Raw genomic sequence first — 72,089 nt, forward strand, 5'->3', positions numbered from 1 at the left:
TGTTTTATAAGGATGCTGAGAGCAATGCCCAGGAGTGGGAGGCAAAAGCAAAGGCAGTTTGGGAGGCTTATGAAAAGGTGGAAAAGGTGTTCCAACTTACTGAGCAATTGAGGTCTCAGAAAAGAGCTGTGTTAGGATAAAAAAAGCAGGCTGAAGAATAACATTTTCTGTTTCACATATCAGTGGAAGCTTAGCCCTGCAGTACGATAGAGCAGCGGCAGGTCAGCAGCTGGAGAAAAGGGTAATTAATTGCTTTGTTTGTCTGCTCCTGCCCCACACACCTAAAGCATCCCGTGGAATAGCTGTCCGTAAAGAACTGTAGCAGCGCAAGGAAAACTGCACACTTTGCAAGGAAGTGGTTAAAGCTGCGTGGGAGGGAAGAGGGCGATGGCGAGCGGTGGGATGGTGCTCCCTGCTGGAAGCAGAACACCGGCTGATCTGCCTGGCAAAAGGCACCCTGGGCTTACCTGTCCTCAGTGCCAGCATGCAAAAAGCAGGAGTTTAAACTGCCAGGAGTGGGATACTCTGCAGAACTATTTAATCTGCTGGACTGCAGGTGGAAATGGGAGCTGCAAAACAGTGAGGAGAGGAGAGGAGAGGAGAGGACAGGAGAGGAGAGGAGAGGAGAGGAGAGGAGAGGAGAGGAGAGGAGAGGAGAGGACAGGACAGGACAGGACAGGACAGGACAGGACAGGACAGGACAGGAGTATATATCAAAGATAAGTTGAAGCTTAGGCCTGTATCTGATAGGAATTTCAAGGGACATAATTTCTGAGGTAAGAAATCAAAGAATTGATCATTGTGCTTGGAAGTTGCTTGCTACAAAATCAGAGACTAAGACATAAATATTCCTTTGACTGTAATTTCTATTTTCTGTTCTACTGTTAGGTAAATGACTACAAAAACAGTAGCCACTCCGAGCCTATGAGAAAACGTAACAGACAACATATCTCCTAATCATAAAAAGTTTTAAAAGTATTCATAATTTTTCAATAAACAGAAGAAAGGTGTTAGTCTGTTAGTCAAAGGTGATATAAACTCTCTTTTCTGTGCTTCATTTATTGGCGAACATCTCTCAAGATTTGAGTAAAAGGCACAAAATTTCTTTATCAATGGGAAACATTACACATAGCTAAGGGGATGGGACAAACATACAAATAAATAAATAAGTAAATGTTAAACCAGATATATATGTGTGTATATTTATATATATAAATAAGTTCTTGGATTTTAGAGTGCTTCATAGCATTAGTGCCTAAGGCAGTGAATAGCTCCATGTGTTATTACTCTTCAAGTAAAAAGAAATATCTTTCCTTTAAATACTAAGCAGAGAAAAGAGGACTAAGCTTTAAGCATTACAGCCTTTGTCAGAGCTGAGAGTTACATACAAAGGGCCTGAGTCAGCAAGACACATAAGCACATGCTTAGTTCTATTCTGTTCTTCTAATATTTTTATGTATTTTGCTGAATGTAAACAGCATTAAGTATATGCCTATCATCTTCACTGGATGAAGGGTTTTTGACTTGTTTACACTTAGAAAGGGCTTGAGCTAAAAAAAAGAATCTGCCTGGGAGCAGCTCTTTCTAGTCCTACTATCCTAAACCTCTTAATTTGGAAGTTTTAGTCACCCAAGGCAACCTCTGCAGTCTATGCAAAGTGACTGATTTAGTAAAATTTCCCACAGGAAAAAGAAAAGTCTTACATTATCCTATCCCAAAAATATATGCTGGCAGAAAATTATATGGGAGGTGTTTAGGAGTAGAACACATCACAAAACTCTAACTCCTGATTCCTTTGCCAGAGTGCCATTGTTTGGGTCAATATTTGCTGTACAAGTTAAGGCTGGCTGAGCATTAACGTGAAATAAATGTGTCTTGTAGTGATATCTGCCAATATTTAACAGGGAGTTCATACAAACCTTTCTCCCTTGGCCTTTCATTAACTGTTTCAAGGACTTGTGTCCCTGGACACAGGAGACTCAAGGCAATGGAAATTTAGCCATCCTTTCTTGCAAGCAAAAACGTAAACAACAAACCAACACAAGGCAGATATATTATCCCCTTGTTTCAGAGTACACTGGAAGTTTGGAGGAAGTTTGCTGGTGCAACAAAGCCCACCTGCACTTAGAGGACAAGGACAGACTTAGTATTTCTAGATATAGCTGGAGTAATTCAGCCATTTTTATATGACTTTTAAATGATCTCTAAACTTAGAGCATCTTCATGGAGGCAATGCAACATCACTGGAGCAGCATGAACCTTGAGTAGCAAGAAAATCACTCCAAAATTCCATCTGTTTGGGTGGTGCTGTTTCTAGCTGGACATTCAGAGAAACTCCATCCTGCTGTGGACAGATGCATTTTATTTGATGTGGTTTGTGGTATTGGTGGCTGGGAGAACAAGATCATCCACAGCCACTGCAAGGCCAATGTGCCAGCCTTCACCTTTCAATTTATAGATTGTTGCAGGACCCTCATCTACTTTCTTTCTCAGATTTCCAGTTACTGAACAGTAAATTATGTCACCAGAAATTAATAGTGGTTACCCCTTGTACAAAAAACGAAAATCACCATTTATATCCTTTACGTTATTACTTGTGTTCATCCAAAGGAATTTAGAAACTGGATTTTCAATTTATGCAAAGAAGATGAATGAAGAAGTTGTTTTCTGGAGCTGAAGGTTTTCTGAGCTTTTTCTGCTCCTTCAGGGCCTGCCTGTGACTCCTGAGAGATTTCTAACAGCTCTCTATTAAACTATAGTAATTCAAATTCAAATGTTTATTTTCCACATCTTTTCAATGTCATAGCTTTCTATGAATTGATGAATGTTTTTTTCTATTTTATCATTAGTGGTTTTGGAAGTTACACAGGAGTTATTTTCTTCTCTAAAAAAGTTGACTTTCATGCAGACGGATGAAATTCCATTGCAAGGATAATTCCTGTACTGTGGGTCAGGTATTGCAAAGTAAAAGGATCATTTCTTAAATTATTTAATTCTGTAAATGAAGAGGAAATTATTCAAGGAATGTCCTTGAGAAAATGAACGTATGCACATCCTCAAGTCATTTACACAAAAAGTGAATGCAAAGTAAAAGTAAAAATTCAGTTTAATTTTTCCCTGTGTTACCACATGGTGGCCACATAACCCCAGCCATGTGGGCTGCTGCTTCAAGAACACTGAGAAAGCCTTGATAATAGCAGTTCCTGTTTTCCATGTACCCCACATGCAAAGACTTGATGTACTCTAAAGACTTCTATGCAAGTTCAACAAACTTCCTAGCATTTCCTAAAAGCTCAGGTAATATAATTCCGCCTACTATGTAGCCTGATTATTGGACTGGTAATTTAGACAGAAACTAGATGTAATCAAAATACCAGAAGCACCATCATAAATGAATGAGAATTGAAAAAAATCTTGTAGAAATACCCAAATTCAATTTTTCAAGTTCTTCAGAAAATGAGTGAATTTACTACATTAAATGATGATCTTTCAATATTACTTATATTTTACTTTTAACAATGACACGTAACATAAAGGTCATAAATGTAATAACAATGCATTCATTACATCAGTTTCTTTATAAAAATTAGTTTAACTTAAAACAAATGTCTTGTTTGACCTGTGGAAATATTAGCAAACTAAACTCAACTCTGATGCAGAGTCTACAGTGGGTAAATTTTTCTATTTACCACAGTGTTCTCCTGGTTCAGTCTCCAGTACTGCACCCAATGCCCCCACTGGCAGCTGGGGATTTGGGTTCTCTAAACACCTCCCACAAGAATGGGACCAAAAGCCTTTGATACACATCACCTGCTCCCCTGGGATGCCTGGGAAAAGCTCGAGAGCCTGACTTCAATCAGTTGTCAAAACACATGTCAAAATTCATAAAGGATTACATATGAAGGCCAAATACATAGAAAATAAGGGGAAGTCCACCTGTCAGATTTTTAACTAGGACCAATTTGAGATTATCTGTATTTCCCCCAGGAATCCTTTGACACACCAAGCAGTGAATTAAAAACACTGCCATGGAACTTTGTAAGAATTGTGAGCATAATGCCACATACATCCAGCATCTGCTGCAACAGGTTATGCTTCAAAGGAGGCTCCAGCTGAGGGACAAGAACTTAGTAGTAGTTATTCTTGCTGCATTATGAAAGAGGTTCTTTGGTCAAGAACCTGCCCCCGAAACTGTGTGGAGACTTGAAGCAACTGAACCCCATCTCTCATGAGGCACTCTGGTACCATCTGTAAAACAGCATTTTATATTTTTTGCACAAAACCCAGAATCTTTTCAGGTTTAGACCTTTTTCTTTTTGGGTACAATTAAATATTAAAACTTTCAATGGAGAGCAAATACTTCCCTCAGAGTACCTTTTTTCATTGGAAATGAATTAGAAATGGTGAGTTACTCACAAAGTCTGAGGAGCCATCTGACACAAAATTGGAGAAATTGCTGCCTTAAAAGCAACCTTACTCAAACTTATTAGAACCCTTTAGGCTTCAATACTGTATCATAAAAGCATCAGTAGGAAGAGCTTTCAGAAGGGCTGTCCAGGTTTGTTTTAACTTGGGCAACCTGTTGGAGACAATCCTGCTTTAACAGATGCCTCTTCCAAATTCCCAAAGCAAACCATAGCCAAAGCAATGCCTACCCTGAACTCCATACTTTGCAGAATCATAGAATCACAGAATCATTCTGATTGGAAAAGACCTTCAAGATCATCCAGTCCAACCTTTGACCACTCACTACCTCAACAACATGACCATGGCACTGAGAAACACGTCCAGTCATTTCTTTGATAGTTCCAAGGATGGTGATTTTACTGCATGCCTGGGAAGTTTGTTCTAATGCTTCACCCCCTTTTCAGTGAAAAAATTTTTCATGATGTCCAGCCTGAACCTCCACTGGCACAACTTGGACCTATGTCCTGTCTCTGTTTCTCGTTGCCTGGGAGAAGAGGCTGACCCCACCTGGCTGCACCCTCCTCTCAGGCAGTTGCAGAGAGTGATGAGGTCCCCCTGAGCCTCCTTCTCTCCAGGCTGAACACCCCCAGCTCCCTCAGCTGCCCCTCCCAGCCCTTGTGCTCCAGCCCCTTGCCCAGCTCCGTTGCCCTTCCCTGGACACGCTCCAGCCCCTCAATGTCTCTCTTGCAGTGAGGGGCCCAGAGCTGAGCACAGCATTGGAGCTGTGGCCTCAGCAGTGCTGGGCACAGGGGGACGGTCACTGCCCTGCTCCTGCTGGCCACACCCTGCCTGATCCAGGCCAGGATGCCACTGCCCTTCTGGGCCACCTGGCACACCCTGGATCGTGTTCAGCTGCTGTTTGCCAGCACCCCCAGGTCCTTTTCCACCAGGCAGCTTCCAGCCACTGCCCCCAGCCTGCAGCACTGCCCGGGGCTGTTGTGACCCCAGGGCAGGACCTGGCACTTGGCCTTGGTGAACATCATGCAATTGGCCCTGGCCCTGTGATCCAGCCTGTCCAAATCCTTCTGCAGACCCTTCCTGCCCTCCAGCAGATCGACACTCCCACCCAACTTGGTGTCACCTGCAAACTGACTGAGAGTGCACTTGATCCCTTGGTCCAGATCATCAACAAAGGTGCTAAAGAGGACTGGCCCAAATACTGAGCCTTGAGAAACATCCCTTGTGACCAGCTCTCAGGTGGAAGTAACTCCATTCCCCATCACTCTTTGGGCCCAGCCATCCTGACATTTATAAACCAGAAAAGAGCTGTAAGGTGCCAGCTTCTCTAGGAAAATGCTGTGGGAGACAGTACGGAAGGTTGACTGAAGTCCAGAGAGACCCAACCACAGCCTTTCCCTCATCCACTAACATGTTACCTGGTCAGAAAAGGAGACCAGATGGTGACCCGCCTTTCACAAGCCTGCTGCCTGATGTCTTGATTGTCCTGTATGCGCTGCATGATCTGCTCCATTATATTCCCTGGAACAGTGAGGAAGCAAGCTAGGGGAGCAGGATGCAGATTTGACACACTGAGTCTTCTCAGAAGAAATATTATTTCATAGCAACACCTCATCCCCACTGACCCATGACTTATTGCATGGTAACATATGCCCAAGTCTGCTGACAGGGCCCTTTCCCACTGCCATTTTCTGTTACAGTCCTTCCAAGGGGATTGCAGCTTTTGCAGAATAATACAAATTGTCAACACTGACACAGTGGTCTCCTTCCTCATTGAAAAGACAGCAAATTCTCACCTAGGTTAAAGTAGGATCAGCCCAGGCCCCAAGGTGGTGAGCTACCCAAAATTCAAGTACCTAGAGAACCAGCTGGTAAGGACACACTAAATTCTGTGAATATATTTTTCTGTGTAGAAGTGTAGACCAAAGAACCATGTTTAAAAACCTGTTGGTAGCTCCCCAGGGAAAAACGATCATGCACAGAACAAATTCTTTGATGGATGTAGTTATTCAGCCATGGAAGTGAGGACAGGGAACTTTCAGCCAGAATGGGGACACTGCGGATGATTTCTGCCATGTCACAGAACCAAATCCATAATGCCAGAAAAACATCACCGAGGATCTATCATCCCACAGCTTCCCACACCTTTTCCCCAGGATTTTTGCACCAGGTTATAAAGTCATGGGATTTAGAGCAATGAGAAACTCAAGTCCTTTCTGAAATTCCTTCATAATAATGAGCATTGTCTCAGTAAAGTGCAACCACATCTCACATATTTCCAAGAAAATGCCTTCATTGAGAAGAGATGCATTTCAGGGAAATACCACTCTTGTTTCAGGTTGCCCCTTTGTGTGTTCTGTAAATCTTCAAAGTGGTTGTGACTATAATTCATCTGGGCCGTGGGCAGAAGGAGACATTTCTCCCAAGAGGGGCACAGACTCCATGTGTGTGTGGTCCAAGGGAAAGCAGCTTTAATCACACGCTGAGAGTAATAGGCATTGTACTGTGACTAAATTTACTGTGCTTTCTGGCAGGCTCTTTCTGAAGGGAGAAGTGGTGCATTTCAAGCTCTAATCTTTGTTTTGTCTGTAGATTTTCACTCTTTCTATACTAAATTGATACTAAGGGCCTGGTCTTCACAAAATAGGGCCCAAAGTCAGCATCTACTTTTGCAGACTCAAGTACCTAGCGCATATGCATCTCAGTGCAAAGCACAAATGACTCACAAAGAGCCCTGGACACGTGGCTCTGCAAAGTCCCTTTTTGCTTTCATGTGTGCTAAAGATTTTGCACAACTGTAGTTACATTTCTGAGAATAAGATGCTGGCTGTTAGTTCAGAGATACATTTTATTCTCATCTCATTGCCAAAGGCAACTGAAGTACTGAAATACAAGCACGGTGCCAACTGTGCGGTTAAATTGAAGTCACCAGCTCAGCTTTTCTGCAGATTTAATTGGCAAGACTGCAGTCTTTCCAGATCTTTTCAGATTTGGTCATCCTCTTTGTACAAAATTAAGAGACTTAGGGCCAAATCCAAGCATAAAATAACACCATAAGACCCTCATTGTCCTCATGAAATGGACAAACATGACATGTTTTCCTTCAGTTTGATTTACACCATCAGCATTTGGAAGCGCAGTCATTGTTTAGCCAAACCTGCCAAATGTTTTCTATTTAATTACACAATGCAACCACAGAGTCTCCTAGGAAAAGATCTCTTGTTTATTTATTTACTTAAGTTGATGAGATACTACCAAATGACTAGACATAATTCTCAGGAAAAAGAAATACTGAGGAAGCAGTATTTATAAACAAGTAAGAAAAAAGCAGTCGTATGAGTTGGGGTTTATTTTAAAATTTGAGAACAAGAAAGAAGGAAGGGCAGAAAAGGGGACTGAAACTTTGTATTTTATTCACCATAAGTACAAAAATCTATGGAAGAATCGGGATATATCACAACTGTGTGTCATTTTATGTTGCAGACGGCAAGCAAGGGGTGTGTAACATGCTTCCTTAGTCTTTCTACTCTCCATCTGTCCTGCCCTGCTCACTGTCTGTCACAGCCAGTCCATCCTGTCAGTCTGGAGTTGGGTTTTATTTAGTTCTGAAGAGAAGATGTCTCACTGTCACAAGATGTAACTAAAGTGATTAGTTCAGATTCTTTCAAAGGGAGATTGTACTTTTATGAATAAAAATATCATCTGAAATTGCATTACCTTAAGTCATAAGTAAATCCTTTAGGGCATAAACTGATCACCAACAGGCTTGACAAAGGAATGTCTTCAGGCAGTGTATTATTGCTAGTGATGAGTGATAAGTTATGTTATTTCTATACAGAAGTACTGACTTGCAGTCAAAATGGCCTTTTAATTTATTAGAACACGACAAGAAAGAAAAAACTGTAATGTCTTTCCAAGAAAGACAAGCTCTTGTACACAATGCAACCACTCAGTGTTAACAAGGCAGTGGGCACAGTGCTGGAGTCACTTTTCAGACAGCAGACAGTTTTCAGATTTAAAGGAGCATTATAAAGTAACCTTAAATTTATCACTAGAAAAAGAAAATCTGCTGATCAGAAAAATTAACTCTTTCCTCCTTCAAAAATATTCCCTTCAAATGTTCTGGCTCATACCCTCTAAAGGTTTGCAATGTATCTCCTTTTGCTTTCCATTGTTTTTCTGGTGAGAAAGGCAGCCTGACCCTATTAATCCCTTCTCTCCTGCTTTGTTTTAAACAGGTCTTGAGAACTTCAGGATGAGCAGTTCCACTCCTCACCATCACATTGCCTCTTGTCAAACAAAACATCTTCTCAGGGGTCTGAGGGTGCTTGTCTCCCCTTGAAATTCCTTGCAAGAGAAGAATAGACTCACCCACTGTCAACCAGAGGCTTCTGTGGCAGCTGGGTAACAAAAGAAAGCCAGTATTTTCAGAGCAAAAATGGTGGGCCTCCATACAGCGTGGCTATTGCCCCAGAGGGTGGGCTGCTGGGCATCTCCAGGGAGAGGGTAGCCAGGCTTCAGTGTCTGGAGTGATGTTTCAGTGGAGGTGGTGTAGAGGGACCTTGTGCCCCCAGCCCCCAGGAGCTCTCCCCACCTGTAATGGTGACAATACACAAAGGTGTGTCCTCCAGATGCAAAGAAGGGGTAAAGAGTTGGGGGGTGGCAGAGCAGTTTATAAGGGGGTCCCAAGACAGCACCATGTGTGGGGTAAGCTCAAAGCCTGGAGGGAGAGCTCACCAGACCCCCTAAACACAGACTCATGAGTTCAAACTTCCCCAATTTTGCTCCTTCATGTGCAATTTCCTGAAAAAGGGTGTATCATCCTAAGTGTTTTTAAATAGTTTATATATCCCTCATCGTTATTTTAATTTTAAAATGTTCTGCAGAGCTAATTATTTTTAATGTGGCTTAAAAAAAAAAAAAAGGTGTGGCAGAATAATATTTTTAACTTTAGCAATTGAAATTCAGAACTTATAAAATTACCAACAGTCTTTCAAATTGCAGTTCAGAAAGAGTTATTTCCTTTTATGACACTCACTCCCTTCTTTATATAATATTTAACCCATGGTGCTGTAAAGGTTATAGGAGCTGCATACTTTGGAAGGTTTATTCCTCATCCTGCTGTTATGACACACAAATAAGTGACCGAGTAAGTAAGTAAAGCTAAATAAATGAGGCCGTAGAAACACAAGCCAAAGTGAAGTATAGCTCATTCTTAATCCTGACTCTTTTGGTGCACTTCTTTGTGAGAATACTGAAGTATCTGAAGATCCCTTCAAAGAAAAGCTAGTTATAGAAAACTTATCCCCGGTGCTCATGTGATCAGGTAATGTACTTGATTCACACAAACAGGTAATCCACAGGCCCGCACTCTAGACAGTTAAGTGGCTTTAACATAAACTCCTAATGCAGAGGGCTGGAAAGCAGATAAAAGCTTCATTTGTCTTCTGAACCCTTGACAAAAATCTGCCCATTATACAGTGCAGACCTGTGTGAAGGCTCCTGGTGCCTTTTTGATGTGGGAGACGGTGTGCTTTCGGCAGGGAGTCGATGACTGGCACGCCGCTGCCTCGCCTCGCCCTCTCCCCGTGGCAGACCAGACCCTGGGCAGGGGCTTTGCTCCATCGCCTGGCGGCAGCCAGCCCAAAGCCATCACCAGGGGGGGACACGTCCCTTGGTTCACAGATAGGGAGGGCAACAAAGGTTTGCTTATGGCTCCCGTGAGAAAGAGTTTTTTTGTGTAAGGATATTTATCATCCGCTCATGTCATCGTTCCTGGGTTTCTGGTGACAGTTGTGGCATGGACAGCGTACAGAGTCTTTTATCTGTGAACGTTAACATTTCTTTGAAGACTAGGCATGAAATATATTACAACAAGTTTACTGATAGAGGAGCTGGAATGACTTCATAAGAGTAGAGGATCACAGAAACAGACACATAACTGTTTGTGACCTCTGTTTAGAAAATAAAGCAATGTTCAAAGCGCAAAACTAAACAAATTTTGCATTTGTTTCAGAGGTCTGAAGCTGGGACTCAATCCACCCCTCAGAGAAGCCAGCAGGAACCTTCCCATTGACTTCAATAAGCTTTTCATCCAGTCTCCATTTGGTCTTAAGTTATTTGTGATTAAAATTCTTTCCTTCCTTACTGATAATGCAGCCAGGTTTGGGTGAGGCTGGCGTGCATTACATGTCTGTTACAACCTGAGACACGACCTTCTAAAAGGGATGCAGGTACCCAGAACCATTTTCCTGGGAGCAGGGACCACTGTGTTTTTCCCCAGGTGGTTGTGTCGTGAAGTGGTGGGATACTGGCAGGCTCTGCATCTACCCTGCCTTCTTGGATCTTCACATGCTCTCATGGTTCAGGAGAAATTTTATTTCAAATCTTGAATTTTTTTCAAGTCTTGTTGATGCTTGCTGTTTTCTTTGAATGCCAGTTGTTCTGGGAATAAGTAAACCATCAGGTTGGAACACCCTAAACACCAATCTTGGATTGAACAGTTTTGGTGTATCTTTTAAGTACTGGCCATTAACCAAATAGCGAGTAACAAATGCCCACGACATCTAACCAACCCAAATCTGGCTATGTGATTTTAATCTCTAAATATTAGTGTTTAAAAATATGTTTCCTTTCTACTAGGAGTACTTTTTAAAGTTTGGGGCAATTTGTGCCGTTGCTGGTACCATTAAAATATTGAAAGTATGTTTCTGAATGAAATTAAATCATTGCTTTGCAATTTCTAGCTGCTGGAAGCAAAAACCCACATGGGCTGCATGCCACTGAGATATGCTACACCAGTTCTGCAGCCTTCAAATCCCCCATAGTTTTTCATGTTTGCTGGTATGGGCAGCCCACCCAGCATAAAAAGGCATGCAAATGATTTTAACAGACAAGTATTGTGTTGACTAAGGTTTCCAGTGCTAAACTATCCAGAAAGATTTAGACAAATTTTTTCCCTATGGTAAAATGCATATGTGAGTTTAAAGAGGAAGAAAAATGAAATGTGTTATTTATAGCCTGAAATATCTATAATATTGCACACATGTGTATTTCACTTAATCCCTGTTTTGATAAATGCCCACTCTGCTAAACACCTAATGTACAACAGGATGTGGTTCCCACTTAAATTAGCAGATGCTATAGTTTCTGATTGTTAATGATGGACCTGTTTGCCAATAAAAACAATTGATGGATCAGCATGTGTGAGCTACTGAACCTCAGCTAAAGCCCAAACTAATAAGAGAGAGACAGAAAAATGCTTCAGGTCACAGTCAGCAGATGGGAAATGGCCAGATGTCTGTCTGGGGCAGGGAAAGTGCAGCATGTGTTTAAGTATATATCTATGTTTTCATACGGCAGCAACCACTGGGAAGTTCAAATACTTGGACTAACCAAAGCAATGGTTTTGAAGTTTACTTTTGCACTTGCGGGATGAAAATAAACTAAAAGGACAGATAAATCTCTGAATCTGAAAATTCAGCTATCAGATATAGCTGATATAGGAACAGAAATGCATATTACATGAAGTTTAGAACTCAAGAAATAAACTCTGGATTTTGCAAGCAGACAAAAGATACATTAAGTGATTTTGGCAACATAAGATGCCATCTGTGAGCAGCTGAAAATGAAATTACATTTTAACTTTCTCTTATAATTCTCCTAAGCAGAATATGCTATAAAATGTAACATATCTAAACAACATTTTTTGCAAAACTTTGTGACACGCAAACAAATGGAGAATATTAGCTAAAAAATGATTGGATTGTGTAATTTCTAGAAAAGAACCACGTGATATGTTTACATATTAAAAGCTAAGCTAGGTAATTTCCTAAGAATGCAGGCAGTAAAAGTAGGATTGGAAATGTCACAACTTTTTTTAATCGCATGCTACTGCAAGATTTTAGAGATCATATATCTCTGAGTAAAATAAATAGACCCTCCTTATTTTTCACTGAAGAGACTTTCAATTCTGCCCAGATTAAGCAACCTGGGAACACTGTCTCTGAGACAATTATTCATCAGCTAAAAGATATGCAGGTGCTTAAGTGTCTGACTGGACTGGGGCCTATAAGCCAAAATTAATTATAAGTAGAAATGCAATGTACTCGTGGATTGAAGCAATTTGAACATTTCATTTAACTACTCTATAAATGGAATTTTCCTGTGTATAGTTCAGAGCAAGAATATTTTTCCACAGGGAAAAATCCAGACCTCACCAGAGTCAATGACCACCTTTCCACTCACTTTGTTGGGTTCTGGATCAGTCCCCAGCTGTGAGCTGAGTACATTTGCCTGGCAGTGCCAGCCCCGTGCTTGGCCCTAGGCCAGGGCATTCTCAGCTGAAGGGTTATGTTGAAGGACCTACAGTGCTCAGAAATGCAAGTTGCCATGAAAAAAATAGCTTTTTTGATGTCAGCATCCAGCAGAAAACACAGGAATCTTTCTTTTGAGGAGCCTGCTAACTCCTTAGGACATTTGGGTGCATAAAAGTGCATAAAAGCCGCAGCAAGAGCGAGATGCAGCAGGGGCCATTTTTGCCAAAACCTTGATTTCTGCTGTTGTACCCAGAAAACGGGCCCTAATATATCTATATAGCAGTGATAGGAAACTGCCAATTGGAAATAGTGACAGTGGTGGAAGGCAAGGAGAAGGAGGAAAATAGGAGATACCTGGCTGCAAATGTATTCCTATGCTGGTACAAACAGCACTGGATGTAGTATGATGTTTATACACCCTCCCTGTGAAGAATGTAGTCAGACAAACACCCTTTTTCTCTGAGTTTTCTCCTGCCTACACTCATTTTTTACCCAGGTAATATCCTTCTTATTCAGAATCTACAGCCAGGACAGTTGTAGGACTTTCAAAAATTTTCCAAAAAGCTCACCCCATGAATCCTGTGGTGTGTGTGCTTTGTGTCATGCACGATATTCCATGTAAAACATACACCACTCACTCATTAAAACGTCGGAAAGAAAGGTAGAGGTTATTCAAGCACAAGAGAGCTCCTGTTCAGTGGTTTGACTGAACAACAATAGAAATCTGCACCTGCACAAGTTTCTGCCAAAACCGATCTCACACAACTGTTGATCTTGATTAAATTCATTAGGCTGGGAGAGATGGATTTCTATACATCTTATTGTGCCTGTTTTATGGGTTATGCTCCTGGGTGGAATATAAGGTGGTTTTTGTTCAGGAGACAGTAGGAAAATCATGCTGAGACCCAGGCCTGCTTTAGAATTCAACATATTCAGCAAAAACTTTGGCCAGGACTTATTTTGGACTTCAGTAAAACTCTATTATAGGAGTTTCCGTAGGTTTAAAGGAATTGTCTGAGAGTTTGTATATATTACAAATCCTATTCTGTACAGATTTTGCCTGCAGTAGCAAAGCAGCAACATTTTTCAACGGTTCTGGCTTAAGTTATAAAGCTCTATCCTGGAGCGATGAAATTAGAAAAATATTTTACAAAACCAGAGCACAGGTCACATATTTGCAATATCTTTCTTTAGCATTAGCCGTCTTTGAAAGAAGTTTTATGTCACAGCTGCGCAGCACACATTAACTACTTTCCATCTAAAATATGGAAAATAAATCACAGGTTTGTCTACACATTTGATAATGTAAGGAAAAACAGCAGGCTTTCCTTGCTGATATTTATTCCTCCCTTCTACCTATGTTGTGGAGATGTATCTTTGTATATGTATATACAGACATACAGAAACATACAAATCTAATTTCTGCATTTTCACTTTCCTTTGATTTACTGTTGTGCAAACAAAAAGCTTGAGAACTGATTGCAATCTTACTAAGTTAATCAGGCTGTTTATGTCAGTAATTAATCAATGTTGCCTGTAAAGGCTCACAACCTGCCCCAAGGTACATAATTTGCCCTTGTCTTTCACTTTGCATCATCATTTGCATCCTTGCAAAGGGAGCGCAGGCACGTGTGCTGCCGTATTCTCTGTGCACCCTTCACTCATTTTGGGCAGAGGTGTTATGACAAGCAAAATCTATGGTCAGTAGAAACATGAAACTGAAATAATACAGCACGACTAAGGAACTTGGCATTGTCTGGTGTGAAGTGGGAGAGTGGTTTGCCCATGTCCTGGTGAGCAGAGTCCCCACGTCACTGAGTTGCCCTGGGAGCTCATGTCAGCACGAGCTCCCCTCCTACCCACATGGCCCATGCCAGAGGAAGGAGTGCTGGGCACAACTTGTGGGGAGCTCTGACTTCCTCCAACTATGTTGAAGTGCATCTGTGGAAAAACAAAGCAGCTCTCCCGGGCTGATGTTCTGGCACTGAGATCCATGGACAGGTTTTGCAAATGTGTGTGCCTAAGTGTGCATGTGTTTGTGTACACATGGGGGTAGGCTTACCGAGCTAGAAACAAGATGTCATAACAGCAGATTAACAGGGTACATTGCTGAATGTATAACTTAGGCCTGCTGAGCTTAGAGCAAACTGTTTAAAAAGGAATTGTTTTAATGTAAGGCAACCTCTCTGAGACAGAACATGGGTATAGCTTGAAAATAGCAATGATATTATTCAACACTCCATACTAAGGCAGTACCCTCACTGCTATAACAATGTCTTTTAAAGATGGATTTATATGCCCATTCAAACTGAACTTTGGGCAGAGTGGCTCAAGTGGAAAAGGATAAGTTCTAGTAGTGAATCTACAGCCTTTTCTAAAGCATGTTCTGAAGTGATATCTGAATTGAATAACTGAACATACAGATGAAATTTTCTTTGCTATTTTCTGCTATTCTTAGCTAAATGTGGGATGAGTAACCCTGAGATGGGGTTTGTATCTCCTCACTTAATACAGAGGATTACACAACTGAGGCATGCAAGGTGCTCAACCTTCAGACAGTGAAACAAGGGTGAGACAATTCCTATATTGTTATGCAACTAATTATGGCCCCTGGACTGTACCTGACCAGACATTCAAGAAAGGCTTCACCCTAAACCTCAATGTACTCACTGTGAAATGTGAGGAGATTGTGGACAAGCAAAGTGAACTGGCATTATTTTGGGTTCCTTTCAGCTAGATGATGAAGATCCTTCCCTGGGGACGTCTGGCCTGAGAAGAGTCCACAGGACAGTGCACAACACTCTTGGTCAGAGGAATCAGAGGCAGCTCAGAACTTCCCAAGGGGCAATGGACATGATCTCATTTTACTCAGAGATAAAGCCTCCACTGACTCCAGTGGAGCAGTTTTATCCATGTGCAAAAGACAATCCAGCAGTGACACTCACACTGCAGTTATGATGTGGCTATGGAAAATCAACATATTCTCAAGGCAATTTCCATAGTCTTAGCATATGGCCCATGCACTGAGCCCTTATTTGGGTCAATGAGAGCTTCTCATGCAGAACAAGCAAAGAAAATGTGCACAGTCTGTGCCTGAGAGGGGGCAGATGCCTGCAATAGCTAAATATTTTAACGGGAGAAACACACTTGAACAAAGGAGCTGAGTGCATAAGCCTAGGCAGGTTTTATTGAAGGCATTAATTTACACAAGCTGTATGATTGTGTTCTCATGAAATCTGCCACGCATAATTACTAAAGATGTTAATAAATAGTCAGCAAATCAGAACAGCTGGTTATGATGATACCCAGGTTTTCTAAGAAATGACAGGCTTTAACCTCATCACCATTAATACTGTGAAACATACTCTGGCCAGTGCACATGATGGGATATCCTAAATAGATGAATATCCACTGCACTCCCTGTCCTGGATAGTGCAAAAAGGCCTAAGGTTGGCATTTTCTTTGATGTGGACCTTCCAACATAATTGCCTTTAGTTGAAAAAATAAAACCCAAAGCAAATCCCTATAAATGATGCAAAGGGAAGAAGGGCTTATGTTTTCCTTTGAAGTCATGTGAGATGTTCAGATACAGAGATTGATGCTGCTTGAGAATGTGGCCAGTATGTAGCTGCAGTCAGTTTTCACCACTTCTTTGATAAGAGGGATCTGTTGAGCCTATATTAAAACCACAGTTGGGTACAAAGAAATAATCTTTTTTTCTGTATGTGATATCAGGATGTTTTCATACCTTATTTACCTAAAATTACCTCTTTTCACCTTTTGCCTGTTTCAACTAACACTTTGGAAGTCAGTTGAGCAAAGTGTGTGTATTGCAAGGACCAGCATACCCATTCTCTGCATTTTTTGTTTTATTAATTACTGATAGATTTGTTCTGAATTTCCTCCCGTACAATAACATTTCTGCAGGGCTCTCTGTGTCCATGCTGGGCATGCTAATGAAGTGTGGCCACTCTTGTGCTGCTCAGGAAGTTGCGCTTGTCAATGTTTGTTATACGTCAGAAACCTGCTGGTTTGGAGCAGAATCAAAACCGGGGATAATGTATTGTTACCGCTGGCTGGCAGGTTGGCACCTGGCAAGGACATCAGCAAATAAGGACTGACATTAAATTCAGGGGCTAAAATTCACATAAGCTCAATCATACAGAGCTCTCCCTCTGACAGGCTGTCTTTCCCAAGAGCTGTATTCCATGCTCAGCCCACGCTGCCCTGTGCTTCCCTTAATGCTATTGCTGCTATGCTGTGAATTTCCTCTACACATTAAGATAGGTGAGATGAATTGTCTGTTAAGGGTTTATTCCTCTCTATTAGCTAAAACAGAATCATTAGCTCTGATATTAGCTCCATACCACAGATAAGACAAACCCCATCCCCTTAGACCAACAGATAATTATGCTGTCAAGGCAAAACACACTGCACAGGACCATTTATTGTGACCATCGCACATCTGGGTGACACACTGAGCTGCTTCAGCCAGCTGGGGATGACGTCCTGGGAGTCCCAAAAGCAGGAGAAAGCCCTACTCATGATGCACTGCCCACCCTGGCAAGCTCTCCCTGTTGTCTATAACTATTCACTCCTGAGACCACTAAGGACACCCCCAGGAAGCCCACAACTTCTGCTCTCCGCAGTGTAACCCATTCTGAAACCTTCCTTATCTTCCATGCTGCAGCTGCTCTGTAAGGTTCCCTCATATCTGTGAGATGTGTGACAGCCCACCCTGCCTCTCCCCTTGGGACACTGACCGTTGCTCCAGACCCCTTGCAGATGCTTCCCTCTCCTCCTTCCTCTCTCTGACATTACCTTCAGCAGAGGCTTTGTCATGGTCAGAACTGAGCTGACAATTTTGGTGGCAGCTGCCTCTCCATGGCATGAAAAGCCCAGGCACTGCCATGCACAGCATCCTCTGTCCCACACTGCCACCAGTAGTCCTGGCCTCTGGAGCAGACCCACACCAGCCCCACAGCTGGACTTTGAGGAGAGCACCAAAATCCTCAGGAATAAAACCCAGCCTGCAAATCTCAGACATGACGGATTGCAGCAGTTGGCTGTGACAGTATCCAGCCTCCTTTGCCACCGACAGCAGCAGCAGCAGGTTTGGAGGTAACAGCAGGCCCCCATGATAAAGGTCCCTTCCAAATATCAGCCTGTAACATCCTGGTGGGAGAAGGACTAAAAGCATTTCAAGGGAAGGAAAGTGTCTGTTGGTGCGTTGCATACCTCAGGATGCTCATTATAAGGTGCTTCTTTTAGAGTGTAGCATTGTAAGTTTTGTGTTTATATATAAATCCTGAAAGGTAAACTCCTGCACTGTAGTGTTTGACCTTAAATGTACAATTTTCTCTTTTTCTGTAGCAGCTTATCTTGCACTCAATGACCTACTGAAAAAGCTACAGGAACAGTTCATATTTGAAATAGAATTTCACAATTTTGTCTGGATGATAATAAGAGTTATAAGTCTCTTCAACTTAGAATTAGATAGGTTAAGTGACAAATAAAAACATAGACCCATCTGTTCCACTGATTGGTGTTTTCCATTTTTTGTCTCAGTTCCCTAAATTTTTTCAGTACTCAGACTGCAAATATTCTAAATTTGCTCTTCAATATACTGCAGCATATCATGGTATTCCAGAACTGCAGATGCAGTCACCTGCAAACAGTTAATCAAAAGTAAAATCCTGATTTCACATAAATATTATCTGCAAAAGAAATATGTATTTTGCATGTTCTGTTTTGTCTCACTTTTTCAGTTTTTAAGGGCTCCAAAATATTTTCTGATGTCAGAACCCGCATTACATTTTTCATTTTAAAATCTGGAGAGAAATTATGACAAATAAAATACATTTGTGCCAATCTTCCCACCTGCAATATTGCTTAAAACTTTCCAAATGTCAAAAAACAGGACAGGCAGTGTCTTTTTTTCTTCTTAAATCTGTGCTGACTGCTGAGAATTTTATCAAGGATGGATGTGAAGAATGATTAGACTGAAAAGCTTCATGGTTTCCACTCATGAACTGCAAAGAAATAAAGTAAAGGGGCTCATTATTTCTCTTCCCACATCCATCACAGTGATTACTGCACTCTGAAAATTGGACAGCCAGGCCAAAGTACAGAGTTTCTGATTTTTAATCACTCTCCACATTACATGTGATTTTATACCGTCCCGGAACAGGACTAAGCAGAACCAACACAAATAAATTGTTCATTAAGAAGACTATGAGATCAAATTTACTGTGAAATCAGTAATTATTTTTTTACTTTAAAAGCAGTGAGCAGACAGAATATCAAATGACATAGAAAGCAAAGTGGAACCCCATGTGGAAGCTCAGAAAAAACTACTAGAGGGAAAAAAATTTGATTTGAAAGCAAAAAACACAAAATGAAGCACAGAATTTGTAACGAGAAGACACTTCGGAAAAAAATAAACCCAAGGATTTGATCTGGATCCAGTAGAGACAATTTTTAGTGAAACAAGAATAATTTTACACTGCTCTTTAAACTGTCAAGTTCAAATTATTCAGATTAAAAATGTTAGTGTTTTGGTGGCCACTTCTATCACGGTGTCCTTATCTCCAGATGTGGAAATCCTTATCTCCAGATGTGGAAACACACCCACCTGCTATGTGTGTGCTTTCCTACTTCATCCCCCGTGGGGCAGGTTCTCCTGCACTATCTTAAAGCAAATATTAGTTAAGTTTATGAGACTGCTTATTTCACAGTAACTTGTGAATGATTAGTCAATGAAAAATCACTGCCTAGAGAAAGCAGGTGACTGTTGAACGAGTTGAAAAACCCTGGCCAGGGAAGTCTAACACACCTAGAAGCCAAGAGAGCAATGATCAAACCCTGGTGCTCTGCATAGTTTTGTAACTTTCCCCATCTGCCTCTCAGACACCCTGCCATGCTTTTATGGAGGCACATGAGCACACAGACTTTTCTCACTGGGATGTGAATTCCAGTATTTTCTGCCTTGCGTTAAATAAATCTAGGAATCCTAATTCCCTGTCTTCTCTGGTGAGCCCATGCAACTTAAAACACCAGCCCTGTACACTGTCTGAGTTCTCTCCTAAATCTTCAAGTGCCAGAGATAGCTGGAGAAACATCTTGTATCACAATCTGAACAATTAAAGTTTGTTCTAAATTTGAAAAAAATTCTTAGAATGCACTTACTGAGGTAATATTAAAAATGCAGAGATACTTGTTAAAATACATGAAGACATGAAAGATCAGCATGTAAATGGTACTTCAGTTTTCAAATATTTCTTTTTAAAGAAAACCATGCTTCATGAGCTAGGATGGTGCCAGGTGAGTGCAGATCAGAAGCAGTGCTGCAGAAACTTCTGTACTCACCAAGTCAGAAGTCTGCAGCTACTGACCAATAATCTGACAGCTACTGTTGCTGCCATGAGATATTTGAAAAGCAGAACTTTGAAAAAGCTGGTGAGTCAGCTCCAGTTTCTGCTTATGATGATTATACAATACTCCTCATTTTGAGTCCATTTCATGATAGGCTTTACATACTAATTAGTTCCTTGTCACAAAGTGGTGTTTCCAAATGAATCAGATATAACTTTTCCCTGGATATAGACACCAAGGAACATAGCAGCTAAGACTAACTTTTACAAACACTGGTACAGCAGCAGTGCCATTGTAGAAACATTTTTTCTTTGATTTTTTTACAGAAAAGAGCAGGAAAGGTGCAGTCCACTCATCTGTCCTATGGTTTTTCTTGGGCCAGTCAAGACTATTGTATTCTTAGTAAGGGGTTTAATGCTTTAAATATTTTTCACAAGATAGATTAATCTGTCTTCTGCACTCAGAACCCCTGCTGTCATGGAGGTAATGGATATGGGCTGGGTGTACCTCAGGTAAGTTTCCTCTGCGGAGTGAAGTTTATCTCCAGGGAAAGTGACAAAAGTGAGGCCATGGCTGGAGTGTCTGTCTACTGCCTTGTGCTCTTCTTCTCATTCCAAAGTCCAACAGGACATGGACAATCCAAGGACTGGTGGGCTCCTGGAGTAGGAGCAGGGTAACCTTGTAATACCACTGTTTCCCTGTGGTCTAGTCTGTCTGCCCTGGAGCCAGGGATTTTCTGGTTTAACTGTGTATGCTCTGGTCATGGACAGGAGCTCCAAGAAGAAATCAATCTCTACCATCCCCCACACAAATGTGGTTTCCAACCCTGCAGCTTTTAATCAAAAGATGACTGTCTGCCCTGGCAGACCACAAGTTACTGTTTTAAAATCACTTGTGCCTTTGGCAGAGTTTTGCTCTCTGGGACCCCTCTACTGAAGAGGTGTCTGTTGAAAAAATTGTAGTAGACGAAGATTTTAGATTGAAATTATCTTCCTTCTAGAAAGAAAACTGTAAATTGCTCCTTTGCCATGTGGTGGAGCTGGTAGACAGCAGTTCCTAAATTTCTTTTTTTCACTGTAGTTGCTGTTGCTATGTTTGGAATCTTTTTTTTTTTAACAGTTTTCACAACTATGTTTAGTCTGGTAAACTACCTATAAAATTTAATAGTTGCTTTTGTATTTATATTGTAAGCCTCAACTTTAAGGAAAACCTCAAAGCTTGATTTTGGAGTCAGAGCTGCCAAGTCTGACGGCAACTTTCCACACCAAAGCATAATGACAACTCATCTATTATTCCATGAAAGGCAGAGTTTCTGAAGGGATCTGTAGATCTCGTTTTTCAGCTTCTGGGCAGCAGAGAAACTTCTAGACCACTGCAGAAGTTGCTCTAGAGCAATGCACACAACAATCATAGAGATGAAAACACATTCCAGAAATAAAATATATACAGTATTTTATGTCTCAGGAAAATTTCCCGTTCCTAGCACAAGAATATTTCATGGATATTGACTGAACCTAGAATGGATCACCTCAATGTTGTGTTCTTAAACCAGACAGTACCTCAGTGATGTGCTGGTGTGGAAACAAGTTCTGAGTTTCTTCATTTCAGTTTGGCTTGCAAGGCTCAGACCCAGGTGCTTACAATGATTTAGGACCCAGACTCCCCCTGAATCTGCATAGGGTTTTGGAAAGTCCTTACAGGTTTGCGCCTGAAACTTGTCATATAAATCCTTCCAAAAGCATAAGAACTACATCACAGGGAAGAAGGTTTTGTGATTAAAATGGCACAGTATAATACAGAATTACTAATTGTATTCCCTGCATTCCTATTAACCATCTGTGTTGCCTAAAGCAAGTGGTGCAAATTTGCTATGCCTCAGTTTACTCCTCTGTAACACTGGCACAATATTTGTCTCTTATAGCACTATACATGTAAAAATTCATTTGGAATTCCCAGATAAAATCTGAAAGAAATTTGAAAGAATAGGGTAGTATGATCATTACTACTTTCAGTCTTCACCTCGTATTATTTTCTAGACTATTTCTTATTTTACACCTCTCTTACCTCTCAATACACTAGTCAACTGTTTCATTCCTGAGAAACAGCATTTTAGGGCATTTCATAGAGGTGTTGGTTGCATATGGTCAAATTCCAGTATGACCATTTTGCCAACTGAAATTCTCCCCATAGTTTTAGGAGGATTAAGTATTTCTCTTTTCTTCTAATGTGCTCAGCAAGGCTATCCACCATGAAATACCCTCTGCATTTCATTCCCATGTAGCTGTGCAGTAATGAACCAAGTTTATGTTTCTGACTGTTTTGACTACAGAGTAGTTTGAATTATTTGGGGAAATGCAAGACAAAATTAATAATACTGACACTGTGTATAAAATACCAGTGTTTGAAACCACATTTGAGAATAACTGTTTTATTTCAAATTTCTTATGGGCTGGTCTTTGCACATTAAAAGAAGACTTATATCCTGTCCAACCTCTTGTGTGCAATTTAAATTATGGAATGAAAGAGAAAATCACCTATTTCTTTTCCTTTCCTGCATTCCCATAGCTTGAAAATAGTCCTATTTGTTAAAAAGTCATTATGCACAGTTTATAATGTGGATTGACTCAAACAATGAGAATCTGTTGGATGCTAGGTTTGTTTGGGCTATTACTAAATGCTCTTTCAAAGCTTATTAAGAAAAGTACACTCAGCTTTTAATGGGTCACTTAAATTATTGTGCCTGGAGAAAAACAGGGCGCTTACTTACTTTTAAAAATCCCCAGACAAAACCATACCACAGAACCCAGCAATGCTCTATGTCTACTTGTGGTCAGTTGTAAGATAAATGATGACAGCAAAATTCAGATTTAAAACTGAAGTCCGAATTTGAACTATCAAGGAGTTCATTTGGGTCTGGAAGTACTAGCTGACCTCATGTTTATATAAACTGCAATGACAAAGTATATCTGTGGATTAAAAAATCAGGGCCAGATTTTCAGCTAGAGCAAATTGCGGTAGGTCCAGTGAAACCAACAGAAATAAACTGAATTATGCCTTTTATAACAAAGAATTTATTTGCATTATTTGTTTAGAGAAAAAAGAAATTAAGGTTTTCACACGTACATTTGCACAGATTCAATTGTAAGACAAATGTTTAAGAAATGTGCATGGTAGCTTCAAGGTCACCTTTGAAAATGGGTTTATTGTATATGATTCAACCATGTAAAATGAGGACATATTCTTACTGTATAAGAATACACTTCAGTAAGCTGTACATTTCTATACCCCTTTGATATATATTGAAATGGCTTCATCCCAAAGTGACCTTGAACTGTTAATTTAAAACAAGACTTGGGTTTTTTCCCCCCTATTTACTTTAAAAAAAAGGGTTTATGTAGGACACGTTGTTCACTTGATGTTAAATTTCATCTTACAAGGGTGTTCTGGAATGTGTTGGAACAAATCTCAACAGTCATATTCCCTGAATAATGGCTAAATGTTTGTAAGTGCAATAGGAGGTATAGCTCAAAATATTTCATGACTAGAAAAAGCAGTGTTATTTTAAGGCTCAAATACTTAGCGCTTTCCTGTTTTCTCTCAGCATTGTATCAGTAGGTACATTCTTTAAAAGCAATCACATCTTGGTTTCTTTAATCTGCAGAAACCCCATCTGTGCATGCTCCTGATAGAAACCAGAGTCTGCACGGTGGAATCCACTGGAGCAATGGATGTGCGGCTCGTTTGTGCATATTCTCCAGCTCATTTACATATAAATTACACCACGTACGGCGGCGGCACCGCTCCGGCCCCTCGCCGGGCAGGTCATCCTGGGAAAAAGGGCTCGGCGATGAAAGCTGCCTCTGGCCTGGGCTTTCCCTGGGGAGGCACGGGGTGCCAGCCAGCCCCCTGAAGAGGGCAAGGTCTGCAGAGGAGGGCTGGGCACCAGCTCGGGGGGCAGCTCTCCCCTCGGATGTGCGCTGGCAGCCGGGCGGGACGCGGACAGAGGCGCAGCCCGGCTGGGAAGGCTGCAGCCACCGCCCGCTGTTGTTCAGGCACGAATTCCTCAGCTGGCACAGTTGCCCTCAAGCCCTTTATATCTGTTTGATCCCCATCTCTCTTCTTAGCTTTAAAAGCACTTCCTTGAGTGGTGTAATCACGGGGCAATTTTCCCCTCATGCCAAGTTTAGATATTGTATGTACTACTTATATGTTGACTTGGGTGACATTGTTTCCCAATTCCCAGCGAGATAGGGATCAGACCACCTCTGTGCAGCTCAAAGACCAAAGCGTTGCACCAGACAGCATGGGATTTCTTCAGAACATTTTGGAAGTGGAAATTGAAGTCATTTGAGGATTAGCATTTTGTTAGATGGGGAGATGAACCCCAAAACACAACATCCTGAAATTGCTCAGCTGTTGTTCATCGCTGAAGGTTTGAAGGCAGAGATTGCAATCTGTTCCTGCTCTATCTGCTGCGTTCGGTTACGAGAACAACAAGAAAGACAGGTCAGCACTGGCCCCCCTTTTCTCTGTCTGTGTAACCTGGTATTAAGGAAAGAAAGCAAAAAGGTTTGAAATCCTACTTGAAGCGGATACTGGTTACTTAAGTCAGCATTATGTTCAGCAACAACAGACGCAGCTGTCTTGACCACACACAGACCATTTTAGCAATTGCCAAAGTGCAACACTCCTCATGCAGCCAAGTCTTAAATTATGGTAAGCAATGAAATAACCAAAGATGTTTTAAAAGAAAGCACATTAGTTCCATTAATATGAAATTTACCTCTCAGATAATTCTTGACTTGTAACAAATGTACATTCGCCAGTTTTGTGAGCAACGGGACTGAGGAAAGTAAAAATTACTTCATAAAAATAAGCTAGCCGGGATTTTATGTGAATGAGAATTGATGACTATGTAATTAAAATTTCTAAGCACATGTAATTATTAAAATAGAAACTGAGACAGAGTCTTCTGCTTTCTGTCACTTTTCATAGGCTTTTTTTAAAAAATGAGTTTGACAATGAAATTGTGTAACAATCACAAAGCTGGGAAGGATGACAAATTTAGGCTCCAATTCAGCAGAGGACTTGAGCATGTGCACAAAATCTAACATGGATTTAAGATCTTTGCTGAGTTTGAATCCTAAGAAAGGTGTAGAGACCTTTACAGGAAATGTTGGTGTTTTCAAATATTTTGCACTGGGCAAGTAAAGGACAAATTTGGATTTACCCAAATTGTTTTAGTCACATGGAGTTTTTTTCCATGCAGACTTTGGGGATGGCTGCAAGTTATTTTCTAGATTTCTTCTACACACACACTGCTCTAACAACTGTAATAAAATTTTTTTGCTTTTCTTTAAAATTCATTCAGTCCTGGGGATTATATAGAGAGTAAAATGTTGCACAATGCCACATCACTACCAAAGAAATTAATAAAAGAGAGAAGTACAGCTCAATGATTTCACAGATGCATATGAAATCTGTGTGCTGTTTAATCCTGTCCAAGCTCCTGGAAGCACACCAGACCCCAACTATTTCTCTAAATCTGACTTTCTTTCCCCTGCAGCCATTACAATTCTCTCCTTCGAGGTAGGTCCAGAGGCTACAAAGCATCTAAGGATGTCATCATATCTGCGTATGAAGGATATCATAGGTTTTGCTTCACTTCTGCACTGTCAACAGAAAGTCCATCCCATGTATCTACCTGCATGCCTGCACTAGTCTTATCTGCCAGTGTGAATCACAAAGCCCAGTCTAACATCCCACAGAGAAAGACACACTTCATCAAGGTGGGCCAGGTTTGCCTTCTGCCTGTGTCCACTGGATGGAATGAAAATGCAGCAAAATAAGATTTTGTGGCCAGTAATTTTCTTCCTGTCATTCTGCGGTACCAGCACAGCACTAGGAATGAAGCAGATGGCAGCTCTAGAGAGACTTCAGCTGTATCTCAGCTGGTGCATTGACATGGGATTATCCATAAAAAAAGGAGATGCTTTTGCAGTGGCATGAGCTGGGGGATGGATGAAGGGACCACAAAGATGATTTAATTTCAATCCCCTGCTGTAGGCAGGGACGCCTTTCACTAGACCAGGTTGCTGAGGTTGTTCAGTCTGGCCTTGAAAGCTTCCAGGGATGGGGCATCTACAGCTTCTCTGGGAAACCTTTTCCTGTGACTCACCACTGTCACAATAAAGAATTTCTTCCCTTTATCTAATCTTGACCTGCTTTCTCTCAGTTTAAAGCCATTCCCCTTTTTGCTATCATCACATGCCCTTGTCCAAAGTCCCTCTTCATCTCTTTTGTAGCCTCCTTTACGTAGTGGAAAGTTGCTACACCTTCTGCTCCCCAGAGCTTTTCCTCTCCAGGCTGAGCTACCCAAACTCTCTCAGTCTGTCTTCATGGGACCGGTTTATTAAGCTACTCTGTAGCCCTGCTCACTCCTGAAAAGGGACGGTCACTCCTTACTGTCCTCTCCCTCTTCATTACCTTTGAAAGTCTGTATAATTAATTTCCATTACATCTTCCTTCATCAGTGAATTTTTTTCCAAACAAAATTTATGTTAACAAAAGGGAGTACTACAAAATGCAGCATCCCATCAACATGGAAAAGGGAAATATTGGATCCTCTATATGTTGTTTACAACTATTGCAAAACTGCATAAGAAAAAGATACTTGTCATCATGATGTACCTGTACCTGCAAAAAGTACAGTTTGTTTAAAAACAAAGCTATTATGTATTGTGATAGTTGCTATAGTAGTAACTATTTTTCCCCCTTGTAGAGAAAAGCAATTAGTTACGAAACCTATGGAAATTGTTAGTGTGTAGGGCCTTGCTGACACTTTTTGTTTCAGACATTTTTTTCCCCTAAGGTATGAATTTTTGCTGTACCAGGTATGATCAGTCCTGAGCAATCTGAGAGGTGATCAGCTCTGCAGAGAGAGACAGAGGAGATGTGGTGAGGTTCAGAAAACAGCACATCCAAAAGACAAGCACAGCCTTTTATTTTCCCATACTTTTCACGGAACAATGATCATGGAGCAGATCCTGCCTAATGCAGAATGATGAATCTCAGCAACAGGTTTCCACCTTGGAGACATCTGGGGAAGGGTGTCCAGGGTTCAGTGCTCGTGACCTCCTGATAGAGCTGTCTCAAGCATCTTCCTACCCTCTGCACTGCAGTCTGTAAAAGATAGAGCAAAACTGACACAGAAGCAAATTATTTCAGAAAATTCTTGTTACCAATACAGTGGGAGCTTACACTGTGGCTTTTCTATGGTAACTGGGTCTGAATGGAAAATCAGGCTTAGGAGGAAACTCCTGAAGGCACATGATCTGTACAGTTGCACCATCCAAGCACATGCATTGGAGTCCCCACCTGCTTTCATTGGAACTTTCATTTGTCTCTGAAGGCTCCAGCAGCATCTCAGTTGACAGGCTGTCTGAGATGCCTCCTGGGCACAGGCTGTTTGCTCTCCACTGGTGGCACTGAGACCCTGGGGTATGGCAGTCCCAGGTCTCCATGCTGGTGTGGAGCCCAAGAGCTCCTTGGTACTTTCATTACACTCTCTCCCTACTTCAAGCTATGTGGTATTTTAGGTTTGCAGCTTGGTTTTTCAAGGGTGCTTGTGAGTGGAAGTACACCAAGAAAAAGATTACAATTTTCTGTAAGCAGTAACTTGTGGCTTTATTTACAATAGGAAATTTTCAAGTGTAGACAGAATTGTATGTTTAGGTACATTTCATTGCCTCATGTCTGGCAGTATTACAGGCCCCTGCACTGCCCAAGATCCTTCATCTCTCCCCACCTTTTGCATCTACCTCCTTCTTCAGATCATGGGAGCCTGTTTCTCTGTCTCTTTTCTTCAGTTCACTCCCTAAAGGAGCCAATTAAGGACCTCGTCAAAAAATAAACAAGCGTGTTCTACTCTCATTTGTCAAGCAACCTTCTGGTTCACCTCAATGTGCAACAAAATCCAGATGATCTGTCGCATACTACCTTCGCTGGCTTGGTTCAGACTTGAAAAGTAAGTTTGCCCTGAACTCCAGCCAACTGTGAGCCCATTAATGGCTTTCATGTGAAGTGCCTGGAATTAAACAGAACTCACAAATTTCATGTAGATTTCCCAATAATTAAATTTCTTAACTATTCTTTTAAGATCGCTGGAAAAATATGAGGAAATTTTCTTAATTTTTTTTTCCTGACTTAGAAAAGTTGATAAAATATGGAACACTCATATTTAAAAGCACGGAGAATAGTTATCTTTTGTTGGATTGAAAGATACAGTGTGCCTCATGGTAGTGCCAAAGAGGGAGAGAATAGTGGAGGCACTAACGTAGAGCAGGAGAATCACCCATGTCAGCAAGAGGAAGTGGAAGAAAACTGATCAGGTTGCTGAAAGGAAGAGTTGAGGGTAAAAGCACTGATGATTAAGAAAGAAAAGAGCCTTCATCATGGAAGAGGATGGTGCCAAACCCATGGGAATGTGTTGTGGGGACTGAGGGAAGATGTTGGCAGGAGTGGGAGCAGATTTGGAGCAGCCCACAGGCATCAGAACAGCAGGTCAGGATAGTATGGCTGTGTCTCACCTTCCAGCCTCTGAAAGTCAAATTATTGCTTACTCACCCTCAAATTATCCCTTGCTCCATGTTTTTTCAGCCTGCATGTGGGAATCGAGCCCTGCCACTTTAAATTAGTCAGTTATGTGAGCATTGCAGGCATAGTGTAAGGTTTTCAGTGGCAATACTTTGGCAGACCAAGGTGATTCTTTGACATATACACCTGTAAAATCATTCCAAGTGATTGGTAATATGGCAGAGTTTAATTTCAAAATGAATCAAATGCCCTACTGCTGTAAATACACAAAGTCACACTCATGGCAGTAGGATTTGATGCATTTATATGAGTGGGGAATTTCCTTCCATGTAGTGAGACTTTAAATAAAAGAATAGACAAGAAGAAAATGACAATTTTTTTCTTACCCATCTGTTTCTAAATATAAATTAATTTCCTCCTATGCTGTAGTATTTTAAAACCAAGAACAAAGAGCCAGTGAGAGTAAGCACAGCTATGTGCTAATTTATAACTGCTCAGAGTAAAAGGCAGCTCCAGCTGACAGTAGCTTCAAAAAAATTGTGCCTCCTGTAAATTAGGGTAAGGGAACTGATCACTGAAGGTAAACAGGTGATGAAATACTTCATTAGTACCTCATTTGTAATTTATGTCTGCTGAAGTAGTTGACAAAGAATCAAAATGTAAGTGGTAGATTTCTCAGAAGTGCAGCCTTTGAGGTCACTGAAGTGGATTAATTATAACCCAGTGTAAAGCACAGCCTGTCTCTGTGTCAATTACCAGTATTTGATAACTGAAATTATGTCAAGCTCTGTTCTTCTTCAAGATGCAGCCACACATTTTAAAATCATTATGACTGTAAGCATGAGCTTCACATAACTAATGAGTTCAGCTCATTTGTTAAAGTTCATTTTGGCTTAGCAGATAGTAGTTGAGATTCAGAGGGGAGTGGGTGACAAAAGATCCAGTTCTGCAAAAAAAAAAAAAGCCTTTCCTTATCCTCTCTCTCAAACCTGTGCAGGAGAAACAAAGCTGATTCACTTGCCAAAGAATCATTTAAATGTACTGTAGGAGAAAGAGTTGAGGGAGTCAACTGCTATTAAATATGACCTGCTTCTAATGGCTATCAGACCTCCAATTGTTCAGTGAAAAGTCGGGGCTTAATGGACTACCTGCTGTTATATTCATCATAGCAGAATGACCGCTAATGCACCTCTTCTACATCTTGGGATTTTCTTACCCCTGTTCCTCCCTTTTCCACACTCCTCCCTGGAGCTGCACAAGCATTGGGTAGGGTTTGAGAGCATCTGTTCGTATGTTATCCAAACCTACCACGGGCTCTTTGGTGGGTAACTCTATCTCACCATGGCTGAGCAATCTGCTGCCAGGGCAGCAGGCAGGCAGCGCTCACTCCCTGCAGCCTGACCCATGGCAGCACCGCAAGGAAATTCTGAAGGCAATGGCTTTGGCTTTGGGTTGGTTTTCTGATGCAAAAGCAACTAAAGCACCGGGTTGGTGTCACTAAGCTCATCACCAGGACGCCAGCTTGGCCACATGTTCCATGCATGCTTTATGCTCAGTGTAGCTGCCATGCCAGGGAGTGAACAGTCATAGCTGGTACTGCGGATTCCCACGGCTGGGGGAAATGATGCCAGATCTCAGCTGCAGTGTCAAGCAGAATGGCTCCAACTTAGCTGAGTTCAGACTTCAACCACAGGCTTACAAACAGCATTTGATCTAGTGAGTTATTCTTTCACCATTCCCTGCTTTCACCTGAAGTAGCTCAGTTGTAACTGCCTCCTACTGAAATAAGTATTAACACATGATCCTGCTGAACAGGTAATTCTTTTTCTTTTTGCTCTTTTTGACAGACTGGGTTCAGACTGTGCTTTCAGTGGAATCTTGCATTTATCATGGCTGTAACTTTACACAGAGCCGTATTCCAACATTCAGCAGCAATCTTTTGAAAAAATAACAAGTTAGTACTTTGAGGCGGACAGAGTTATCAGATTTTCTGCTAAAGAATACTTTTCTTTTTAACATTACAAAACATGTGGTACTAATGTTTAAAATACAAATTTTAGTTTGTCAGTGCAACTCATCATTCCTTATTACACATTGTGAAATCATTTTAAGATTCTTTGCACTTTTTTAAGCCAAAAGAATATCTGACAACTACCCAAAACCTTTTCTGCAGAGCCCAGAGTAAGTGTACAGCTGTGAGCTAAACCAAAGATGTCTAACTTAAACCTCATGAAAATAATTGAGAAAAACTTTTATGGGTCTTTGATTTATTAATACCCAATTTTCCAGTGAAATAAAACATTCAAACTTGCATCAGATTGTTTGTATCTCTAGTACCAGGATGATATTGTTGATAATTTTAGAAGCACGTAAGTAGATTAGATGTATAGAAATAGATTGAGCAGAGTATTCACCACATGGTGGCTTTGTGGCCCTTCTCAAATCAGCAGAAGTTCTAGCACCTACATCAATGCATATGGGATTTCAAATCTCATATTTTAACCTCCACGATTTCATGGAAAATATTTTATTGGATAAACAGCCAGAATGTTGAAACAATCCCTCCCTAAATATTTTGAAGCAATAATGACACTGATTTCTCCGTGGCATCAATCAAACTGAAACACTTAAAAATACTCAGCTCAGTATAAGTAAGTAAAAACGTGCTACAGATTGGAAATGAGGGAAGAGAACTGGTATGAAGGGTATTATAAGCTATGTCTAGACTTACCTGCTAGGAAAAGAGATGGCTCATGTCCAGTCCACACCTCCACTTTTCTTAACTGTGAAAACCAGATTGTGGGAAGGTAGGAGGGAAGAAGAATGGACAGCTGGTGCGAGCCTGCGTTTTGTCCCAGTAGGGAGCGGGGATGTTAGAATATGCAACTGGAAAGTGGAAAATTCTCCCTGCATCCCTCATCTAGATACAATTCAGTGCCCTCAATGACCAACAAAATGGTTATTTGATAGGAATTCAAAAGTGTTTCCAATTTTTTCCACTCATTTGGTTAAATATAGCTTTGTAGACTGAGACTTTCCAAAAAGCTGGTCAGTAAATGGGTTTATATCCTCTTGTGCCACCACCTTAATGGTACTTCATTGCAGATGGGCTAATGACTCTGGAGACTCGATGTCAGACTTTTGTGAAGGTTCAAGAACAGATTTTCAAATTTCTTGTGTTCCCAGATGGAGTGCTACATGGCACCAGAGTAACAAGTATGTTGCAAAGACAATTCCCACCATCTTCCAGTACCAATTCCACCACCTGATTTTTAACAAAACATCAGCACTGGTACTTTTGAGGATTTACAAAAAAGGTTTCATGGTGAAACTTCAACTAGACACTGATTAAGAAATGCAGACAGCACAAATTGATTTTTTTTTAGGCTGCTGTTCATGCTTTCTTTCCTTTTAGCAGATATTTATCCATGACTGGGAGGAATTTGTACCTCCAGACAAGGTGTGTGGCTGAACCAGCCTGGAAAGGGGCGAGACAGCTGGCCCCATGGGATGGGTCAGGCAGAAACAGATGGCCCTCACCGGCCGGGCTGGCGTGGGGACAGATGGCAACACGGGACAGCTCGGAAAGGGGGACATATGGCAACATGGGATTGGCAGGAGCACAAGTCCGTAGGCTGGGCCCAATTACAGGCCTGATGAGTCTGAATTTGCTTGGGAGAAGGTAAAAGGTCTTTTGCATCTTTCGATTCCTCCTCAGACACGGGCAGGAATCCAATGAACTGCAGGACGTGGCCATGGCTGTGTGCTGTATGGCCTGGACAGGGACACCAGCCACTGCAGGTTGCTGAGTCCCTCTTTCTGAAGGTTTTTTTTCTTTTGTAATTTCAGCATCTAACAAGTTTTCGCTCTCCTTGCATGCGCTTACGCGTTTTGACTTCCATCGGCACATGGTTCATCAGAGATAGGAAAGGATGGAAGGCAACATGTGCACCACTGAGCCTTAATGGGCTGATTCAGCATGCTGTTGTGTCCTTTGAGACATGGAAGACAAATGAAATTGCCCGTTCATCATCTCAGAAACCTGATACATAATATCAAAAATACTTAAATGACAGAAAAGCATAATACTGTAATATATCCATTGTATATTCTCCCTCCCAACTTCCTTGTTTTGGGGATGCTAAAGACACTAACCAAGAAATTTGTTTCAGTTCCAAAGGAGCTTTTTAGAAATAAATACTTTTTCACCACTAACCACTAACTACCACATTGCCCATGTAGAGCATAATTGAGAAGAAGAATAAATTAGGATCTGGATGTCTTCCTATGTCATTTGGAATATGAGAGGTGAAATGAAAAAGGTTTACATGCTGAACATTGTGGAATGTGCTTATATGAGCCTAAGATTTTTCAGCATTCCTCCTGTATTTCTTTGTCTTACTGCAGGCTGTCCACCCAGAAATGACATTGTTTGGGCATATTGTAAACAGATGCAGGGGAAATAATTTAGTTTGGTCGCATTAAAGTGCACAAGGACTCCATAGATCAAGCACACAGTGCAGCCTGCTTCCCTGGTGAGAGCAGGATGAGTTTTTTTATGGATAACATTAAGTGTATTGATTGCATACACCATATTACAGTGTACCTTTTATAACTATTGTCATTGCATTTTTTCACTTTTCCAGCATATTTCATGATGTCTTTCACCATCTCTTTTATTGAATAAACAGAATTAACAGAGCAACATCTATTACATAGGTATAGAAATTAATTAACCTGAGCCAGCTGTGATCTCCAGAACCTGATTATTACAGATTTGGTGGTCATATAACTCATGGACACGAGTATGCAATCACAAGTTACTGTAGATGGAAGCACTTTTTAATAGAATTTATTCCCTCTCTTGGGAGGAAAGGAAAAAAGTGTTGATAAAGTAAAAAACAATATTTCAGGTTTGTATGAGTTTTAATTTCTAACAGAGTTTAGTCTCTAAAAGAGACTGCCCGAATCTGTGAATTCTATGTACAGATATACAACTGTATATCCTCAAAAAATGTGGTATTGTTCAGGAGTGATCCTAGCTCAGCTAAATAAAAAAAAAAAATTGATGTTAAGGTGGAGATTTGCACTCTGAAATCCCTCTGAGGTAAGTTTGCTGATGCCTGCTACTTACTTTTACTTTTTGTGAAAGAGGGTTTCCACAGTTACAATAAGGGAATTAATTTAAACCATTCAAGAAATACAAAGGCTTTTATAATGTAGTTTTTGTAAGGTGGTTTTTACATGGTGGCATCTTTAAAAGACTAGAAGTTAGTCTTGCTTCCACATTTATTTCTGGTTTCCCAGCAATAACACACGCAGACCCTCCTTTATCTAGGCATCAATAGATCTGAAACAGTATATTATGTTTGAGATTATACATATCTGTTTGAATACTTCATTATCTTTCTTTATCATGCTGGTATCCAGCCACTGAAAGGTCAGAGTCACAATTGATGTGTATTGGGATAATGGCCCTCAAACAGATGGAGCTATGATGATTGATAGCCACTGAAGATTTAAGCTTGATGATTATTTTCTCTAATAAAATTTCTTTAGAAGGCAGATTTCTCTGAAAGGATCCATTCTTATTGCCTGTATTGCCCATAGTTTTTAATTAAGCTCTCACCAAACTCAAAGTATGATTTTTTTCCCCCATTTATATACAGGAATGTTTTCCCATAGTTTGGGAAGATTATCCTTGCATTAGATAGCTGTGAAAAGTCTCTTAGTATTAGTGTCCCACTTGTTACAAATGTGTGTATTCTGCTCCATTTTAGTGACCTTTGGATGATACCAAGATGTTATAGAGTTTATAAGGGAGAAATCCCTTAGCAGAAACATCCTGAATTGTTTTCCTGTGGGAAGATGGCTTCCCCACCTGCAATATTTATAGGATGTTTGTTGCCTCAGGAGAATGGCAGAGAAGATCCACAATTTATTTTAGTAGTTTGAGGCCACATTCTGTCCACTGCATTCAAAAGGTTCAAAATCCACATAAATATAAAAATGAAAAGAAATGTTTTCATAAGCTAAGTACCATGTTTAGTCATGATGCTTCCAATTTGTGACATCCCAGAAAGATTAATGATTTTGCTTATGTTTGTTATTTTAGTTTTTCTAAGAGATGTATGATGAATGAGATTTTTCCAAATGTATTCACGAATAATAATGTCATTTTAATGACACTGCATATTTGCATAGAGCAAATTATTGTAAAGAATGCCAATAGGGACTGATAACCAGGTCCTCTAATTGAAATCATGTCTAGAAGAAATACTACAGCATGGCTTTGCACATTTCAGGACTATCAAGAAACCAATATCTCTCCTGAAAATGGTAGACTGCCTACAGCTATCATTCCAGCTATTTCTGATAAATGGTAATAGCTCTGGAATGACATCTGACTTGAAGCAGTCAGGTATTAAAATACCAGACAAGCACAGCTGCCTGTACCTGACTGTACTACAGGAGCAGTGATCTGTGGCAAACTGCCACGACATTATGGCCCTTCAAGATGCAACCTCTCCAAAAGGCAAAAGTTCAAGTAGGCTTGGTATCCAACTTTAACAGGGAGTTCTGTGGTTCATAAGTAATGGGAATACTGGAAACTGGAATGGAAGAAAAAGATACCCAAATTCTGTGTCGATCATCTGTGAAGTACGAACACCCCCAGAAGCTGATGTCATGTGTTTCTTACATTAGAAGTGTAGATTAGGTTGAAAGCCTGACTTTTTGGAAGATAATGGAAAAATCCCACTGATAATTCATTCAGCCTGTTCTGTCTTCCCAGTCTTGTGTAATTACGAAGCTTTTTTCCTGGTCTATTTTTTTTTTAAGAAAAAACAGAAATAACTTAGATGAAATTAAATCTTCATATTCTTGGGCATAATCCACAAGCCTCAGGAATAGCTGATGAAATATCCTTGCATTTTTAACCAATTGAACTAATCCAGTCAACACCATAATTGCACTCAGAATCCCTTAGGCTTAATTTGAATGTAAGGAAAAGCTACTGTGCTATTGTTAAACTACTTGGGTTTAATTTTTTTACCAGCCAATAATTAAAAAACACAGGAAATGACATGGTGAATGATGGAACTATTTTGAAGTGCAAATTTATGAAGCAGCTGCATCAAATAAAGTGGTAATTTAATTATGCTCATGTCCTAAAGCTGAGGTGTAGCGTAGAACATTTCTGAGATACAAGCTAATTCAAATCTGGAATAGTAATCCCACGTTTAGTAATTTCAGTGCTATAGCTCACTTAATTACAGCATATTAGCAAAATAATGAGATAATTAATCTTCAAATGCAGTTCTTGTCTACATGCATATTACAGAAGAATTTGACTTATCCTTCTTTGTATGTTTTTCCAAGAACGAGTTATGACTAATTTAACCTAGAGAAACCCTTCCCCACTGAAATACCTAGATTCTTTTCTTTTCCAAACCTATCATGTTTCAGACAACTCGTTCTTTGTTTAAACAAGAAAATACTTTCATAATAAAATCTGTGAGAAAAATCTCAAAAGGCATTAAATTATTTTTATTTTTCAAATAAATATTATTGCACCTATTGCTTTTGCTTTTATAAGTAGAATATATGGACTATTCTTGAGCCATTTAATCTGTCCTACTCCAGTTTTATTTGAAGTATAGGGGTTTTTATCTGCATTTTGAGAACACATGATTTTACAAGAAGATAGCTGTTGGCACACTGCATACTACATATTTCGTACATTAAGCGTAGTAACAAAAAGCAATACAATTTCAGAAATATTGTCCTAACTTTAGCAGATTTCTCAGTGAAGTATTAATTTTATGTTTTATAAATATTAATATAAATACTTATTTTACATTTTGAGCCTCCTTTTTTGCCCACAGAGCACTCAGCTTCAACAGAAATATATACACACTTTTAGTTCCTGTTTGTATGTATACTCAGCTACAAAAGGCAGCTGTTGCACGACAGGTGTGCTTCAATCTTTTCATACCACGTCCAAAATGCATTTGTGTATGTCTTATCTAATGTGCATCTCCTATTTGGTACACCACTTCAAGTCTGTATTGGTTTCCTTAAGCTGATTTTATGACTGCCACAGACTATTTTGATCTTTTACTATATACTTTTGCTTACTTTTATGATGGGATATAACTGAACCATCTTTTCACATACTTCCGCAGTCTGTTTCACTAGGTCTATAACCTAGAAGCCTCTGGAATAGCTGTTGAAATATCACTGCATATTTAAGCAATTTTACTAATCCAGTCAGCACCATAATTGCACTCGGAATCCCTTAGGCCTAAATTGAATCTAAGGAAATAATGTTTTTTTCATGCTGGGCACATAGTCCCAAATATCACATTTAAATGCATTATTTTTAGTGTCACTGAGTCTAATGTGTTAAGTAGCTGCAGATTTTATCCTCCATGGTAGGTGAGAAAATGTAATGCTGGCAAAACAAAAAAGGAAGGAAAACACCTTCTGGGAAAGAGCAAGACTTTGTATCTTTTGTTCCATCTTCTGTATTTGGTTGATTCCTCTTTGAGGAACTGATGAGATCTACTGGTCCTAAAAAAATGGTTGCCCAAATTCAAAACACTTGAAATTATGCACTTCCTTTCTAGTAATAGGCAATGGCATGGGACCATGTGGCTTTAAATCATTTTAACTAAATGAGAGTTGCATAGTGGTTGTCTCATGTAATTGTTGGCTTTGTGAATTCAACTGGAGAACTGCTACCTGTAAGAAAAGACTAGTCCAAACAACACAAATGTTTATATTCAAGTTATACTTCACTGGGGATCTTGGAGAATGATAAAACCTCCTGTATCCCTCTTAAAAAATTCTGCCCAAGAACCCAGAAAGACATTAATGAATATATACATTTTATGACTAGGAAGGAAATGGTAAAATAAGAATATTTTGTTGGTTTTTTCACTGTGGACCACGTCAAAGCAGGCCTGAGTGAATCAAACATTCTGTAGCTGCCACCCTGTCTGTGGTTCCTTCTTTGCTGAACAAGCTGCACAGGTTTAGGCTCAGGGCATGACTCAACATATAGAAGCTGCAGCTTTCCAGTGCAATGAAGAGATCAGGAGACTTCATTCCACAGGACGACATGCTGTGCTCTTGTCCAAAGCAGGCAAAAAGATGAAACAAAATAATAAGCCAAGGTCAGCTAAACTTTCAAGATATTTGCAGTGGGTTGTTTTTCTTTTACTAGAGTTTTCTGTTTCAGTATTTTCTTTTTTTCTTTTTTTATTGATATCCAATGTAATTATTTTCCTAAGCTTCATCTTTGAACTGGAAGGAGTCATGCTCTTAAGTTTGTATTTGACCATGTTTCATGATGGACAGAAGAATTTCTCCTATCTTTTTTCTGACTGTTGATGGCAATTTTTGCTCTGAAGCACTAACCTCAGTAATGAGAAATTTGAACCCAAGTAACAGCCAGAGGTCCAGAGGGATAGAAGTAGACATTACCCACTTTAGACAGAGAAAGCATGCATAAGTCATCATATCTTGGGAACAACTCCCTCCAGTTTGTTGTCTTAATTCTAATGTGTGTAGTGACTGCTCAAGTGCAAAAAATCAGATCCCTCCACAATCCCTCTTTTCTTCTCTGTGCCAGCTGCTGGGGATTGGCAGGACTGCCTCAGCAAGCCTACTGAATTAGGGAGACCAATTAAGACATGGTTACCTTCATGTGGTAAGAAACTTTCTCCATGAAGCCTTTTCACAGTCGGTAAAAATGGGAAATGGGAGCAGGAATTTCATTTTCCTGTCATCTTTAAATTTTATCTCTTTGCCCTTACTTTGCCCACTCAGAGCTATACATTTGATGGGGAAAGGTAGCCTTTTGAGGACTCCTTCCCTTAGTTATAGTTTAGAAGCAGCAGCATGGGTTGAGGGAAGATCCTTCCAAGGTCTTGTGTCGCTGTGGTAGGCTGAGGAGGAGTATGAACAGATCTAATTTATCACTTGTCTAAAGCTTAGTGGTTGATCTTGGTAAAGTGAAAGCAGTTACGTTCAGTAGTGGAATATTTTAGTCCAAAGCCTAAAACTAGTTCTCAGGAAAAGGCACTGATTTGATTTTCTTTTATTTAAATGCCATGGGGTTTTTACATTCTTTTTTTTTTTCCCTTGAAATTTTGCTTCACACAGACATTGTCAACAGATGCCACCAAGGAGGTTTGCCCTGTGTCTGCTTGCTCTGACAGAGGACACGGGTTGAGTGGTTTGTACCAACCCTTCCTCTTGGCAGCAACTTTCCCCACATTTTCCCCTGAATCTCCTTTGTCCTCCCACTGAAAGAGTCACCATGTAGTAGAAACATCTGATGTTGTATTTGTTCCCTAGAGTCGTGCTGCTTAGATGGGTAAGGCTTGGTGACTAACCCCATAGAGCTCAGGCAGGTGTCAGACTGTTGTAGCTGAATCACAGCTTGTGGTCATCTGCTGTTTCTGTGCAAAAATGACTATATTTGTTAACACCACAAGTCCTGCTAATGCTGGAACTGTGTTTCCATTATAAGCCCACTATTATGCAAAACAATTTTAGTAACAGGAAACACTTAATGTTATTTTTCTTCAGTGCAGAGTATCATCTTCATTATTAACTTTCCCTTAGAGATATTTAGTGCAATATTTTAAATATTTGTGGAGAGAGCCAGTCCATGACTGCAATGTTCAAACTTTTCATCTGGTTTCCATTTCAAAAATGAGGAAGGTCTCTGATCTGGTTTACACCAACCATTCAGGACTCTCACTCTTGGTCACTGAGGCAGCCAACTAGCAACATTAACAGAGAAAAATGTCCTATTGGAAAAGTGTTTACAAGAACTGTTACGCCGTGTCCCTTAAATACATCCTTCCTCTCCAGAAGGTAATTCTCAAAATGCCATAATCCTTTTTTGTTTTGCAAATCTTTATACTCTGAGATTTTCTATTCTTCCTTCTCATTGCAGCACACATCCAGTCTTTTGTCCATTTCTCAGTTTTTGCTTACTTCATAGAGCTTTCTACTGAATTTAGACTCTCTCTTCAAGCTGCCAGCCCATAGGCAAAAGCCATGACTTCAAGGATAGAACCAAGCTCCAACTCTGCAACTAAGCCATACACTTGCTTTTATGGTCACAGTTGAGATTTATTTTGGATGGACACTTGGAACAGCTTTGCAATTGTTACTGTAAAGTGGAAGAGTACCCTTCATGGATTTCTGTTTTCCCACAGATATATGAACAGAGCACAGCTGTTGAGTTGACTCAGTCCCTCACAGTGTTCCCAGGCACTGTGTAGTCTACAGAGTTACTGACCTTCATCAGAAGAAAGAAAAGATTTTGCACACAAAATCAAGATGTTGGTACGATGGCAAAGATGTAGAATGTTTATCTTTCCTTGGTGCCTTTCCTTGGTAAAATGTATAACCAGATGAGCTTAATGACCTCTCATAGGATTTCTGATGAAAGACACTGTGCTTCAAGCACTGCACTTGGTTTCAGGACGATTGTTTCTTTCTCCTGCCTTCATCTACCAGCCAGGGCTCTTAATCACACTGCTTTCAGCTCAACTTCCACTTTCAAACATTAGGCAATGATTGCTTTCCCCATTTCAAACCAGCTAAGATCTGCTGTTGTTGTTGTTAGTAGTTGTAATAAAAGCACATCACAGCATATATTAGGAGATAAAAGGTACAGAGCCCCTCCAGAAGGCCCTTCCATAAATCATGCAGGAGCACTAGGAGAAGCACACAACACAAAACAAGATAAACAGACACAGAGATATACTGTGAGATGAGACTTTGGCTGCCTGATGGTGTAGTTGGATTTTATCTTCTTTGAAGCAACCTTCATGCAGAAATTAAAACATTTTTGGCCACATTTTGAGTATGGATTGATTTTCGTTCTGTGCATTGATTTTTCAGGGAAGCTGTGAATGGAAATCTGATACCAATGAGATTACAGGGAGCTGTTTTTTCTCTGGGGTGAGGTAACAATTCAGCAAAGTATTTAAGCATGTAGCTGATTTTAAGGATTTGAAATATCCCAAATCAATTTCCTGCAGAACTTTTCCTGAACACAAAGCTGCAGATATCAAATGTTATCAATTTGTGCCATCCAGTTCTGTTTTCTTTTTTTTTTCTTTTTTTTTTCCATTTTTTGTTAACATTCAGAAATACTTTTTTACTTCTATCTGTGGAAAAGTAACTTTAAGCTGTCATACTAGCAGACAGGCTCAGCAGGAGACCATGATCAATCCTAAAATTATATTTCATGTGGAAATGGGCATTGTTTAACAGAGATAAAAAGATTACTGAAAACCTTCCTCAAGTAAGCCATCACAAAGGATGGTAAATTTCATACTCATAAATAAACTACATTATGTAGCAGCGCTCTATCACTTCCAGCATATGACTTCCTGTGAGTGTGACCAGGACAAACCCTGTGCCTATTTTCTCCCAGAATCTGCTTTGGCAAGAATTTTGTCATCAGGAAAAAAGGCTACTTTGTATTTTTTCACCTTTTAGCTTTTCCCAAAAAAGGTTCAAGCCCCCAGTATGTTCCTCAAGCCTCTCCCATTTTTCCCCATGCTGCATTGGCTGCTCTTCCCTCCCTCCCCTGTAATGTAAATATGTGACACTTGTGGAATCGAGCAGGGGTATGTCATGATACATCTTACATTTAGTCCTCATGGCTCTGTGTGCCTCAGGGTGGATTTTCCAGCACAGCCATTACTCTGCTAGCACAAGAGTCTGTGTACCAAACTCTATTGCATGATTTAGAGATGGCTTAAGAGAGTTTACACATGAAATAACAAGTACTATAAGCACCAAAAATGCCTGGACAGCAGCTGCCTAATGGGCCTGAAACCCTGATCCAGTCAATAACCATAGTATTCTCATTAAAGTTTTGTTTACAGTGCTCATGTAGAAGTTTACTCACTTGAACAGAGGAGAAGATGCCCTTTTAAAACAGAATCTGAGTATGAAAAGCTATTATGCATGAGACTGGCGAATGGTCTCTACGTTCTTGCCCTTAAATAGTCAAAGATGTTCAATGCATGGACTGTTTCTAACCATGTTCCCACATGCACTCGCTATTGAGTGCTGCTGGAACCCTGAGCTGCTTCACCAAGACACATTGCACACTACTGAGAGAGTCCCACAGAGGACAAAATGTTCCAGAAGGGCCAAACAATTGAAATGCATCTCTTAAAATGAGGGTCCAGCCCTGGGACTGGTTTTGGAGGGGAGCTTTGAGCTCCACTCCTCAGCAAATCTGCAGTGGCTCAGCCAAAGGCAGATCTCATTACAGAGCAAGTGCAGAAGGCTGCTGTCCTCTGTCTGCACCAAACCACAGAGAAAATTTGACGCGTGCTAAGCCATGGCAAGAGCGCACGCTGAAAGAGAACACACTGAAGGGCTAGGTTGATTAATATTTAAATGGGATTCGTCACTATACAAAGATTTTCTTTGTATTGATGTCCAAATTCTCCAAACATGTGGTGTATTGCAGTCTGGGAGTCAACAGAAAGGTGAACAATAATTTGTCAGGTAAATGAGCACGTCGGTGTATAAAGAAAGCTGATTTGATTTGGAAAGGTGCCTTTGGATTTGGTTTTGCTTTCAATGATACAATAAGGTTTGGGCTTGTGCTGAAGTTGGCTGCCTTGCCAAAGGCTATTTTTACAGGGATTTGCTATGGAAAGAAGCCAACTAGACATAAAAGAATATTTAAAAGTGAAAAAAAAAAATCCTTTCAATGGATATGTGGAAAGGGTTCTCTTGAGAAAACAAAGCACATGCCTAATCATTTGAGCTATATTCTTCCCTCAGGTACTCAAGTGTAAAACCAGATTATTTCCAGTGACTTTGAAGGAATTGCTCTGCTGTTAATAGGGGCAGAATCAGGCCTATTTTGTTCATTGGATCTACTTAAGAATATCGAGAGTGTGAGCTCTATTTATCATTATTCTAGCATAGATTCAGACATCAATCTGTGCTAGAACATCTTCTGCATTGGCTTCATTTCTGTATGCAGCAAAAACTTTAGTCTCTTTTTCTCTGTCCTCTTTTTCCTTTTTAACTAAAACTTGAAAACCATAGGTATGCAAAATCTGGTTGTGAATATGTGGTGGCCAATATCTGTACATGGAAATAGTTGCATTGCTGTATTTCTTCTGTCTTTATATACAGCATGACTGCTGCTGTCCTTCCTGTTAATCCAGCTCATTTTTGCTTTATTTGGAGCTGCATTTATTTAATCAAAAGTTTACCTTTGGAAAGGATTTGGGTTTTCAGTGTGGGGTGGGACACATTTGATGTGGATTGCTTGCATGTTTGTGTGAGTGTGAGTATGTGCACACACACACAACACACATTAACAAGTAATAAAATATATCTCTCTGGTTCATTTACACAGTGGAGATCAGATTATGAAAGGTTAAACCATTAAACAAATGCTAATGCACTCTGATGCCTGGACCTTGTCCAATAGTACCTGCAGCAGCTGTCAACCTAATTAAGCCAGATGTGTGTTAAGTGTAAACGGACCTCCCAGGAGGAACAATAACAGATTTTAGGTCCCTGGGGGACTCAGGGCACCAATGCATATAGTGTTTCTGAAGGAAACATCACCCCTACCTTGTGAGTTTTCTCCTCATTAGTACCATCCTGACTGTACTCCTCCAGGACTGGGCTTGGGGGAGGAGAAGCCTCTTTTCATTCCAGCTAAAGCCAGCAAGAATGCTCATTTTCAATTGATTCTGGCAGTCATGACATTTACTCAACACTCTAATCTCTATTTTTTTAACCTCCACTGTACTCTGTCTGTAACATATTTTAAAAGTGACATTTATCCTATGCCAAGTTTGCCAACCCTCTAAGTATATGTGGAGACCATAAGCTGATAGAGAGGATCTTAATAAGCCTTTTAATATTAACAATCAAGAGAAATCTATACAGCATGGAAATATTAGGTAATTATGAGCATGCAGTGTGCAATAATGTGTTACAATGAAAGGTAAAATCCTTTTACAGTGTGAAAATATTATGGGAAATTAAAAAAACCACTTAGCAATATTTAAAACGTGTTGAAACTTGTACCTGAATTGTTTCTTGTGTGCTATGAACTGCAATTTGTCCAGGAAAAAGAGGCTAGAGAAGTAGACCTACAGACCTTCACACCTGGTCAAGGAAAGACAAGTCTCCAAGAGTTCCCATACATACTGAACTTAACACCTACTTTTTCACTCACTTCACAGCCAAATTATGGCACCTCTTTCCAAAGAAGCAGAACAAACTGATAAAGCAGCTGCACAGAACAAAATTGAGTGTGGTTTCACTGGAATAGGTAATTTGTGATGAACAAGAAGTCTTCCACTGATTTCCTGGGAGGTTTGTCCACCTACACTGTCTTTGGATCTAGCTGTAGGTTCTCCTCAAGTGACCAGTGATGATCTTAAAAGATGCTACATCCCCTTAAAGAAACCTTCCCTGGAAAATGTGTAATTATGCAATGGCTTTGTTTTTCCAGGCACTCATCATTCCCTATCTATTAGGGCATTAAGCATAATTAACAACAGTACTAAAATAAATCATCCTGTACTGGCTAGGACCTTAAGATTATATTTTAATACCTTATCCATAACAGATTACTTTTCTAACAAGCTTTCCTGTAAGACCTCCTTCTGTGAGACCAAAACATGTTATAACTCAGCACTGTGGTGTGCTGCTGGGATATGAATTGTCAGGACACTCTTCCTATTCAGTGCTGCTGCTGAAAAAAAAAAAAAAAAGGGCATAGCAAATCTTTGAAGAGAGCAGGTTTCTCCTGTTCCATCATTGCTGAATGGCGTTAAATGCACTGTGTATTTGTGTCCTTAATACCACATTTCCTTGGCTTACTGATAATAGGGTGGCTAAATGAGTATGCTGTCTTTCCTAATGCTGGAGGGTAATTTTTTATGGTCCATTGAATCTCCATGTTATCCATGTTACTCTTAATATCCCCAGTTCCAGTACAAGGACGCAGGATTTAGGACCCAAGCTCATTCCATGTGCTGCAGCTGTTGTTGGCCAGGACCCAGGACTCATGCTCCAGCAAGTGCCAAGTTGCAGAATCAGGATCTCGCTCACACCTTTTCTGGATCAGGGCTCTTGCTGTCTTTGCAGTACAGGAAGGTCGAGAGGCTCCTGCCAGCAGCTTCCCCTGTGGATCACTTCTGGGAAAGGGAAAAGTGGCCCAGTTTCTCATGCACTCGCCTCCCTCTCAGACCTGAGCTGTGGTGATAGCGAAGAAGCTGAGAACAAACTATTGCCAAAAGCATTAAATGCACTTTAAAAGGTGATTCATCCTTTCTGTGTGCTGCATACATTCTCTGATTTTCTGCTGTGCAAGTAAAGGACTTACACAGTGCATGAGGCACTACATGAATATGCTGTGTATTTATGCTTCATGTGCTGCAGAGCACATCAATTTCTGAGACACTGCTGGGATGGGCACTGGTACGGCTGGACCTGTGTGGTCAAGGACACAAGGTAATTCTGCTGAACAGTTGTGTCTGTGCTGCACAGCCACACGCCACTGCAGTGTGTTCCAGCCTCCACTCAGCTTCCATGGGGATATCTGTCACAATATCCCACTAACCCACAGAAAACTGGGAGGAACACCTACCTGGGGATTCATCTGAATGTTACAGTGCAGATATCTACATTGGAAACAGTCTTCCTAGACATCCTGTACAATAACTGGCATAACTGCAACGCCTCACATCCTAATGCAGACAGCTAAAATAAATGAGAGAGACATCTTTCTAAAAGTGCCTGCATCTCCCCATCAGCTGCAGAGGTAGCCTGGTTTAACTGCTCAGCCCTTCTTCTGCACGGTGGAGTCAGCCCAAGATTACAGGAGAGCAGTGTCACTTGCATCTGCTGGAAAGAAATCGTTCTGTAGCTGTGAGCTGGAGGGCAGAGTCGCACCTGTCAGAAATAGGTCAGTTCCTGTTGTGCCCAGAACAACAGCTCTAAGCAATTAAAGAGCTGTGAGGGAAAATCCTTTGGTGCCTTCGGAGTCTAGCGAATACCAGGATGGGTAATAGGGCACAACAGGTTGGATTGCAGATTCGAATCTAGTTTGCCAAATCTCTTTAGGCATTAAATCCTTTATTTAATGAGGATTCCAGTCCTTTAGAAACTGATGGTGAAATACCTAATGAAGCTGAACATAATTGCAGTGTACTTGTAACAGAGTTTGGTCTCTGCACAGTGTATTTCAAGTTCTAATGTGTCAAATAATTTTTTTTTGCATAGTGACATGGAAAAATGTTACACAACGCAGTGATAAAATGAAGATACACTCTCTCACTCCGAAGTGATAAATTGTAAACTGGGAAAAGGAATGACATTTATTTCAAGTATGTTTAATCCAAAAGAAATAGGCTGGTGTAATATGATTTCCAGTAACCTCATTTCTCTCCTGTGAAAAGCAGACTAATACCAGTGGATATGCTGAGTGTATTTGGAAGGCTTTGAAACCAATTAATCATCTTCTGAATTTTTCATAAAACCTGATTTCATTTGGGAGAAAGTAGGAGCTGAAGTAATTTAAGCATGTCAGATTAAAAAAGTTTTCACAGGTAAACATGCAATTCCACGAGCATCAGAATTAATGACTCCTGCCTTCCATTGGATTTATTTCTTGTGCATATGAAGTGGCACACGGATTTAAGCTTTCCCTGCCTTTGGGGCTAGGGGTCCTCACCACAGGGATTTAGGAAGGAATCTGGGCAGGCTGGGTGAGAGGTACAGTACACTGCAATATTTTAACTGCTTTGGATAACTGAAGCTAGGGGGTGAACAATGGAAATGGTATCTGCCTTGCAGCTTAAAAGTGCAAGGGAACTCTGCAAGATTATGGCAACTTTTAATTCTTCACAAATGTGTGGTGTGTTTTAACTGAAATACTTGAATTCACACCAATGTAGATTTGCCTAGGTTACTACTTCAAAGGGAAAAAAGCCAGAGAGGGTATAAAAATTAGCAAAGGGCCTTCTGCAATCTTCTGTCTTAAGTGGCCTTAGTATCAGGTAGGAAAAAAATTAGTATCCTTGAAGTTGCAGGTTCAGAGCTGGTTTAATCTTTCAACAACAAGAAAGATAAACTGAAATCTGTTCAATTTATTGTCTGGATTTTTTCAGATAAGACCATGATAATTTGCATTCTTTCCATTTTGTAGGGATTTAATTTAGCACATGATGTGTTTTCTAAGACTGAACTCCAGAGATCTACAGGGAACTAAGTGAAATATGTTCTTACTGGACACATTTTTTCCTTCCACTTCTGTCCTGTATCCTGTGAAAGAGCTGTGGGCAGCAGCTCACTGCTCCAAAACCCACTGACGTTCTCTGTGCTCCTTCACACAGTGTTTGTAAACAAACAGGGATCAAAAGCACCACCATGGAGGCAGAAAATAGCACTGAATGTCCTGCACCAGCTGTTCTGGAAAAACAGAACTGCTCATTTATTTACATGTTTTCCTCAGAGAGGAGTTTAGGATTATATGTAATAAATACTGCCATTTTAGTGTGATAATGCTTAGTATACTGGGGAAGTGACAGAAAGGGTGAATGAAAATATCTCAAGAATTTCCCTAATTGCTTTGCTAAAATATTTTCAGATTTTGCTTTCCTATACATGGGTTCATATATTTTAAGCTCTTGAAAAAATAGTTCAACATTTGAACTTTTGATTAATATTTATCTTTTTTTAAGGGTTTTATTTTTCAATGATGCATAACCTTGAGGGAGAGGGAAATGAACATTCTAGGTTAAATTGATTCATAAAGACAATGCCCAGCCTCTTAAACCTGCCATTTCCCTCTTTGATTAAAATATACATGGGAAACTAGGAAGACAAAAAAAAGCAATAACAACTTAGTTTGCAACTTCACGGATTTCTTCGATGTGGTACCAGTCATATAAGTGGATCACATGTGCAGGGAAAATATTTTTTTTTCTAAGTGTCAGATGCAAGGATTAGATTACAACTGCAGACCAGTTGTTGCTTTATGAAATGCAGCTGTTTTCTGTTATTTGATAGCTAAAGCCAATCATGGAATTAAATACCGAAGAATATTTTTTGTTACTTTTTGCTTTTAATCTCACACTGGCATTGCTGCTGCATTTATCTGAGACTTTTCCAGATACGTATTTTTTTTGTTGGTCATTTGATTCTCTCCTTCCATCACCATCTTCTTCCTACCTCTCTTTTCTCATGCCCTCTCTTCCCTCCACCTTCCCTTTCTGTTCCCACAGCCTCTTTGATCACATGTGTTTCCTGCCTATCATCTCTTCTATCTCCTCCTTTTCCCTGAGTCATATTTTCTTCGCACCCCATTTCTGCCTTTCCCTTATTTTTCTTCCAGTAATCAATCACCCACCCCATACCAAACTTGCAAACTCATCTTACCTCTCCTTCCCTCTCCTGCCCTTGCTCTCCTTTTGGTCACCATGCCAAATTCATGCTGACCCTAGAAATGCTCTTTGTTTCTCACATTCACTTTCTCTCTTCTGCTTTCTTCACAGCCAGTTTGACATCTTTGGTGCAGGATCTCTGAGCAGGACACAAGAGGGGGGATCAATCCCAGCACCAGCAGGGCAGTAGGCAGATGAGGATGCTGGAATATGCTGCAGTCCCTGTGGGGATTTCACTGGTGCTCCCAAGCTCCCCGAGTCAGCTGTGGGGCAGCCTGGGCTGACTTACAGGAAACGGTAGATGGGAGAAAGTTGTAAGGATCTTTACAATGTGATGACAATATTTTTCTATTTTCCAATGCAAAAATATCTTACATTCCTGTTAGCACTATCTTGATAATAAATAAGTGATATCATTCCTTTTTTGCACAACACCATGCTCCACATTTTTATATGCACATGCACACATCCATCTCTGTTGGTACAAGATCTTCTGTTTAGATCCTCACCAGCTAAAAATCTTTAGAGCTGCCACTGCTAGTGTGAAAGCTTAGTACAGTTTCTGTCACCTGTGTTCTAACTGGCATTCACCTGCTGATCTTATTTGAAAGGACTTTTAAAGATCTGAACGCAAAAATAAACACATGGATACCTCAGAAAATGGTAATGGATTCCCTTCTGTCCTTGATCACTTGAGTCACATTTCCCACTGAGCTGCCTTCGTGGGACCAAGGGCAAAACTAATCTCGGTGAGTTTATATTAGAATAGCGCTTAGATAAATAAACCAGGCTTGGGAGCAGCAGGTAATCAAAACTGAACACAGCACTAAGGAAAATGGAGACTCAGATGTAGTTTAATGCTGAAGACAGGCATGGCCTGCTCTCCTGGTATGTAATCTAATATCCTCCTCTAAAGCTGGACAATAAGGATATGTTTATTTAACCGTTTCACCAAGGCCTCCGCTTCCACGTCGGGAGCGATGTCCTGACACTGGCATACTGAAAGAATTTCAAGGAAACGGAGTGATCATCCTTAAAGTCACCATAAAAAATGGTATGCACTTTCATCATTGCTCACATAAGGCACTGAACTTGCATTTGGCCACATGCCTCTCAAACTTGTCTTGTTTTGAAGGCCATCTGTCACTTCTACACAATGCTTTATCAGCATTTGAGACATGTTCAGTGCCTCAGCCCCTTCACTTCTACCAAAGCAAATGCATTGATCCAAAGCAAATGATTAAAAATAACGAATTTTCATTTTACTGAGAAGAGATAATTTGTGGGGACCATCACACCTGTGAAACTTCCCACTGTCTCAGGCCCTCTGTAATCAATGCACTCTGCAATAGGCACAGTGCTCTCTCTCTTTAACTGGCTTATACCTGAAATGTATTTTCTGAGGGGAAAATACAGATGGGATATTTGCTCAAGTTGTACAGTGGACAAATCCCTTTGTAATTAAGGTGCACACTTGTATTTCCAGCAATGAACAGGGGAATGAAAAAATAATTGCAGTAATTTAGAAAATAGGTTTACTAGTCGTTTGGAAATGGGTTCTAAGAAAATAAGGCTTGTGTTTGAAGATAAATTCCTTAGCTTTCACTCTGTCAACATATAATAACAAGCTGAAATCATACAAAAGAACAAAGAAGGTAAGCAAATCACATCTCACTCCAGAATTTTTTCCTTACAAAATAACATATTGTTCCTTTGTATTGTAAGTCAGAGTGCTGATTTCAAGCAGTACTTCTAAAAGGCTAGTCTGAGACTAGTATCAAGTAATCAAGTAGGATTTCTGGGAAGCTTTCTGTAAATACAAAACTGGTCAGAGTATATTTGAGGGCAAGCTCAGAAAGCAAATTGCTTTTGATCTAATAGCTCCTTGCAATACATAAGAAAACTGTTGGTTTGGTTTTTTCCAGAGCACAGTGTCCTAACTCAAAAACCTCCTGGCTGTGCACTAATGCAGTGCAATCACAGCCCAGCCTGCTCTTTGATGTCTGTACTGGTGCTGTACACAGGGGCTGTCACTGGGAATTCAATCTCAAAGATGGGCCCTTCAGACACCACCCAGAAAACAATCTGGAACAGAAGTCCACTTTCAGATCTTTCCTTTTCTTCATTTTGACTTATCAATGCCTAAAAACTTGGAAGTATTGGTCCTGGAAAAGATTTATCATAAATTTGTCCTTGACATTGTGTGGCTCATAGACAGATTACTACCCCTTTGGCCAAGTGAAACTACCAAATTTGAAAATAATCCACAACCTTATAACTATATTTTGAAAGGGTACACAAACTCATAGTATAATGTTGCCCCTGGAAGTTATTCTCCCAGCGTAAGAAGATGAAGAACCAACATCCCGCAAACAGTGCTAGACTAAGGGACACACACAGGGACCAATGTGCATCATTCCTGGTGGGAATATGGGACCTGATGTGCAGGGTGAGGGGAGGGAGTGAGACAAGTCTCCCAGGTTTCAATTCACAGGCATCTGGGATGAAGCCTGGACATAAGCCATCCAATAGCCACCACTGCAGGGAGGAAGTGGTTCACCAACACTGCACAGAAAGCCCACCTGAGCGTGGTCTGACAGGCCAGCATCTGAAGCCTCTGCACTTTTCTGTTTCACAGTTTTGTGTTGGCAAGTCTGGATGTCTCCTACCCTCAGTCAACCTGATCAGCAGTCCAGGGTTTGTAGCATACCCCAAGGAGTATCTTGTTCTCTTCTGTCTCGTTGTCTAAGAAGCTCTAATTAAGATATGCATGCAATTTTATGAATAAGACACTTCTGAAGACAACAGACACTGTTTTGAAAACCATCCAGGTAGAGGTGGGAAAACTACATGTCCAAATGCAAAGAACTAGCACCTCTGTTGCACTCATGCAGAACTGATGTTGGTGGCTTTATTAGGGAAATGTCATCACCAGTGTCAGCTATGACTGATAATGTTATTTCTTTTGATCCACCTCTCTGGTTGATCTGGCCTGCCATGACTTTGGGGTCACTTGACTTTGGTCTCACTTATCTAACCAGAAAGGTGTTGGTGGGTATCCATTTACATTTTACTGCTTAAGTACAATTTTTCATTTGAGGGATTCCAGAGTATAGGCCAGATATGGGACCAAATCTGCAATTCCTCTTTGTATGATAAAGCCCTTTGCCTCAGTGTGGTCTTGGTCCTGGGAGTTGTTTTACATTAAATGTAAAGACTGTCCAGTGACATTAGTAAAATCCATATTTTTCATATCTCCTACCCTGTTAAAAGAAAATGAAGCATCAAAAGCAAGCCTTTCAAGAACATTGGTAATTGCTGCCAGAATTTTACACAAGGATAAAGAATGCATTTAGGTTACTTCTGCGTCAGTAGATGAGTATTCAGTGAGCTTCTCGGTTTGATAAGAGACGAGTTGCTCACTGGCTTCTCAGGGTGTAAAACATATGAAACGCCTCACTGAGCATCAAAGGTATCTGACAGAGAGTGGACCCTGTGGATAACAGTGCCACAGCAGGACACGACTCACTGCAAAGTGCCAAAGGAACCACTGTGTCACTGAAGTTGCCAGAGTAAGTATCTGGGGAAAAAAATTGAAGAAAACCTTGTTAAATCTCATGCTAACTGAAATACTGGTTCTTTTATGGGTTAAATTTCTCTTCTGTCTTATGTACAATACCAAACACTTATGCCTTTACTGTTACATTTTCCTCCTACTACTTGCCTCCTTCCCTTCTTATGGCATCTCACTTTTTAATTTAGGGACTCAGAAACTGTCAAGAAATGTGCATGATCTGTACAACAGCAGGGTTGGTAGCCCCGAGTCCAGCTTAAATAAATTATGCCAGAAAACTTCTGTACCCAGAGATGTCCTGTTTGGCAACTCATTTAAAAAAGATGCTAGAGAGGAGGTGCTCCTGTCCCATCAGTCCCTTCCCAGTTTCACCTTGGTGTACTAAAGCCATTGCACAGGGCGGGTGGAGGTGGCTCAGCAGACTGCAGAAGAAGGCAGAACAATCAGACAGGCAATGGAAAGATTTATGGTTTCTCAATGTGCACCTGAGACACATCAAATATTTGCACATTTTAGGAACACAGCTGTGAAGCTAAGATTCAATCTGGCCCTGAAATATTTTATGTGAACCAAAACCACCGCCTAATAGGCTGAATAGCAAAGGGGTGATTGATCTAACTGGAATGAATTATGACAGTCTTTCCAAATTCTCCACTGAAGTAAAACAGAAGCCTAGTTTTCTTCATTTTACTCATTGTCATGATTAATAACAACAACAATAACAACAATGTTATTCCTCAAGGTTCCTTCACATCTGGTGAACAATTTGACATGTCACAAGTTAAAATGAATTTGAAAAATATTACAAAAATAAGTGACAAGTATGCAAAATTGTAAAGGTACCAACAGTTGCTGACAAAAGCCATTTGCAATAGAAAATTTTCACACAAAATTGTGTTTTGTCACACAAATCAATAGTATAATCACTAGAAAAGAAGATGCTGTGTATTTGGCACTGAAATGGACAAATACAGAAGTGGAATTTCTGGCATCCATAGCCCACCCTTCTCAGGCAGAGAAGAAACAATGCTATGTCATGGAACCTTAAGAAGCAAAAAAGCCTATAGACTCTGATATAAATGCAGTCAGCTTGAGTGCTTAGGAGATGGGTAGAAGTCCCAGGGTCCTTCCATCTTCACAGCTCTTGTCTGACACTCTGTGACATACAAGTGTTTCACTCTATGTGTGACATACAGTGTTTCACTAACAAACCAATTATCCAGCTGATAAGGCTGTTTTTAAAGTATTAAAGACAAATATTTCAGAGCTGGGCAGTGCTAACAGCGGTGTACTAACTGGTCTCTTTGTGCCTGTGCATTTTGACACAGTCTATAATTAAATAATCCGTTTCAGTGTTACCCTGTGGAGCCACTGGTTTGTACAGTGCATGGAACACAACTTCTCTGCTGCTGTCAGGGAACTTGGTGAGAAGAGATTTTGGGGGGGTCCTCACTCTGGGCCCTTCCCACACAGCTGAAGCCTAAGTGACAGTGTGCCATCACTACCTGGACTTCATGGCCAGCAGCAAACCACTTCCTAAATGAAAAGGACCCTGACAGAACAGTTTAGTTGGGGACCAGCCTCATGGCCTTCTTAGGAGGAAAACTCCCCAAACTCCCCAAACTCCCAAAAATGTTTCTCAATGTGGTTTATGAGGGTTTTTTTCTGATGCCATCTGTTTGAACATTTTTTTTGTATCCTTATTTCTGCCTCTGGACCTTTCATCTGCCCCATGGATCTGGGGGAAATCACAGATGTCTTGGCTCCTTTGCCTTGGCCATGCCCCTTAGAAGGCTGCATCTCTCATTTTAGCTGGTACCTAACCTTACTTTGTCCAGTCATTTCCTCTAAAAATAATGGTGAAGATGCCCTAGAATTGCCCATCCCAGTTTCCACGTCCCTAGTTTAACCAGATGTAGCAGTCCCAGGAAAAGAAACCATCTCCAAGTATCCCTGGCTGTGAGAAGACTGTGGATTTTCTTCTTGGGAACTGGGCACACATTTCCTGGGCACACATTTCCTGAGCAAGCACAAGAAATTTAAGTTCACTCAGACCTCTACAGATTGTGCAGAGAGCCTTATTACTGAGATCTGTGTCTGTGCTGGGCAGATGTAAGGTGATTTTATGGCCCAGGAAAATCAGGGTGTGTTGCCCTACAGCCCTACAGCTCAGACATCACCTTGCCAAACGTTAAGTATTTTCTTCTAAGTACAGGCTTGGATGAAAATCCCAAATAACCAAATGAAAAAACCAAGAAGGAAATACCCCAGGATCCCCTTCTGTTGAAAATGTATGTCTTTCTTCAGCCTTATTCTCAGAAAAGGCTCGGTAGAATTCAAACCCTGTCCTAATTTTCAGCTTTATGCAGATACCCAGCACAAACAGATATCAATGGCAAAGTTTTGAGTAAATTAAGCTTGTATTGCACAATGACAGAGTAGAGTCAGAAAAGCCTGTTGTGTTGCATCTGTTATTTGGTTCAATGTGCCTGACATCTGGAACGTTAAACTGCCATTCTGATTTTTTGTTAAATTTTTGTCAAATTAGATTTCTTGTGTGTTTTTTGTTCAAGATCTCTGAGGAAACATTCACAGTCTTGGCAGCTTGTGCTATCTCAGCTCTAATAATGCCCGTATTTTGGGAGACAAAATGTACATTGATCATGCTGTGGATTCCTGTTTCACCAGATGCATTGTTTCAGGCCTTTGTGATTTCATACTGGATTTCATCTCTTCTGAAAAGAAAAGAGAGACATGTAAGAGAGGTTCACGAACATTTTTCCCATGAATATATTTGTCTAAAATATTATTAAAAGGGCCTGCTAGGGAGAAAATACAGTATTTTTTCTTTTAAATATTAACATGTGGTTACAGCCAGGTCAAAATTGATTTTTGCATGCTCAGTTTATTACATATTTCTAAGGATTTAATTTTTTTGCTCATTGCAGTAGCACAGCAAAGGGACTCTGACTTAATTGCTCTCAGGAAGAGATTTGGAATAAGAGCCTTGAAAAATTTCTTAATGATCCTGAACTGCTTCTTTTTTTCTTTTTTTTTTCCCTTCCTCTCCAGACTAAAAGCTGTGGAGATCAAAGATGAATGGAGATTTTGGGGTGAGGAGAAAGAAGCTGTAATGTTTCCTTTTTGCATTCAGAAAAGTCAGATATTCGGACGGCTGTTGCAGAAATGAGGGAGGAAAATTATAATGTCTCTCTATTCACCCAGAACCAATGGAAATCTGACTTGTGACTCTTCTCATATAGAAAATAACCAATCTGTCAACAAAGCCCTACTTAATGAAATCCTCGTTTTGTGCTCCACATTGGCTTTTATATAAAAGTGTTGACTGACAAGCTTATTTGGTGTTAGTTTAGGGGTTTCTTGGAAGGAAATAACTTGTCTGAATCACTTCTAAAAATCAACAAAATTAACAAAATACAAACCAGCGACATTCAGTGGCAACGCTGGGTTAGCAGGGCTGCTCTGGATTGCATGGTTTTAGCCATCAAACTCTCAGCACCAGACCACAGAGCAAAGGAAAGAAGACAGAGCAGAAAACTATAAATACTACAGGTTAAAAGAATGCTCTTTCTCCCCCTTCTTTTCTCTTCCTTTCTTTTCCTCGCCTGTACTTTCCTCACACATACTTTGGCATTTATCTACCATGACAAGCCTCATTTCTCCTTTTAAAAGAATGCATAAATGAGCTATGAATATTTGATCCTTTTTTAAACAAATATTTTGGCTTGACAAGTCGCAGCAGATAAGACTGCCCAAGATGGTAGCCAGCTGCTCAGGGCAGGGAGCCTAGGTAGAGCTGGGGCCAGCGCTGGAGGCAGCACCTTTCCCAGGCTGCTGCCTGGGGCAGGACATCGCCCCACAGCCAGCCACCCTCCTGTCCTGCTGCAAACCTTCAGCTCTTCCTCAGCCTGCTCCCAGGCTGCAGGTGATCCTGCAGATTGGTGCTGGAGGACAGCCCTGCCCTGCCTGTGCCCCACTCCAGCAGTCCTGCTGCCTTCCGTGGGAAGAGTCCCGGCTTAGAGCCAAGCACCTCTGTGTCCTTTCAGGACCATGCCTTAGACAGCACATAATTCCCCCTGTTAGAGCTTTCAGGAGGTTCTTACTGGGCAATTTAGCAGACTGCAGTCAATTCAGATTCGCTGCTTTATAGACAACCCACCAGTCTCACACCACAGTGAAATTCAGCAAAGGAAATTAATGAAGGGCTTTTTGGGTACACCTGAGTGGGTTTGTTCACATCGTGTTGCAGGCTTCGTTTGCAAGTGTACTGTTAACTGCAGAAATCATTTCCAGGTATTTTACTGTGCTGGTACTTTTGAGCCAGTGACAAATATACTGATTTTCAAGAAATACCCACTTACATCTGTTTTTCACTAAAACTGTGAGCATCTGAATGTTGCATTTGAATTATGGTACATGGACTTAGCTAAAGTCCTCTTTTTTTCTTGTTTGAAAAAAGATATTTTAGGCATATTTTTAATGGCATAATATGGATTACTTTGAGGGACTTTATCTTGTCATTGAATTTCAATTTATAATTGTATTTTGGGGAAAAATCATTGGGTGAAATAATTAAGAAAATAAAACTCTTATTTCTTGTTATTTTATTTTTTCTACACTTGTCATGATGGACAATCTAAAAAGAGCAGTAACCATTTTCTTGGTGAGGGGAAAAAACCCCAAAAGTTAAAATAGCTTATTAGATTTAATTTCATTTTCAAAAGCTCAGGCAGAATTTTTGGCTTTGCTGTACGTTTGTATCATGGAGAGATAATAATGCATGATTCATTGGAGTTGGTACAGGGTGCCCTTGACTTCAGAAGATTTTCCATTTGTCTCAGGAGGAAAATAGTTATTGACTGGGGAAATCTTTTTACTGAGGTACCTCTTTCCTGTGTGCTTTTCTTCTTTTTTTTTTTTTGTAATATATATAATTATACCATCTTAACATTAGGTAGGGCTGAAAATTACTGATAAGCACAGGAACAGGGAACAATTTAATCACTGCATTGAAAATCTTGTCTGGGACATTTCTTGATTTCCACAGAAGACTCCAGCAAAAGATTCATATCAATTCAGTTTCCAAATATTGCAACCCCCTGCATCAGCTGAGGGGCAGTGCTAACTCATCATAGCACTGCTATGGGAATCTTTCAGAGTGTTTTTACTTTAGATACATATCCTCAGCCATTAGACCCTAACCAGTCCCCTGAAATATTGCAGAATTCATTGCAGTTCATGTATAGATTAGAGAACATCAGGACTAGCACTCAAACATTCTCCAGTGCAAAAAAAAAAAAAAAAAAAAAAAAAAATTGTAGCCCATGAACAGTAAAAATGTCACAGAAATATGCTTTCCCTTGCTGCATTGTTTGGGGAGCTTTTGTGGAAAGATGGTGGGATTGGTGAGAGAATGTGCTTTTTTGAATATATAGCATACATTCCTTTGTATAAGGCTTCCACAGATGAAAGTGCTCATGGTAATGTAGCCCTGTGACATTCTGTTTGAAAATATTACTCTTTCTTCAAAGAAGAGAAAGGGAGAAGCTGTAGCTTTAAATTGTATGAGCATGGGAAAATCAGACATGGTAATAAAAGTGGATGTTTGAGTGTGTCAGATAAAATTTATTAGATAGGGGTCTCCAGCTCAGTGCATTCCTATGCAAAATTCTTGGTCAGCTGCCAGAAAGTGAATTCTGAGCATTAGCACAGTAGAAAATATTTATATTGGTGTAAGGCTGCTGGCTGTGATATGCTTCTGCTCTTTTAAAATAGCTTGCCACAAATTCAGAGACGTCAATAGAGGTCAAACTGTAGGGAACTACACAATTTAATGAATCAATTATATGCTTCCACACAATCAGTAATACCATTGTGGAAAAAATGAATTATTAACATGTGAAAATAATTCTGCAACAACACATACAGTAGCAATCAGGGTTCTGTTTCTAAAAACGTTCAGTCAATCTAATTGCTTTCCCAGTGAAGTCAGCACAACAGAATCTCTTTTGTTATGTACTTTTTTTTTTTTTGAGCGTTATCTCCAGTATAAATGGCTGTGTGAAGACATTCCTCAGCACACCTCAGCTCTGGCTTCACTGAGATACTACTGTCAGATCACACTTGGTTAAAACTGAGCCCATGGAGAAGAATAATTTCAATAATTTCCAAATATATTTGATTGCTTTTACTTGATGAAGGCCCACACTTTATATCAGTTCTATTTGCAATGAGTAGGGCTGCCTCAAGATTATTTTCTTCTTGCATCTGAATTTTGGCCCAAATTCTGATAGTACCTTTTCAAGATTTTTCTAAAACTGTCCTTTTTGAAGGAGTCACGCTATCCTCCACACAGCTTTGGCACAAAGAGCTGCCTGGGACAATATTTTCCCGAGGCAGGTCTCTCTTCCCTATGATTTGCTTGTGCATGTAGCCCTTGTGGATACTTCCCTTGAAATTTAAGGGAAAAAACCCCATGCCCTAACTCCACATCCTGCCCAAAGCTGTTTGCTGTGCCACAGGAACCAGATGTCTCTGGTTTTGGTGTGGTCTCACGGGGTGAGTATGAACAGGCAGAGGTAGAGCACTGCTAATAGTCAGCAACTGAATTTCTATTTCTCCAAGGAATACTGACACAAAATAAAAGGCTGACCCTACATCTATTTAATCTTAGCCAATTTTGCTCTCAAAAAATGAAATCAAAACCACATATAAACCATCTAATAAACACTGAGGCTTCAACTATTCTTTCCAAATATGCATTTTTTAAACTATGATCGTGCAAGCAAAATGGCAAAATAAATACTTGTTCATTTGGGCTTTTGACAGCATTTGATCCTTGAGAATTTATCTTTTAACAACGGGAAAAACAGAAGATCAATATAAGGTCTTGATTACTCTGCCATTTTTAGAGCAGAATGCTTTTTTCTATTTCACTTCTGGTTTTCTGAGAAGTCATTTGGTTTACAAAGATACTCACCTCCTTTTAATTTATATTAAGCAGGACAGAAAAAAATTTCCCAGCATCAACCCCAGCTTCCACAGAGTATTAGTATCAGTCAGACTAACAGCTGTTTGGTGAATTTAAACTAATCACAGTTTCCCATTCATTCAGATTCTGTTATTTAAGAAAACATCCAGCTAACTCTCAATTAAAACTAACATACTCACTTCACAGAAATTTTAGAAATACACAAGCTAAACACACACTATGGGCCATGTTCCACATCTGGTTCTCAAATTTTAGAAGAACAATGTAAGTTTTCAGAGAGGTTGAAAGGACCATCCAAAAATAGAACCTGGAGTTATATATAAATAGAGAATCTGGACTGAATGATAAGTCAGCTACTTTCCTTAAGCACATTACTAAGTCAATATTAATACTCCAAATGACAAATGAATCTATAATAGAATCATAGAATAGTTTGGGCTGGAAGAGATCTCCAAAGACCATCTTGAAAAATAATGCCGCTGATGAGAATGGAACCCACATCTAACACCATCAGATTTTGCTGGGCTGTGTCACAAAGATATTTTCTTAATGCATTTTAGCAGTAGCACATCTTAGTAAATTAAATATGCATGATTGCTTAAGCTGATTCAGGAGTCTGTTGGGAACAAACATGTATGGAAGCTGCTGTGTGCATTTAGACTGCTGTGCTGTAGCTGGTACACAGAATCCCTGACAAACAGAGAGTAAAACGTGTTAAACCTCTGTCAGTGAATTTTAAGCTAACATGTCTTATCTTCTAGTTCTATCAAGGAAACTGCATTCATTTGTATCATTAACACTAATTCTTTCCCCTCTGTGGTAATTCATTAAATATAAGATGTAACTTAAACACAGCAAGCAAAAAACCAAGAAGAAACCACACTCCTGTCCTGAGAACTGCCATACATCTCTGTCTTCATTTTCCTCTCTTGATTTGCAAAGCCACAGGTAGCACGTTATCTCCTCCTTAGAGGAAACATTGTTCTCATCAGTCAAGTCACTTTTGAGATTGAAAACTCAAAATAATGAGCTCAGAATAGCCACTGAACCACACGGTTATTTGGGAAGCTTAGCTTCCACCCTTTAGAAGGAATAAATCCATGAAGTAGTAAAATTCACTCTTCTTATAGAGAAATTCTTCCTCCCAAATTGTAAGCAAAAAGTATTTCATAAGTGGTTCTGTAGGATTCTTTGGTCTCATGAGAATGGATTTCATTTGTAAAGACATAGTGAATATATATGTGAGGAAGGATATTTTTATTTTTGCTTGCAATAAACAAGATTTCGTATATTGCTTTGAAAAGTACTTCTTTTACATCTGTGGCAAAATTTCTAAATGGGACCATCAGGTTTCCATTTAGTTTTTGGTGTCTCAATATAATTTTTGCTATGTCTCATGAGATGCAGTGATGCATAGAAACCTAATAGAAGTTGCAACCACACAGGACTTCATGTCACGAAAGGAAGAGTTGGAATTAGAGTGAATATCTGCTCTAAAGCCTGAGGTACATTTCTGCTAGACTGAGTTAGAGAACTTACTGGCACATCTCCATAAACATGACTCTGTACTAGGAAATAGTTAATCTTTTATTACATTGGATAGCCCTGTGGGATTGCTTAGTGATTCATTATAGAAATCAAAGAAAATTCTACAGTATTGTGCAGTTTGGCTCATCCAGTTGGAAAAACCCTAATGATCAAAAAAGCATGTGTTCTTACTCAGATATGTTTTATGACATGACTGTAAAATGTACCTACCACAGTTTTTCATTGTTTCACAGACAATAAGCACAGTCATTTTCAGGTTTCTATTGTTCTGCAGCTAAAGCCATGAATGTCCCCTTGCTCATTGACATGAGTGACATCTACATTTACATCCAGCCAAGAGGCATGATTAATTACTATGTTTGATAAATAAAGTTTATTCTTTAAACGTCTAGAAATTATAGCATTGCATTTGAGACATAGGTCTGAAGAGTATGTCAGCTTCTCAAACATAAACAACAATGTCTGAGAATTTATAACTTGGCAGAAAGGCCTTTTTGAACTAAATCTGAACATTATGCTTGTAGTCCAGAAATCATTTATTTTCTGATACCTGCCAGCCTTACTCAGACAAGGGAGTGCTTCAAATATATTACTTCCATTCATTTCAATGGGAACAAACAGGTAGGAAAGATATTCTGAATTATTCAAAAACTTGATTTCAAGAATTAAATTTCATAAGAGGAGCAGCTGAGGACACTTGGCTTGCTCAGCCTGGAGAAGAAGAGATTGAAGGAAGACCTCATTGCAGTCAGCAACTTCCTCTGAAGGAAAGAGGAGGGCAGGAACTGATCTCTTCTCTGTGGTGACCAGCGACAGGACCCAAGGGAATGGCCTGAAGTTGTGTCAGGGGAGGTTTAGATTGGACACTGGGGAAAGGTTCTCCACCCAGAGGGTGGCTGGGCACTGCACAGGCTCCCCAGAGAAGTGACCACAGCACCAACCTGACAGAGCTCAAGAATTGGACAATTCTTTCAGGCATGTGATGTGGTTCTTGGGGAGTCCTTCAGAGAGCCAGGAGCTGAACTTGATGATGCTCATGAGTCTCTTCCAGCTCAGGATATTCTATGATTCTGTGATTTTATGATTTTTAGGATAAAAAGCCCTAGAAAAAATAGCAGCATGCTTTTATTTTAGCAAACATTTTTAAAGGAAACTTATTGAAGAAGTAATGGAGGGTGAAATTTAAATATTACTGACATCCGAAGAAGTTTTCAAATTGAATCCCTTCTATTCAGATCTGTATTTAAATGCATGTAGTTACCTTTGGTGGGCACCTCACATTAATGAGCTGTATTTTTGTTTGAATTTATTATAATCACATTTGAACAGTGCTCTAGTAATAATGACAAAAGTTCATTCCTATTATGCCTGAGAGAATAGAGGTTTTGTAGAGCCCAGTGGAATTGCAGGCATGCTGTTTCTCACAGGAATGACTGCTTGCAGGAAAGGAGAGAATCTAAGGGTTGGATAGCTTGTCTTAAATTCCCAGGTATTTGAGTAATTCTTTGCCAGTAATTCAATTACAAAAATCCTGAGTTTTCATATCCAATGGCTACCATGTGGTCAAAGGAACTGTCCATCTCATTACAGTAGAAAAATCCAGACCTCTCTGGACACCATCTGCTTCTTGTTTTTTTGGAATTTCCTTATATTCCTCCTATCTGTGGACATTTCCAAACCATACTTTCCCAGTTAATCCCCAGACTAAGCACTAAATTCACGTTAAATTTTGAGCTGCCATTTGGCGTACTAATTGAACAGCAAGGCTTAACATATGCTTTGAATGTTGCTATGGCCCCACAGTTGTCAAATAACTGCCACGATGTTCCAGCCTCTTCAGAGGAGATAATTCACTGTATTAAATGTCTCAATGAGAGGAACAGTTCAAAAACACACCCACTGCAGTTCTAGCACTAAGTGATAAATAACTGAGAAGATTTGAATCTCCGGTTTCTGAGTGCCAGTAATGCTCCATTGCTAGTGTGCCTGATTGAAGAAAGGTTATTTATTATAAATCAGAGATTACAGAAAACAGAAATGTGGCTTATTGGCAGGTAGTTTTCCATTTACAAGCATAGAAGTTTGTACGGAGCTAAAAGTGAACCAGAGTATAAAATGCTATGGAGAGATAAGAAAAGAGAAGTTTTTGCAATCTGTTGATTATAGTAGATATTTTTGCCCCTGATGAAGGAGAGGAATGATGAGGAGGATTTTATTTTTTTAGAAGGTTAATTAGTTATTTTATTATACTATATTATTTTATATTTTATAATATTTTATATTACATTATATTTAAATTGAATTTGTTAAGCACTTTATTTTATTGTGCAGTATTTTGTGATTTTCAGCTGACAGTTTTGATACACACATACATGGATTTAATTGGTTAGTGAATTAAAGTACTTACATTAGTATTTAATTATTAATTTTTTTTAGGTAAACAATTTTTTACAATGTATTTTACTTGTGAATAACACAGGAGTGGTAAATGAGATAAGAATTGTTTTGTTTTTTTTCTCTGAGGTTCAGTGGATGTAAAACTCAGAAATATTCTTGGGAAGAATTGAGTTTGCTTTTTTTTGTGAAGAGAAATGTGGCAACAGCTGAGAACAAAGGTCACCCAAAGCTTTAATCAGCCAGTGGGACCTTGAGCTGTAAGAAACACAGGTCATACACAAGATCTCACGTCACCCCTCAGTAGGGACCAGATCATAGCCCTCTGAGCCATTTTTGTGGATCACATCTACTCTGTGCAGGACCAGTGTCCCCAGCAGCAGCCACCTCAGACAAACTGCCAACCACAGATTTGTGCCCTGTTCCTGTTCCTGCTTTGTTTCTGCCATGTTCCCATTCTCCAGTTCCCCCCATCATTTGTTGTCCAAGCAACAGGCATTTTTTTAGGGTTTCTGCTATTGTAATGTAACAGAGAGTTGCCATATTCTAAGAACTGTTCTGTGACACTGTGAGAAAAATTGTAATGTCTCGTAGGCTTGGCTAAAACAGAAGTGCCCATTTCTTTTCTTTCATTTCTTTCTTTCCAGTGGTCTGGGATTGGGTCATCGCAGAGCTTTTTTTTAAAAATTGGGTTTTTTTACCCTTGTCTTAGTTTCTATGATCCAAACCTCACTCCTCTCATTGACAACTACTAGAATGAAAGATAACAGCTGCAGTGCTGGCAGCATAATTATCTTTCCCATTTCAGGTGTTGATCCTGTAGTTTGATTGATATGAGTGGTAAAACTAGCTTGTGCTGAGCCATTTGCAGAAAGGGAATCTTAGAAGCATGGCATGTTTTTGGTTAACAGCCCACTATAAAATTAGTGCCCTGTGTTGTATTTTGGTTTAGTTTGTTTGATTTTAAGTAGGTGATTAATACTTAGTAAATGCACAAACTAAAATACATACACTGATGTCTGATTGTGTGGCTTTCCACGCTGGGAGACTGCAAAATCTAGGGCTTTCCATGATGGAAACAATGCAGGAGTCTGCAGCGCCCATGTCTCCCATGCTTAATGATGAATTAACTTCAGAACCTCAAGGTGGTTTGGAACACATTTTCTTTTCCACTGTAATGTTTCATGAAGTGTGAGTTGTAGCAATCTTTTTTTTTTCCCTGCAGATGTTGCTGGCAGTGTTACACCACATCTTCTTGTTGATATGGTAGAGGTGATGGAAAGGGAACACGGAACCAAAGTGGGTCACTGTTCTCCCTTCTTGCAAAAAGTTTACAAGAGAAATATTGTGGACCCACTTTGAACAGTTACAGAGCCAGTACCTGAAAATACCTCTTGGGACCTCTGCTCCAATAATTCTTTTAAAGCCTGTGTCTCTGAAAAGGGGACACATGAATAGCAAGTCATCGCGTGTAGTGTAAGTGAAGTGGAGTCTCATATGACAATTTTTTGTCATATCATAAATACATATATCTGGCATAGAGTGCTTCCTGTGGTTTGGTAGGGGTGACAGCTCAGTAACCTCTCTTGCTTGCTCTGTTGCACACCAGATGAGGAGCAGCAAGCATCACCACCCTCTCCCTAACTCTGTGCTTGTGGCTACAGCTGCAGCGGTGGCAAGAAAAAGAGAAAAACAATGCAAGAGAAAAAAGCTGATTGCTAGAAGCTAACTTTGAGTCCTAAGTCAATTTATCTCACCTGAATTTAGAAATGGGATTCAGATCTAGTTTAAAACATAATTTGGTGTCTACACATGAGTTAAATGCCCAAGTTCCCATTACAGACAGTGGATATCTAGTGACAGCAGCCTGGAGACCCATAGCAGCTGGCAGCAGGACTCATTTGCCTTATTATCAGCATCTATTGCCAACCCAGGTGCCCTCAGGAGTCTTACCTGGCCTCCCCTTGCTGATTTGGCAGGGGTGAGTCTCCCTCCAGTGCTGGGTGTATATGTACCAGCTGTGAGGAGCCCTAGCAGGTCTTCACCCCTTCTGCAGAAAATGGCCTCAGGAGCTCGGGGTAAAGTGACCACTGTTGACATTCACATGCCTGAGACTCCTGTGATGGAAAAAGAGAAGAGATCAGCATTCCTAGGGGATAATACTCCCAAGCTATTCTAGGTTCTATCATGAAATTCTGCCATAAAGGAATCTGAGGGGATTTACGTACCTAGTTCCACATTAAATGCCCTGAAGGATCCAGGTCATCTATATGGGACTGGTAGGTATGACAGTGAGCCCACAAGGGATGTGAAGTCTTTCCTCAGCTGTCAGAGGCCAGGCAGGATGTCTTTGTTACCTATAGATGCCTCTGTCTTGTCACTGAAGCTCTCTTTCTCCTCCGACCAGCTGAGATGCAGGTCCTGTGCTGCACAAGCAGCTGCAGCTGGGTGGGATGAATCCTGACCCAGTGGCTGTTTCCAACACCCTGAGACAGGATGTAAGTAGCAAATTAATCACACCTTTCCTATTCCTATTCATTTGGTCATAGATACCCAAGGCCACTCGGCTGGCATGGCATGCAGGGATCATGGAAGCAAGAACTCAGTTTCCCTGAGAGCCATATACATACATATATATGTATTATAGTTGTCTATATTTATATACTCTATATATACATATTATATGTGCATTTTACACCTTTATAAAACATTGATATTTTAAATAAATGATATTCTATATAAAGACTTTATATTTTATAGTAAAATAATTTATTTGTGTGATCTATTATATGTATATAATATATGCATTACTTCTATACAGAAATCTTTAGGAAACTAGCTGTTGTAGCACAAGGAAAAAATTAAGGAAGCAATGAAATAAAATAATGGGAATGAGACTGTAAGTCTAGTGCTAACAGAAAAGCAAAGGATGTTTATTTAAAAGAAAAATGGAAACGCAATAATTCAAAGTGCAAGAAAAGAGTAAAATACACAGGAAAAGCTAAGAGAAAAATACATATAAGTTTTGGGCTAACTATGCTAGTACATAAAAATGGTATTAAGTTTCAGTCCAATGGATAATAAGTTTTAAAAGTAAGTAAGTTTAAAAAGAAGTGCTGCTGTCTTAAATGTCCTTATTCAGTAGCTTTATACTAATAAGTGGATTTTTAAGGAATTTTTTTGTTAGAAACCAGAGAGATTCAGTAAAGACCCCAGTCTCTTTGTACTACTACAGCAATTGTAAATGCAGCACGCAGTTTATGGAGAGACAATTTAAGGGTCAGGATTTTGCTGACCTCTGAAAACAACAAACACAGCACCTGATAATAGTGTTCTCCAGCTACTGCTGAACCTGTCTAAGCTTCAGGGAGTGACCCAGACATGAAAGAACTTAGATACTGGCAGACCAAATCAGCAGACCAATATTATCTCTTTGCCTCCTGCTTCTCCTCTGTGGGCTGGTACCTGTTATCTCCTGTTTCATACTTTATGTGAAACACAGCCCACCCACTCTAATTGTCTAGTTAGGTGCTTCAGCAATGGCTCACCGAAATGTAGGTTCCTGGCATTGGTGGGCAAAAAAAAAAAAAGGGGGAACAATTCCATCAGCCTAAAATAATAAAAGTTCCCTGAAACTAGAGAGAGATTTCCAGTACCTTTGAAAACCCACGGAAGTTTCTGCCAGACAGTGTTCAGGATTTCTCTTCATGACAGCATGAGAAGCTCAGGCCCATTCAGAAAGTGAGCAGTCAATGAAGTCATGTTTCTGTCTCTTTGGCTGAAAGCCTGAGGACCTGGTGGGAATGGGATTTGCTGGAGCAAATCCAGTGAAAGACCACAAAGTTGATGCAGGGACTGGGAGGATCCTTCATAGCCAAAGAGGATGCGAGAGCTAGAACTTTCCAGCCTGGAGAAGAGACAGTCAGGTGGATTTTACCAGTGTATATAACTATCTGAAGGGAGAGAATGAAGATGAGGGAGCCAGGCCCTTGTCAGTGGAACCTAGTGACAAGAGAAAGGGCTATGGGCACAAAGTTAAACATGGGAGATTCTGTCTCAACATCAGGAGACAATTTTCCTGCGAGGATGATCAGGCAATGGGGTAGGTTGCCCAAAGAGATTGTGGGCTCTCTGGTCTAGGAGATATTCCAAATCCATCTGGACATGGTCCTGGCAACTGGCTGTTGCTGACCCTGCTTGAGCACGGGTTTGGACTGGTTGACCTTAGAAGCTCCCTTCCAACATTTCTCATTCTGTAATTCTGTGAGCTCCGGCTTCTTACTGATTTCACCTGCCCCACCAGATATGGAACATATGGATCATAAACACAGCACCCACTGATGACATGATAGCCCTGTAACCAGGGCACTGCCCCAGGCCTGGACCTGCCTCCCCAACCTCCCTGAGCAGGAGCTCCTAGCATGTCTTCCCAATGTTGCATTTTGAATCCAGACTAGCTTGCAAGCAAGAGGAATGCTCAGGTCATTCAGATGGGCAAGGCAGAACCCAACTTTTCCCTCTACTCTCCCCTATTTAAAAACTTTTTTTTTAATCCATAATGACACATTTGCATTCAAGACAGCAGTTCCTGGAACACCTTGCAGTGTCATAGAATCACTGTTTGGGTCCTTCACACTCAGCCAGCTCCAACATCTCTGCTACTTGTACGGGTGCCCATGCATTGGCTCACAGCGAGGTCAGGAACAAGCACCTTCTTCTGCTGTGAGGTCTGTGGTCTGGTTGGGTTTGGGCTCTTGGCAGAAGTTCATGTCCCAGCACTCCTGGGAAAAGCAAGTCCTGATGTCCTACACCATCCAGATGGGGAAGACAGAGGTCAGTCTGGCCAGAACAGGGCACAGTTATTGGGTAAGGAACTCCTTTTCAGCTAAAAAGCTGCACCTTCCCCAGGGCAAAGACAACGGCTTCATTCTGTATTTGAACCATCCCATCTTGCCTGGCCCAGAGCAGACACTCCCTTGTGCTGCTGTCAGTACAAATGCAAATAGCAAGCTGTGTCCAGAAACCACCCAGTGACAGGAAAGCAAAGAGAAAGAAGCAACCCTTCACAGCTCCTAATTTGCTGCTGGTTTTTTAAGCTAGGAACCGACGGTGGTGTCAGTCGGCAATGAGAAAGTTACAAGTACTGCTCTAGGGATGACACAGACACATTTTTAATGATTGAAAGGCTCTGACTCAATGGGGAAGCAACTTTTTGACATTATATATCACTGTAAATCAAGGTAAGTTTTGGGGACATCCCAAAAACAAGCCAGTTCTTTTCTGACTCAATCTTTCCTAAAGTTTTCTAAAAGGTCCAGATTGAGCCAGACAGTCCAAATCCTATTAAAGTCAGTGAATTCATGTAAAAAGGAATGTTTCTTGGACTACAATAAGGTTTCCTACCAATTTTCCTTTGATTATATTACAGATGACAGTTTATAATAGAACTGCAGACTATAGTAACACGGAAAAAACCCATAAAATTTAACATTTATATTTTTCCAACTCCTTGTCAGACATCAGAGGGATTTAAAAAATTTAGCAAGGAATTTACAGCTTGACACAATCACTCGTGCAGTAAAAATAATATAAATATCAAAAGTAATATCCTTCATTCCATCCTTCCCCCACCATTGAAAAAAAGCAAATTGGAGAAGTATTAAAAAATAACTTGGACTCCCAAGGTGAAGCTGATAATAAACACAAAAAGTCACAGGGAAACAATTTTTTTCTCTCTGTATGAGAATGCTCAGCCAGTATATTCTCTATATGTCAATGGAATACCCTTTCTGAAAAATCTGTGCATAATGTATCTACCACCTTCTTTTTTTCCTATAGGTAATTCTATACATGGGCCAAGGAGCTTTTAGAAGAATTTGAGTTCCTTCAAGGAGCAGCAAAATGTTTAAACCTCATTTTTCAGCTGGGAGTTTTTCTATGAATAGCTCATTAAAAACTGCGGGCGTACTCACTCGAGTATTTCTGCGTGGGAGCAACCCTAGGCAGGTGTGTTATACAAGGAACTGCTCTGAGAACATTTACAGGAGTTAAATTATTCTTTTGAAATCTGTGGACTGAGCCAGTAACCGAATCACCGTATTTTCCATGGCATTCTCAGTGGCACAGGTGGTATCACTGCATGGAGAATATGAATGTTTCTTTGGTGTTGGTTCCTTCACAGTAGTGCTTTGCACATTCAACTCACAGTCCTTTTGTACCTTTTGGTAAAGGGTGTAGCACTTTTTTACTACATATATTTATTTTCTTTCATTAAAAACTCAACCAAAGGCATTCAAAATTGTCCCTATGATGATTTTTTTAAAAGTTATTCATGTATATTAAGATTAATTATATATATACCCATATTATACGGCTGAAGGGAAAAACCAGCTTTCCTCATGTTATAATAATAGGCACTTTGAGTAAAAGGCATATGGAACAAGAAGATAGTATACAAGCAATAGTTAAAAGCATGAGCAAATTCTCAAGATTAGGACTGCAATCTACTAGTAAACATTGAGCTCAGATAAACATAGAATTACAATATCAGATTCCCTGTAAAATTATTTTTTAAATAGAATTAACACCAAAATATGGTATGACCATGGTCAAAAAAGACCTTTTCCTCTCATGAACCCCTCTTGATGTTCTCCCTTCAGCGCAAAGGAATTTTAGTTTATAGAGACGCATTTTTTCTATCTAATTCTCTACCTAATTTTGAGAATTAGGTCAAACATTTAAACATTAGGTTAAGAAACGTTTGCCCCATCCAAGACTATTCTCCTCATTAAAGTGTTGTAGATGCTTTCTGCCCCTGGAGAAATTTTAGGCATATGTACGAGGCAGGGAAATGAAACATAAAAAAAAGAAAAGAAATTCAGTCTCATCCAACTTGCAGTCCAGACAACGAGGAGCCTGATGATGTAGTGAATGCTGCAGAAAAGGAACTCAGTTTGAAATCTGATTGTTTCATGCAAAAAATTTCCACAGGTATGAGAGCAGATTATACTCCAAGGCATGAGATATCTGAATCAGGTGAAAAGACTAAGCAATGGGTTTATGAGATTTCAGCTGATGTCTTGTCTCCTATCTGGGAAGAATTTTTCTGTTTCTTGTACCTAGAGAGGATAACTGACCTATCCCAAATTCCTCAGGAGTCAAAACGAACCAAGTAAATTCAGGGAGAAAGTTGAGCTCTCTACAAAACCCTTGGGTGTGAAATACTACAGGGACTGAGACAATGGAGAGAGTACAGAAAAGCACCTCAGAAGTGGCTTTAAAAGATTAGGGGGCAAGTGTCTGTGCAAGAATGGGTGCCCTGAGGGGAAATGGAAGTGATGCAGAGAAAGCAGCATGAGACCCTGAATCCTTAAGGCATTTTCTCAAAATATGGCTGGATGACAGTTCCTACATTCACAAATGTAATAAAGCCAAGTGCAAGGAGTGGATTTAATTGTTTGTCAGCGGTGCCAGGATGCTGTGCCTTTCAGTGGCACAGTACTCAACACCTGCTTACCTTGGCTGGTGGTAAGAAGAAGACATCTCTGTCCTGCAGGTCCATGGGAATGCCAGAGCTCTTGTGGCACAGCCTGAGGTCAGGACCCCATCAGGCTCCTGTTTCCTTGTGGTTGGATGAGGACACCAAAGGAAATATGTAATGTTGGAAAGACCCTTCAAGAGGTGTGAACAGCATCTTCTTAGCAGGATACTACTGCTGGGCCTGTGGATCAGGCAGAGGTTCAAGAGGAACAGAAGACAGAGAGCCCATGTTCTCCTCAGCCAAAGCAGGGCAAGGGCAGGAGGGCTCAGGCAAGGCTGGTTTGTCTTGTCTATGACACTGGAGGAAAGAGAACATCATGAATTCAGACTATTTTTTGGTCAGAAGAGTTTTCTTTCTGTCCATGGCCAATGCAAATGTTGTCAGAACAGTCTGTTCAGTCCTAAAAGGACTGTATAACCCAAGTAAGAAAAAGTTCTGTTTCTCTAACTATCCTGAGTTTTTTTGCCAAAGGGCAGTGAGAAGAAGAACAGGAAAAATGGGAAGTGAATTTCTTGCTGTTATGAGAAGCAAGCACCTAAGAAGCCACACTGTCTCATTCTGCTCTCAAGAGCATGTGTGACGCTGAAAAAGGCATCCAGGTATCCAATTACAAATCTCTGTAGCAAAGTTTAGGAAAAGCTTACCTGAATCATCTTCAAAAAACCATAAATTGTATTTGAACTTTTCTCTTTATTGATGGTTGGTCTGGAATGATTTTTCTTTTTCACTTTGAGGAGGAATAATATTAGTGTTTGCAAACATATGGATATAACAAATCCAACCACCTAGATTATTTAAAACTAAACACAGAAAAAACCCCTTGTTATTCCCTTAAGCTGGCAATTAAATGTCTGCCAAAATCAGAAATTAATTCAGGTTTTGACACTGTAGCTCTGAAGTCTTGAATAATTATTTGTCTCTGGATTTGTTTCCAGACAGACTGCCAGATCACCATACTCTGCAATTACTATTTCCAATTCTCTGTAGGAACCAACATTTTGGTGACTATTTAGAAATATTATCATAGAGAAACAAGTACAATGTTGCTGAAAATATCTTGATAACACCTTTTTTCTTTACTTAATTTTAAATTATTATGAACTTTTAAATTTATTGGCATAGCTAATCTAATATATTATCATGGTCAGTGAAGTACGTTGCACAGTAGAATCACAGTAGCTGCATACCACCCCTATGTCAGCAAAGTATTACAAAGATCATCATTCTTCAATAACAATTACAACACTTATAAAGCCAGAAACCTCTCTAATATTTGTATTAATGTGTCAATAATAAATTAACCAATAAATGATGCACAGGGAATCACAAGCAATAAATGCTTGGCTGACTTTACTATTCACTATAATTTATGCACCTAGAGTTTGCCTAATAGCACTGTTATAATGGTATTAGGACATTGTTATTGTGTTTTATTAACTTGACTTTGCTATGAAGAAAAAATTTATGAATTACACTGTGCTGACTTCATATTGAGTCATTCATCTCATAGATACTATAAGTTGTTTTTCCTTAGGAAATGTTATTTTAATCAATAAGAAGTTAATCTAATGTTGAAATAAAGTAACCAAAGTAATCAGTCTTTGTACTTTTTTCAAACCTTCAAACATTTTCAGATTAATTTTCCAAGTAAAAATCTGCTGCAAGATAAAGAACTAGAGGAACCACGAGTAAATGTCAAAAAAAGATCCACAAGGATTGTGAACCAGTCCCCTGCTCAATTATTCTGCCATTATGAACTGAGTGTGAACTGATGGTAATTGAAGTGAGAAAGGCACTAAAACATTTTCCAAAGCACCATCTGCAATGAATCAGA

The sequence above is a fragment of the Fringilla coelebs genome, assembly GCF_963513975.1.
Source record: "Fringilla coelebs genome assembly, chromosome: 2".
Classification (NCBI taxonomy): Eukaryota; Metazoa; Chordata; class Aves; order Passeriformes; family Fringillidae; genus Fringilla; species Fringilla coelebs.